At 37.5% G+C, this 72,089-nt stretch overlaps 4 protein-coding genes across 4 annotated transcripts in view; 1 reads left to right on the plus strand and 3 right to left on the minus strand.

Moving 5' to 3' along the window:
- Nucleotides 1-2,633, minus strand: part of LOC306759521 (E3 ubiquitin-protein ligase RNF14-like) — a gene marked incomplete at both ends in the record, with an annotated part of 9,589 nt that extends 6,956 nt beyond the window's left edge. Inside the window, 5 exons of the mRNA XM_079245189.1 lie at nt 519-728; nt 854-932; nt 1,205-1,921; nt 2,010-2,140; nt 2,480-2,633. Coding sequence (XP_079101315.1) covers nt 519-728; nt 854-932; nt 1,205-1,921; nt 2,010-2,140; nt 2,480-2,633 — 1,291 coding nt within the window. The remainder of the gene's footprint in view (nt 1-518; nt 729-853; nt 933-1,204; nt 1,922-2,009; nt 2,141-2,479) is intronic.
- A 2,373-nt stretch (nt 2,634-5,006) lies between these two features.
- ankmy1 (ankyrin repeat and MYND domain containing 1) lies at nt 5,007-12,808 on the minus strand (the record flags this gene model as incomplete). The annotated part of the gene is made up of 17 exons (XM_079245190.1): nt 5,007-5,206; nt 5,910-6,039; nt 6,268-6,369; nt 6,716-6,838; nt 6,937-7,044; nt 7,747-7,854; nt 7,942-8,082; nt 8,310-8,481; nt 8,570-8,718; nt 8,797-9,214; nt 9,708-9,850; nt 10,038-10,199; nt 10,386-10,602; nt 10,704-10,942; nt 12,037-12,231; nt 12,314-12,460; nt 12,584-12,808. The coding sequence occupies 17 exons, from the start codon at nt 12,806-12,808 to the stop codon at nt 5,007-5,009; spliced, it is 2,979 nt and encodes a 992-aa protein (XP_079101316.1).
- Nucleotides 12,809-14,820: 2,012 nt separating this feature from the next.
- stxbp3 (syntaxin binding protein 3) lies at nt 14,821-25,203 on the minus strand. Its single transcript, XM_079244479.1, has 19 exons — nt 25,146-25,203; nt 23,217-23,266; nt 22,975-23,056; nt 22,768-22,844; nt 22,588-22,660; nt 22,417-22,517; nt 21,844-21,989; nt 21,211-21,304; nt 20,831-20,955; nt 20,622-20,720; nt 20,483-20,540; nt 20,314-20,379; nt 19,861-19,941; nt 18,853-18,988; nt 17,915-18,021; nt 17,724-17,822; nt 16,171-16,256; nt 15,761-15,909; nt 14,821-15,507 (listed from the first exon to the last, which is right to left on the minus strand). The coding sequence occupies exons 1-19, from the start codon at nt 25,189-25,191 to the stop codon at nt 15,404-15,406; spliced, it is 1,779 nt and encodes a 592-aa protein (XP_079100605.1). The 5' UTR covers nt 25,192-25,203; the 3' UTR covers nt 14,821-15,403.
- An 852-nt stretch (nt 25,204-26,055) lies between these two features.
- Nucleotides 26,056-35,148, plus strand: LOC306759523 (fibronectin type III domain-containing protein 7-like; the record flags this gene model as incomplete). The annotated part of the gene is made up of 13 exons (XM_079245191.1): nt 26,056-26,109; nt 26,280-26,295; nt 26,459-26,719; nt 27,406-27,666; nt 28,498-28,758; nt 30,471-30,734; nt 30,991-31,245; nt 32,180-32,437; nt 32,831-33,085; nt 33,381-33,635; nt 34,561-34,821; nt 34,978-35,007; nt 35,120-35,148. The coding sequence occupies 13 exons, from the start codon at nt 26,056-26,058 to the stop codon at nt 35,146-35,148; spliced, it is 2,460 nt and encodes an 819-aa protein (XP_079101317.1).
- Nucleotides 35,149-72,089: the final 36,941 nt, after the last annotated feature.

Raw genomic sequence — 72,089 nt, forward strand, 5'->3', positions numbered from 1 at the left:
CATTAAGAGCTGCTAGTCAGGCACTTTTTCTGCAGCAGCATGTTGCTTCATAGTTTTATCAACTCTGAAAGGTTCAGACTGATAAAATACAGGGTTTTTTTTTAGCTTTTCTTAGTTAGACAACATAATTTTTTGTCCTTGTAATTTGATACACATTAAATTAGGGGTTAAAGTTCAGTCCTGGATGGCCTCTGTCCTGCAAGTTTATGATGTATCGCTGTTCCAACACACCTTGCTTCTATTAAATGATCCAACAGCCTATGACGTTCTGCACAATGAGTGATTAGTTTGAGTCAGGTGTGTTAAAACAGGGATACATAGAAAACCTGCAGAAATGTGGCCCTCGAGGACTGGAGCTGGGCACCCCTGTATTGGTGTAATATTACTAATTTAATTTCATTTAAGTTTTTTTAAATTGGGAGGAAAGGGATATGTGTTCAACAATGACTTTTTCAGATGATAGGTGTCAGCACCCTTCTTCAAGTCAACCTCTGAATACACTGGATTTTGTTGTGTACCTTCTGATTGTGGCAGGTCTCGCAGGTCTTGTTGCTTATCCGCACGATTCGGTTTTATAGTTTTCTCTTCCAAACATTTGCTTTCTCCATGATACGTCTTCTTACAGGCGACACAGAAGGCAAAGCTGCACACAGGGCAGAGTGCTGCGGTACCCGACTTTTCCAGAATGACCACAGACGCACATGAATTCCGGGGACAGTAGGTCACATCTGAGACGACAAGAGAATAATCCAACACAAGCAGATTCTTCTTTCAATAGAATGTAGAAGTAAACATGTATTTCATTATTAAATAGAATAAAAGATGCTGAATTCAAAGAAAAAGAAAAACAAACCAGACATGGAGTCAAGTGTAGACTGTAGAAGAAGACGATCATATCTGCTGAACAGCTCTTCCCCTATGAGACTCTTCACCTGCAGAACAGGAGATCAGGTAAACAAAGAGGCAAGACAAAGAAGATCTAAGTTTAAAATGCCTAAGAAATGTTGTTACTTGTAAAACCAATTTATAACCTAATTCAAATATTTTGTGTGTATACTGTGAAAAGAAAATGAAAGAGGTGAAATAGTTTGTTTTTGCTACAGCAACAAAAAAAAGTTTAATGTACGTTTGTGGGAGCAGCTATGTCAGTGTCTTAAAGTACTATTTTACTATTTTACACTTTTATGCACAAATGTTACTTTACCTGTGCAGGTGTTGGTGTTGCAGCGCAGCCTGCCCAAGGACAGGTGACTCCCCGGACGTTCCCCTCTGTTATCTGAACCTTACAGAACTCCCTGAGACAGGCCTGGCAGAAGATGTGACCACACTCATAAAGCTGGACACACTCTGACCCCAGCCAGCCCACATAACAAACACCACAGTCAAACACTGTGGTGGAAAACACTTTCTGTCTCTGTTCTCCATCGTGGATCAAAATCTGGGACAGCAGCTTTTGGGATGGAGTTAAAGAGAGACCAGGGAAACTTTCTTCTTTGTTTGCAGAGAGTTCTGGTGGGTGGAGTGGCAAAGAAGCTGCTTCTTGTTCACTTGGATCTAGTGAGTCGGTGGAGCTCAATGGAGGCAACACTGAGGCTGAAACTTCCTCATCATTTAAGACATTTTTCTCACTGTTTCTTTCTGAGATCTGCACATTTTCCTGAATTTCTCCAGATGAAACATTACTGCATTGGTCAGATTTGGACTCTGACTCTGAAGAGTGTTCGCCATCCTTTGCTTCTGAGTGTTCAGCACCTTGTTTCTCTTGCAGAGTGCTGTGCTCTTCAGAGGGAAGCTCAAGTAGAGTATGGATGTTCAGGAAATTCAGGGCATCTTCTCTCAGAAACTGTATCCAGGAGAAAAGCACCACAGTGCCTCCGGTGGTCTGGTAGAGATCACCGAGCTGAGCACTCAGTGAAGCCAGCTGAGGAAGAGAGGTGGAGCAGACTGCTATAATCTTTCCTGAGATTCTGTAATCTGTGTGGCTTTGACAGATTACTTGTATTTATTACCTGTGTTTGAGTCAACCAGCTGCAAGTTAGGGTGAAGGAGGGAGGGGAAGAGGAAGGGTAGTCCTCAGGAAATTCAAAGGTCAGAAGCAGTGGTGGGAGGAATGAGATGTCATATTGTCTCAGCCTTTCACCTTATATAAGGAAAAACAGGGTAATCCGACCAAAGTTCAACATAAGCAATTATTTACAAGTTAACATAGCAAATTTTAATTTATATTGCTTTATTATTATTATTATTATTATTATTATTATTATTATTGCTCTTTTTGCTGTCTTGTCTTTACAACACCTGTAATGCTTTGATTTTGTTTTTTTAACGTAAAGCACTTTGTATTGTTTTTTCCATAAAATATGCCTTACATGTAAACTTACCCATCAAAGAAATATAACATAATTTTATATGATTACAAATTATACATTAGATAGTAAAGTATATATTTAGTTGAGTTTCAGTGTACTTATTTGTTTACCTTCTCTCATAACCACATTGTAGTCAGCAGGAAGCTCCACGGACACTCGGATTTCTCCGGCATACTTCGACTCTTCCCGGAAGAACTCCTCCGAGCCAAATATACTTTGCAGGGCGAGTAGCTCGTCTTCCTGCTCCTCAAAGTCCGTGTCCATCCCTCCACTCCCAGATACTACAGCATACCTTTCGTTTTCTTTGCACAGACTATCTGGATTAGTTCATCTATAAAATAATTTTCTGTTCAAAGTTCCAGCGTCAAAAACAAATGCTTGTCTGAATCGTCGCTCTTCACAGTGACTTTAGGCAGTTTCCTTGTCCGTGGAAGCCCATCCCTCTGATGACTCATTTACCTATGATGTACGGACTATAAACTGATGCAAGAACAAGAAACTCAATTTACAGTGCTACTCTTAACTGTTAAATTAGGTCAGACTTGTTAGTGTTTGCTAGAATTTAAAGTATTTACATCTATTTCAACATGTTCTGAACAACTAAACTATCTCATGAAAACACGGACATATTTACTTATAACACTGTACATATATTGTAGATGTATTCACAATCAAATCATAATCAGTGTAAAGGAAAGCAAAGCAAAAGCATACTGAGAGATTGGCACCTTAATCAATGAACAAATTAAACTTTATTATTGTGCTCCAGACATAAGAAGTCCCATATATAACAACGCATGTAACAACAGTCAGGTGTTAACTGTGTGTTTTGTAACAAATGGTCTTATGGTGGTGCTAAAGGGTTGTCATTACAGCTGACTCATTACAGGGAAAAGGAGGTTTCACGTTTCTTCCAATTGGTAGTGTAAGAAAATGATGATGCAACTTTATGACTTAGGCTGTAAGTCTCTGTAGCTCCACAGATAGCCTGATTTCTCCAGCAGACTTGAACTCATTCCAGACAAACTCTTCTGAACCATAAATACTCTGCAGAGGAAGCAGCTCGTCTTCTTGCTCCTCCAAGTCCACATTAATTTCTTCACTTCCAGATATGACACTTTAACCTGCAAGTTTTCGCTCATATAACACCCAAATGCCTCTTTAAATTCTCTTTCTATATTACTTCAGCCAGCTTCCTGGTTCATGTGAGCCCATCCTTCTGTTGACACATTATTTCATGATGTCAGGGAGTTATTACAGCAGCAAGCTCCATTAACAGGACTGCTTTCATATAACAGGCCAGAGAGGTTAATGACAACCAGTTCCTATTAAAAACAGGCTGCAAACATTATTTGCTCAAATCCAATATACATTTTCATAAAGAAACATTGGCTGATGTGTTCAAACACAGTTTGTTTATTTTACACTGAAAAAAGATGGGTTTAGTCTAAAAATGATGACTAAGCTGATTTCAGTTTTCTTATGTGTGTGCAGCCAGTGTTTGTCGGCAGCAACTAATACAAAAATATATGTCCGCTCAGGAGTACAACAGTCCAGTTTTTATGTATTTTACAGACTCTAAAGAGCATGAAAGGGATTTTCTGGGATTCTGTGGAAAATGCTTCCTGAATATCTGACGACAGGTTTTGGTTTGTGTTTAGATCTCTGTAGAGATGACAACCATGTTTCCCTGCTTGGCACTAAAAGGTACACTGTGTAAGAATTACTGACATACAGTGTTAAAAATGGGCATAAAAATGACTTTAAAAGCCAAACAATCTTGAATAATTTGAAGAATACTAGTAGAGATTATTAGTTATATGTATACATTGGCTCCAGTTGCAGCTCATTCTGATTTGTAATGATACTTATCTTATTCATTAACATGCTGCATGTGTGTAATTGAAAGTCATTTTAATCTCAGATGTTACACGGCACTTCCAAAATAAGGTAAATTAGGTTAATTTTAAAAGTCTAGTCTAATATTTTCTTATTCAATACAACAAAATGCATTTAAAAGTTATTGCAATTTAGCATTGTTTTTGTCATTTAAAAAAAAAAAAAAAAAAAAGATTTAAAGCTAATGATAATATCTTTGTTGGCGGTTGAGGTGGCTCAGGCATCTGGTCAGGATGCCTCCTGGATGCCTCGCTGGTGAGGTAGTCAGGCACGAAGACTTGGCAAATGTGGCTGGGGAGAGGGAAGTCGGGGCTTCCCTGCTTCAGCTGCTGCCCCCGCGACCTGACCCCAGAGAAGTAGCAGAAGATATCTTTGGTAAACATATATACATTCTATATGTGGATGTCCCATTTGGACATATTTCTTATTTATTAATTATGAGTCCCCATTAGCTCTCACAAAGTAGTCACTAGTCTTCCTGGGATCCTCAGAATAATGAATCGACAACAAAAAGATACAAAGGTTAAAATTAGAATATATAAAATGTGAAGTAATACAAGAATAAACAGAAATTATTGAACTATAATTTATATGTTTATTTGAATTGGAAACATAAAAGTGACAGAAATAATTGTTCATGGCATAACTACATCTAAGTGTAAAGAAAAGTGCTCGTGTTAAACAAGCTCATAGTTATGATAAAGCCAGTTTTTCAAAGCCTGTAGATTTTAGGAGCCATCAGTTACAGCTGTAGTTTTCCCTCAGGCTGACTTGGCTCTCCAAGTGCGTCTCTGACATGCTCGAGGACTTGAATGGCCTTTTGGATTTAAATGGAACACTCAGTAGCGGAGGGAGGTTTTTAGAATTCATGGTAGTCAGCGGCCTGGGGGCTCTTTGAGATTTAAACACCACACTCTTCTGGATGCCATCAGCAGGTGCTGCAATGACAGAAACCAACAAAGCACCCATGTAAGGTACTAACACAAAACATAAAATTATCTAAATATTTTCCAGATTCTGTACATGAATCTCTGTTTTCTAAAGAATAACTGTATCCAAGAAATATTTTTTCATAAGAGTCTAAACAAAATAAAATAGTGAAACTTTTATTTAAATCATGTTTAGTGGTCTAACCTTCAGGGACAGGTTTCAGAGGCTCGTGTTGTCTGGATTTGCTGGTGTTTAGTTGTTGGAGGGAAAGGCCCTGTTTCCCCAATACTTGCACACACTCCTCAGTGTGTCTTTGCCTTGCTTTGTTTTTGCATGTCCAGGAACAGAAAAAGACCTTCTTGCAGCAGCTACAAGCAGTCAGTTTGACAAATGCAGAACGTCCGCAGGTATAGCAGAACTTAAACACTGATTTCCTTTGGAAAAATGAACACAGAGCATCAGAGACAAGCTCCTGAAAGTTGGAATTAGACAAAGCCCAAATACAAGAAATATTAAGAAGCAGAAAACATGAAGACATCACGATTAATGTATTTGTCTACCTGTCTTTTTCTGCCATCTCCTGTATTTTGTCATAACTTGAAAGGGTTCCGTTGGAGGAAATGGCCCCGGTACCTGTGTATGCGAGCATCTAAGAGTCATTGCTTTGTTGTTGTTGTGGTTTTCGTATTACAAAAAAACATTTGCACCGACCATTCAGTGTGCCTTGACTCCGTCTCTCCCTTTGGCCAGCAGTCTGCCTCAGCAGATCCCCCATCATGCTCAGCAGTTGCCACTGTTCTTGTCTGTCTTGCTTGTTCAGAAACTCAGAGGAAGCCCTGCCCTGAATTGTGATATGAAGCATAGATCCATATTTAGATGGACGTAATCAAAAAGCTTTATCTCTGATGAGGAACAGAGTCAACTACACCAGCACTGGCATTCAAACAGAGCAAAATAATAAAGGAACTTTATTTATTATATGTTCATTATTTATTATTCATTATACAGTATGTTGTCAAGAAATAATTCAGATGGAATGAATACAGTGTATTTGCATCTACTGTGTTACCTGACTGAAAGAATAGTGTGCATAGTCAACTGCAGTTCCCACAACATTGCCCACTGCAACTGGCATCAGGATGTCTGCACCAGCCTTAGTTAACATTTCCAACTACATCAAAGACACAAAGAAAGCAATTTCATTAGAATAAATAACATAACACCTGCTTTTTCACTCAGAATCCAGCATGAAAATATTTGTTTTAATCTAAAAACCGTAAAATTGAACCAAACAACCATGTGATCAGCAAACTTTGATTTCAATTAGATACATATATTTAACTATTTTATACTTTGCTTACAGGAAAATGCACTTGAAGTTTAGAAATTTCTAACAAATGTATCAAATATCTGCAACTAAATCATTTCACTTTGAGCTTACAGGTGTAGTAGTTTGAAGATGTTCAGCAGTAATGCGGTAAAATATTCAATACAAGTATTAAATTATGACGGTGTACCATTTTAGTTCTGTTGCCGCCTAAGTGGTAACTGATGTTGGCAAGAGCACACAGGGCACTGCCCACCCTGTGGCCCAGGGGTATGTTGGGATCTGCACCTCCATTTAACAACTCTTCCACTGCCTTATCACAGAAAAGAATCAGGTTAGGGAAAAGGTGGAGTTTAGTACACATGTGTACACTTGACTGTGTGTGTGTGTGTGAATGAGAAGGTACTGTACCAGGTCATTGCCACTTGCTATGGCCAGGGAGAGTGGTGAGTGTCCACTCCAGAGGAGGTCTGTGCTTGCTCTGTGGGAGAGCAAGAGGGCCACCACTTTACTGGCATTCTGGAAAGAATAATAACAAAACACAAAGGTCTGGCTTTTGAATGAGTCCTTGCATGCACAATAAAATGGAAGTAATAGCAGCATAACATTTAAAATAAGTGAAACTTGCCCTTTATGTGTGTTGATTCATAAACTATTTACTTAAAGTTGACTTTACATGCATGAACATCAAGAATCACTCAGATGTGAAGCCTAACTTTCACTTTTATGCAACATGACATTACAATATTCTGTAATTATGGATTACTCAGTAGTAGAAGGCATAATAAATTAATTTTATTAATCTCCACAAACAATATGGTTGTATAGTCAAATCGGCTGAGATTGTCATATGTGGCACACATATAAATCAGAAGTTCCCAAGTTTGGTCCTTGACATCTAACATTGTGAAATTTTAGATGCATCCCCTCTCCAACACACCTGAAACCTGTCAGGTTTCCATTTCACTCTGCAGCTCCACTTTATGGCTCAAACATTTACCACTTTTGGCAACAAAACACCAAAAGGGCAATATGTGAATACTGGACTTGAAGCTCAAAGTTAACAAACCAATAATTCAATTGCGTCAAGTGGGGTCATTTAATAAAGCGAACAAATATATTACCTAATAAACTGAGTGATACAGATTCACTGTCTTTTAGCGTTAATATTTTACATGAGTGATAGTGTGTATATCAGTGACTCTGGGCAAACACTCTGACCTGGTGGTCACTGTCTCTCTGGCAGGCTATGTGCAAGGCTGTGCGCCCCCCTTCTTGGGGATGTGGCGTCTCATCGGGGCTCATATTGTCCTTATTCGTCATGGAAATCTGTTTAAAACAATAATATTATTTCTTTTACATGTTCCAATACATTCAGCACAAGGAGTCTAATGCACTGTGTAAATATAAACACACCTTATCTGGCTCAAAGACTTCATTCTGATCACATGCCTGTGTATCAGGGTCAATAGCAGTGTGCAGCAGCAGTTCTGTGATTCTGAGACCTTCTGGACCTGGCAGTGCTGCAGCCACATGCAAGGGGTACAAACCTTTCTTCTACAAAAATAAAACCCATAACATAACAAAACAAGAGATTTTAAAAGGAATTTTATAGGTTATGTAAGTGATAAAAAAAAATGGACAGTGCAGTCAAAGTATAGAAAAGAATAAAACATAAATCTCATTTTCTTTTTTTCCTGTTTGAGTGAGTTTTCACATCCCACTTCTGGGTGGCTTAAAATACTTTTAAAACAACTTTGTTAAGGTAAAACTTCAACTTCTACCTCTGTTGAAAGAGGAATGTCAGCGCGAGCTCCACACAACAACAGTCTCCTTACGGCCTCAGTGTCAGCTGCCGTAATGGCTAGAAAGACGACGGGCATGGGGATCCAGGCCATGTTGGGGTTGGCTCCCCTTTCCATTAAAAGTGTCAGCGTGTTCAAACGCACATTGCGCCTGGTCAGAAAGGCAACACAGATACACAGTTACCGAACAAAACAAAACATAAATACCAAAAGATGGTAAATTAAAAAGGACAACTGACTCAATTTCCATGGCAGCCACTTTCTGCACAGTTTCTTGTGTGTTAGAAGGAATCACTGTGCAGCACTCTGCTTCTTCTGCCTGCTTCATCACTTCCTTTGTGACATAGACGTTATTCGTGTAGCTTGGGGTCAGTTCTTTGTTTTTGTCCTGAGACAGAAAGTTAGGTAAACCAGATTAATTTCAAACAAGCATCAACTTTTAGGATCTTTGTGGTCTTCCTGTTACCTTAACTTCAGTTTCTTTCCATGGAACACTGCTCAATGTAATATAGCCATTTAGCTCCTGAAGCGAGTGCTCCATTTCCTTTCTGTCCTTTGACTCCTTCACATCTTCCTCAAAGTTCTCCTTCTCCACTATATTTTCTATTCTAGATTCAGTTTCTCTGCTCTCAAACTTAACATCTTCCTCCTTGTTTTCCACGTTTTTTAATTCTCTGCTGTCTGTTTGCCTTTCATCACACTGATTCTCATTGTCATCCTCATTAATGCTCTGTTCTTCTTCCATATTTGCTGTGTCCTTACAATCTTCATTTCCACCTTTTTTGTCTCCCTCTTGAGGTTTTACAGTGTCTGCAGGGGTCTCAGGTTCACTGCTGCAAAGCCAGTGCTCTGTGATGAGTTCACTGTAATTGGACGCTTTATGCCTGTAATGTGAGAAATTGTCAATAAATTTTATTCTCTAGATACCTGATAAACACAAGGAGCAAAAGAAGGCATCATTTTGTTTTGGTGACCTACTTCACAGCCAAAGTGTGGTAGCTCTTGTGCAGGAAGTGCAACATTTATAAATAAATATTGAGTAGTGGATAGTATCAGCTGTTTATGACAAGATAAACAATATATGCAGTTCATACTAATTAAAGTGTGACAGAGAAAAAGTTCACTTCTGTTCAGGAGCAGAGCCACACCTCCACTTCATGCTTAATTGTCTGCTAAGTTTTCTCTTAGATGGCGAACCATTTAAGCACTGTGGTCTCCCCATCTTAACCCTAATCGTTTTCCTCTCCCACATCCATGCATTCTTCCCCTCTCTCTCTCATTCATCTTTGCATGAATATTTTAATTTTCATTAAACAGTGCTCTTACGTTGTTGAGACACAGACCTTACCAGTGAAATTATATTTGCTACATTCTTACTGCTCAGGCAGGTGGCTGAAGTTTGCTTGTTGCCTTGCAACTACATCAGTGATCTGAGGTGAGTTGTTTAGGTCTGTTGTAGTGGTGAAATCTGTTTCCCTGGTTTGAGAAGTGTTCCCACATGGAGATGGACACATCAAAACCTGGCAATCAATAATGTGAGGAAGATGTTCAGAAAACTGGAAATAAGGTGGTTTATGACAGATCAAAGCAAGGCACTGGGATAAATTATCAGGGCAACCACGAATGATAATATAAAATGAGATGATAGACCACCACTATGAGTTACTTTTAACAGACAGCTGTATACTGTATCAAACACTTTCTTACTTGAGTTTTGGTGGGTGGGTCAGCCAAAGCTTTGAAAAGAGACTGAAAAGGGTAGTAGAGGATGTGACACATAGCCAGGGCAGACATGCCTTCACTGTTCAACTTGTCAATATCAGCCCCCCTGTCCAACAGCATGTGGATCACATCATTATGACAGTTTACCTGACAAGGGATAAATGCAGCATAAGACAGAGGATCTAAATACATTTAGAGGCTAAATCAACACTAAAGACTAAAACTTTTATTTAGCCCATAAATAGTATTTTTCAATGTTTAACAACAACAATACAGGCTTCAGAAAGATTTCAGAATCAAAAGAGCAATAAAACTAAGAGTGTGAAAAGCTACCGTAGCAGCAAACAGCGCAGTGTGTCCTTTTGAATCTGCTACATCAGGATGGACCAAACCAGTTTGGATGATCTGTGATACACCCTGGAGGTCCCCTTGTGAGCTGTGCTGGATCAGACGCTCTGAAGCAATCTCCCAAGGCCCTTTAGGACCAAAGCCTTCCCTCTTCAGCGAGAGAACTGCTGCCACATCCCAGCTCACCGTGTTAGCCTGATGTCTGAGACATAAACAAAAGTAGAGTAGGCATTTCTTGTTTCTCTCAGTACTTATAATTGGCACAAATACTCCTCATCCTCTGTGTTCTCACACATATCTGACCTGTGTTTGTATATATGAGCCTCCATTCTGGCCTCTAAGGGAAGACTGGAGAGTGGGTCTCTCTTATACTGTTGTTGTGGCTGAGTTTCTGGCTCCCACAGCTCGCCAAAAAAGTGTTGGTCCAATTCTTTTCTTCGGCCCAGAGGAAGCGGCAAGTGGTCACCATCTGTGGAGTAACGCTCAACGCCAGGAGGAAGGATAAAACTTTCATCTGACAGTGGAGCTCCCTCTATAACCACCTGAGGGGGACGAAGAGCAAACTGATCAGTGGTGAGTTATGTAAAAACTAACAGTACAAATGATTATTATAAATGTAATATACCTTAAAATCTCTCCTAGTTTTTGAATGAAGCCTCACATGGAGGGATTTAAGCTGTTTTGGAAAAAGGATAAGATATTTGATAAAATTGGCCATTTGGGTATATCTGGTGAGCTCTATTTAACCTAAGTAGCTTTTATAAACACTACATACTTTAGAGAAGTTAAATTTTTTCCACAATTTTTGTTCTGCTTTGTGGCCAAACAAATAGTGGGTACAGAAAAAAAACAAGTACCAATATAGAAGATATGATAATGATCACCATTATTTATATGAGTAATCCTAAAATTCTGCAAAAGAAAATTTAATCAAGTTCACGTTGATTTATATAGCACATTTCTACAGCAGCAGCTGCCTAAAGTGCTGAACAATAAAGCAACAAACAACAACACTGCACATTTAAAAAAATCTGGACACAAAACAAAAATCTAAAAATAAAAGTAAATTAATAAGAGTAAATAATTCATGTTAAAATTAAATAAAAATTTATTTAATTAATAAAAATAACATATTTATTAAATAAGTTGTGTTCTTGTAATGTGTTCTTTTTTTTTATTAACTGAGGTGAAGGTTATTTAGTTCAAATGAACAGGTTTATAGCAGCATGCGTATTTTGAAAATTAAAATAATTTGACTGTAAAATGAGTAACAGTCTATACATGAAATAAAAAAAGAAGAAAATAAAACATTTGAGAGCATTAGAAAGCTTTTCAATGTCATATTTTTTGTTGCATCTTTATCCTTCCCACTTTAGGTGAAGTGTAGAAATACTTCTTCTTTTTCAACTTCCACCCAACCTTCCTCATGTCATCTTTTCCTCATTTATAAGGCAGCTTCAGTTTGGTTCTGTAAACTTGTCATAAATATTAAATGTCTGTATCTCAAACCTTGGACGAGCTGGCTTGAACCTTGAATTTCCCCTCTGAGATGAAAAAAGTATCTTTGATTTGATTTGATATCTTTTCAACATTTGTAACTTTGGTTTATGTGCTGGTTGACTTTTTTAACACATACCTTTGAGAAATTATTTGAGCCTTCAAAAGGCTCCACATACGCAGCATAATCAGGAAAGTTGCTCAGACTAAAGCCTTCCTCTACAGAAGTACAGAGCCTGAGCAGCCGCTCCCTGAGCCACAGACCCACATCCTGCCGCCCATCTGGATGAGTAAGCACCCCTGGACCAAACCTCTGGTTGAAGTGATACAAACCCTGAGTGAATGGGAAAGACTCATTGTTATAAACTGTCATTTATATACAAATATAATCCAAATCCCTTCTCCATCCAGCTTACTTGAAAAGTGGTTCCATCTGGGAAGATTTGTTGGCAGTATCCTTCCTTTCGGTTCAGGTAAAACTGACCAATGAACTTGTGCCCTGTGGGCCAGCTGTACACTGCATCTCCATGTTTGTAGTCTTTGTAAAAAGAACCTTCATAGTACTATAAGAAAGAGTTCAGTGATTTACTTTAGTTCATTTCAATCAACCTTGCAATATTGCATTTAAGTAACATTCTTAAAAGGTGTTAGTAGTTAGAAGTTTTATCCTGTTAATTTCATAATACCTCCCCATTTTCCCAGATGTACTTTCCATTGCCGTGTTTTAAGCCGTTCACAAATTCCCCTTCATATCTAGATCCATCGGGCCACTCCTGAACACCGAAGCATTGTCGTCTCTCCTCACCGTCTGAAGCGTGACCTTTGCTGCAGTTTCTTTGCCTTGTCATCGGCTCCGAGCCTCCTCCTCGCTCCCCAACTGCCGCAACATCGCTGCAGCTTGTCGACGACATTGGGGGTATCTTATTCATCTAGGTCTATTTTAGTACAATTAACTGTTAGAGTTACGATAGTTGATAACTAAACAATGAAGTTAGAGGAGAAACATTTTAGTCAGTCAAAGGTCAGATTTGGAGTTTAACTCAGCTTACAACGCTGGTTGTCAAGACAACAGGGAAACAGCTGGACGCTTGACGTCTCACGCATGCGCAAAACGAAAAATAAACCTTTTTAAAATATATATATATATTTTATTTAAATTTTCAATATACAAACAATAAGGCACATTTTAGATTTCAGAATCATTCTACTTTGTTGAGTAGAACAGCTCACAATAAACAATATCAAGTGAAGGAACAATAAATAGAAAATAAGCAAGAAACATAAATACAAAATATAAATTCCAACAGTTTCTTCTCATTGTTTTCATTACTTTATTCCATCATATGCACATTGATTTGAAACTAATGTCAGTAATGTTGAAAGTTATATATTTAGATAAATTAACAATTTGGTTATTTATTTTGTTTCAGTGTCAGCAAACTTGCTAATGCAAAAGGATACATTTTCTCATTTGCATTTTCCATTATTAGCAGAGAAACAGCATCTTTTAGTCTCAATGCCGCACGGAATATGAAACATAAATAGTGTGAAAAAGGAAAGCAGGTCATTGTTATGGGGCATGGTCTTTACTTTAAACTAAAAGTGTTCTTGTAAACAATCACTGAAGGAGGACCACCCTATGAGTGTTTGTGTTCATGTCACCTGACCCCTTTTCCTGTAACTGAAACTCATCTGCTTTGTTTTGGTCTGGGTTACGGAAACTATAAGTGGTACACAACTTAGTTACCAGCATCCTTAAGAGTGTGCTATATCTTTGACATATTTTACTTTTTGCAGTTTGTAACTGATTCAATATTTATGACTACTTTATTACATTCATGCTGGCAGGAACTGCAGGAAAACACAGCAAAGACATTTTTCATCTGCAAACAAAAACAAAAGAAAAAAACATTTGGTGATTTGTGACTTAATCTTACCATATCAGAGTCATATTGTTTTTTCAGCCAAGTTATAGTCAATGATGGAAAAAAAAAAAAGTCTGATTTTTCTCTTTATTAATCCTTTTTAAAGCTGGAAAGGAGAAAAGTCTTTCCTCCCAGGGAGTCTTTATGTAGTCAATAAAGTGATACAAAAGGATAAATTAATTAGAATTTTTTCCTATGGCTTCAGAGCAAATCTAAGATTACTGTCAACAAATTCTTAATTTGTTTAACTATGTTCACATACAATTAAAAACAGTTTCAAACACCCCAGACATTAAAATAACTGGTTTGATCCCAACCTACTGACTATAAAGTGTGTTAAGAATTTAATTATTTATTCTAAGCAAATTAACAATGTGCTTTCCATTACCAAGTGATTCTTCATCTTCAACACCTCTATTAATTTCGTAATTCATACACAAGGCTTCACACCCTTAAACCATAAACTTCCATGACCTATTAAAGATTCAACACTTAAGGCATTTTGTCTTATGAATACACGGGAACTGCATATTCTTTTCAGTATTGTACAGTCTTGAATATGTTTTCCATCTAAATGGCATGTAACTTAAGCATAAGAAAGTAGGCCAAATATGATCTGTAACACAGGTGTGTCATTATTTCCTGCCTTAAAGTTCACCTATTGTCTGTTTAGCAGAGCTACATGGGAAATGTGTTCACCTGATTCAGGCTGCGACTATCTAAGAAGCACATGGTTTTCTGAGTCCTTTAAATTTTTTCTTAAAGTCAAAATAAGTATAGTACTAATTTGTTGGATTGACATTTTTTCCCTCACATCTTTGACAATTGCCTCTAAACAAATATGCTTACCTGTTCAGTTTTCAGTTTACCTTGCTCATCCAAGTATTTCAATGATTTCCTTGTATTTGTACAGATGTATAAATCACTATTTGCATTGATGTTAGCTATATAGTAGTCCACAAATGACAGGACAGATGACATGAATATTTGAACCACTTCATTCATTTATTAGTCAGTTGTTCAGTTCAAAAGTGTAAATACATTGTTAAAAACACTTCCAATTACATAATGTGTGTATAAACAGTATTGAATAGCAAAGTCAAAAAGGTACAAAAGGGACTCAGTGCATGCATACATACAATGTATTTGTAAATAAGCACCTCTGTGCTTTTTTCTATTAACTCTGTCTGAATTTTTCTCAGAGGACATAGAACTTGCAATAACACCGGCATTATACATGTTAGGCATATTCCTTTGCATGTTATGCGCTTATTAAGAAAATTAACTTTGATTATAATCTGTTTGATTAAGCTGGACACTTTCTTAGTGCTTCAAGAGGAAAACCCACAAAAAGAAATGATCGAGTTAAGAGAGAAAGTTTTTTTGCATACCTGATACTATAAATATGCAAAAGGTAATAAAGGGCATAAAGATGATCTTAAGCTACATTCCCTTCAGTATTCCAATGAGGAAGTTTAGTTGAGTGCACTGTGCTGAGTTATATGAGACACAAAGAAATGTGAGAGTTTGGGGAAATGTTTTTGAGGAGGGTGGTGGTGGTGGTGATGGGGGGCACTTTTTTCAAGCATTGTTCCTTTCCTCTATTGTAAAGGTTTCCATTGGGCCTTTGCTCAAAGCTTTGATGTCATTCAGAAGACTGGTGGGGGTCAGAACGTGGGACGACCCTGGATATAAACAATAAAGAGCCACTAGGTTAAAACCTTACAAGGTCAAACATCACTTTTCTATATTCTAACTGGCTCCAGCAGGTGGTGGAAATAAGCCAGAAATAAAACCATGCAATACAATGCCATGTAAACAGCCCAAAAAGTAAATTAAATTTGTTCACCAACAAATGTAAGCAATATGTAGGTTTACTGCATGATAAAAACTCATTGCACTTGGAGAAATAAAGTGTATTTCTGCATTAATGCTCACCTATGATGACTTCGCAGGACTTCACTGCCTGTGTGACTTCATAAGCACATCGCATCTCTGAGTAACTCATCCCTCCAATGACAAAGATGATTAGACGTGAGCCAGAACGGCGCTCATCCGGAGCGCTGGGTTTGTGCTTGTGCCGAGCACTGTGAGGAACGGAAGGCACCAGAAAATTTTAAAAATAAATTAAACAAAAATTTGGCAAAACAAGTGATCACATCAGCTAACAGCTGGAACTGACAACTTATAACCAGCCTTACAAACCATAACTTTTGATCTTGTGTGAATGGGATGAATAAAAAAAAAAAAAGCCAATAAAACCTGTAATAATTATTTCTTACTAAAATATCAGTTTGTTCCCAGAGTCTGCTGACTCATGACTCATGTGATCATTAAGAAAAACCCACCTGACAGCTCCAGAGCCATTCCAGGCAGCAGGACACTCAGACAGGTGTGGCCATTCTCTGGTGTCCAGTTTGTTCTCCACAGCATCCTGAAGGCAAGAGGATTTCATTTAGCAGCACATAAAGCGCCATAAAGAGAATCTAATTAGTAAGCCCTTAATATATATTTATACTGGCATTTATTAATCTACAAGCTTCAAGAAAGCAATATATTAAAATGTTAGTTATCACTTATCTTATGAGCAACAGCACCAACACTTTTCTGAAACTAGTCTTCACAACACAGAACACTTCAGCTTTCTAACAAGTTTTGATACATTTTGAAAAAAAAAACCCCTGAGCTTTCACTTGATAGAAACACAAAAAATATAGCTTTATATGCAAATAAATAATATCCATCCATCTTAACTCAAGCTAAAGTAATTGCTGCAAATAGATCTAAGAAGCAGCAAAATAAAAAGGATTTGATGTCATTCTTTTCAGGTGGGACCAAGAGCTGGACTCCAGGATCAAATGTGATTATTAAGCCATGTTACAACAGTAATTCAGTCCAAATCACTGCACGAGTATTATCTGCTGCTAATTACAATGTGCATTAAAACTTAGGATGGAATAAACAGACACTTTATCGGCTCATAGACAAACAATTTGGACTGGATCATCTTCTCATTGTCACATACAGAGACAGAAAGCGGTTTGGTTTTAACTTATTTCAGCTACCAAACATCAAAAACTCATCTTTAGTTCTGTTGTGACAGGAAACAGATGAACCACATTTTACAGCATGTCAGGTGCAAAGATGAGGAGGTGTAAATGAGGACAACACACATGCAGTTGTGTTGCTGATAAATTATCCTTTTCTATTTAAACAGGAGAGAATTCTGATTATGCGTCTTATAACAACTTCAGTTTGATGTCCAAGATGTCCTCTGTTAGATAATGAACATATGGAATTATAATATAGATTAAAGGGAAGGTGTTAAAAAAATGAAACTGAAATAACACTTCATTGACTCAGTTCCCCATCTTGTTATGAGAATTGAAATTCAATGTCTCAATAGCTGCTTTTTTCATATATGATGCTTTCTTATCACTTACCAGAATTAACAGAAGACAGTCATCAGACATAAATTTCACATGATAGAGTGAAAAAGCAAAAGAGAAAACTGTATCTTAATATGCGTCGTTTTTAACCGTATAAAGACTGCAGATAAAAGTAGAAATGGAAACGAAAGGGTCACTGACAGAGGTCTACACAAAGTGGTGCCTTATTGTGCTCTATAGACCCAAAGATCTATAGCGCACAATGCACAAACAGCGCAGAACAACACAAACATTTATATCAGTGTATATCAGATGACACAAACATGATAACCTCCTTTTATTCTGCTGTCACAGTTCTGTCAAAGAATTTCCTTACAAACACTATACAGCGAGAGGTCGTAGCACACTGACCTACATCTTCAAGTAGGTTAAACTTTTAAAAAAAACTGTATGTAAAGTGAATAAAGCAAAGATTTTAGTGTGATTTTACTGCACAATGCGCTCACACTGACCTCCATTACATCCTTTATGACTGGAGTCCATCTTGAAAGGTTGTACGTCTCATCCTGGGAACGATCCCGCCGGGTTGGTTTGCGAGAGAAGAAACTAGGCTGGAAACAAACGAACAACAATATGTGGTGAAAATTACAGTTAAAATAGGTTTCAATAAAACTTGGTGAATTCGACAATATTCTTCACAAACCGATGTGATGATGGGGACGCCCAGCTCTTTCCAGTTCAGGATAAACTCCTGATCATTCTCAATCTTGACATGTTGGATAAATTTATTCAGGTTCTCATCTGTTGTTCCTGAGTTTACACACACCGGAAATACAAACCAAAGCAACAAGTCGCAGTTTATCGCAGCTGCAACCTTTCAGTCAAACCATAAATACATAAATTATTAAAAGAAAAAAAGATATTTTTTCTTTAAATTAATTTTATGGTCTATTAGGATGAAATGTGCAAATATGCAATAGTGTAATTGTTTCTAAATACAGGCGGTCGTTGGATTACGCGTTTCTCGACTTATGTTGTTTGGACTTTACGACTCTTATCAAATAAATGTAAATTAAAAAATAGATCAGGTTTGGAAGTTACGAAGTTCCATATAAGCTCTTACGATGCGTGATGCGGAGGCTGAGACGACACCTCAGTGCGTGTATATTTATTTTATGTTAATTGAAATGTCTATTTTAATTGCCTGTACTGTTTTTCCATTCGTATGAAATAAAATGAAAAATACCTTATTAATCCCCAAAAGGAAATTCAGCTGCAGATAATTAACTAGAGAGGTCTTGTTACAGAGGCTGATGGCAGGAATGATCTTCTGTATCTTTCAGTCTTACAGCAGACCTGAAGAAGCCTCTCATTGAACACATGTATAATACGTGTGTTTAGTTAGTTATTTAGTGATTAAAAGGTATTTAGTGGGTATTTAAGGGTAGAAATCCAAGTTACACGGAATTTCAGGTTACGCCGCAGCGTAGGAACGGAACTTGTTTGTAAACCAAGGACCGCCTGTACCAGATTTAACAACCAAACAACAACTTAGAAAGGTCAGTATATAAAATATATGACTCTTTTTAAAAGATTGTGAAGAGAAGTCATCTTTTTTTTCTTTTTTTTTTTTTTTTTTACCGTTGAGGCTGAAGATGTAGAGCAGCACAGCTCTGATTTTATCATGGGTGTCGTGTGGGTGGAGCAGCACAGGAAGCAGAGTCCTCATTGGATCTTTCACCTTCACCCCTTCTACATCTAAGCCTACTGCAAGGTCCTATGCAGAGAATATACAGCATATCTTGGATCAAGGAAATTACAATTATAGCTAACAGTGACTCTTTGAGAGGAAAAGGTTAGATTCTGCTGCAGAAAGTATTTGTCATGATAAGAAACTTCTACGAGATCTGTCTTTTCAACATGTTGACTTAGAAAGTAGTAATACCGTTAATACCAGTGGTGCAATGTTGCATTTTGACAGACAGGTCAAAATAGTTCCTCATAGTAAGTATTAAATTGAGGAATAGGTTACTTTGTTCAAATAAATCACATGTAGCACAATAAACCACATGTGAAAACCTAAAAAATACAAAACTAACTAGTATGACTCTAAGACCGACTCCAGGTTCGACTTTGGACACCTTTGATCTAAGAAGATCCAAAGCATAGATTACTTCATGCTTCAAATATTTGGAATCCCCTGTCATAGAAATATTTTTCTACTATAAAAAAAAAAAGTTTACAAGGTGGCTGTGATGTACGTCCAGTCAGACGATTGTCTAGTCTACAACCGAGTGTTAAACCAGCCTCCCTGTGGATATGTAAATTAAGTGCCGTGATCGAGTATGGGGTGCTACAAACTAAATAAACTACTATGCTGCTTAACAAGCTGAGCCAGGCCTGTTGAATCAAATAAACCAGTTGGTATCTTCCACTTAATTGTTGAGGATAAATCCTTCATTTGCAGTGCTTTTCTATGTGAAGTGTTGTACATGTGGACAGGTGTTGAATGAGAAACACAGGTTAATGTACTTTGGAAAACACAGACAAGTTCAATAGGCACTGCATTGGTGTGGGCCATTCAGCCAACACCCACCCGTGGATTTGTTTAAGTGGGAGTTACAAAAAAAACATAAGAAAGAGACAGACCTGTTCAGCTTTGCAGAGTCTTTCCACATACTTTGAGAAATGATCCATGCACTCTTCAGCCAACTGCAGATGAGTAGTTTTCTAAAAATACAGCAGAGAGAGAAAATCAACTAAAACTAATGAATTTATTATGTTTCAATATGATTTCCTTTAACAATATAAATTCTCTCTCTTTTTTTTTTTAAATCAAATATACCTGTTAGATGATATCCCTTATCATCCTGTTTTCCTGCTAAAATCATGACACTGATCTCCACACTGGCAAGTTGTGGAGGCACCACACCCAACCACAAAATAACGATCACTTACATCTAAAATCATCTCTTAGTCTCTGCTTGAGAAAAACACTTTCATTTCTCCTAAAACCAATGCCAACACCTATTACTGGAAGAATCTCACCTAAAACAGCTCGCTAAGAACAAATCAGGTGTTCATTTTATTGGCGCTTCATACCTGAGACAGCTGCTTACGGAACGCAGGCATCTTCTTCATCATCTGTGCCAAATTGCTTATTGAGATCTGAAGGAAAGCACAATGTTTAATGTAAAATATGTGTTTTAAGTACACAGTAGACATCTAAAGTGATCATGAAACCTGATCAGCAAAAACAAGAGCACCACACCTTCCCATCTGGCTGTTTCTTTTGAGCCGATATTTCTTTTAACATCTTGGGGATTTGTCTATTTTAAGAAGACACAAACATCAGGCTCTGAGTGACAAGACAACAGAAAACTGCTATAATCCAAATGTTGCACACGTACGCTGAAACCTCAGCAATGTGTTTATGTCTTAGCTTCACCCAGAGCATGTCATCCTCGTTCAGTAGGGCCTGCTTCTCTGAACCGTCTTTGGACTTGTACCTGGCCACAAGATTACCCAGATAAGCGGTTTTAACCATCAGTATTAAAATGTAAGACGGCACAGAACGTGTGTGTTACTCTAAGTACAGGAAATGTAATGTAAGGTTTACTTGTAGGTGTCATCCTGGATGTCAATCAGGTCATAGGCCATGGCCTGATAGGTGAGCTCATGCAGGATTGGGCTGACAGGGTCAAAACCTCTTTCCACAATCAGCAGCTGGGCCTGAGTCTTTCCCTGCAGAAAAGGTGAAATTCAAAATAAAGGTGTGTATTTTATATAAACAAACTTCTCTAATTTGCCTCATTTCCTCTGATTAGTCAGTTTAACCTTTAAAAGAAAAATTCAATGTGCTTCAGGTAAAAGTTGTACTTTTTAAGGTCCTTCTGTAAGTGAGACATGGAAAATAACTCAACACTTTGAGGTTTGTATTTACTCCCAGGGCTAAGACTTTGTTTATTCTTTCAACAGTCTGTCCAGCTGGTGTCTTACCTTCTTTTTTCCACTCTCATCCAGCTCATAGTGTCTGGCCAGCTTGCTGTCAACCAACTCGGCAAAAGTTTTGGCGTTCTCCATGTTGCCGTCTCTATTTGCAATATAATTGTTAGCAAGAGTTTTTAATGAGAAAAAATACTTGAGACAAATTCAGTCAATGCTATTTAACACATTTAATGTGTAAAATTAAATCTTTCATGCATTGACAATTTTAGTTTTAAGCTACATGGCTTTATATTCGCTTGTAACAAGAGCAAAGTGAGGCGCTTTGAGGAAGTATTGTGCTGTACCAAAATGTGTTGTTTGGACAGCCAGTTAATAGTACTTATTAACCCCCAAAACTACCATCCTACCATCCTTTTTGACATCAGACTGTGAAGACCGAGCCTGACAATGTCTCATTTTTTTAAAACAAATACTTTGATATCCACTTCCACTGATGAATGCTTGGCCAGCAGTGCAGACAAATAAAATTAGACAACATTTTGTCTCCTAACTGAAGTCTTCAACTCACCCTGAGCCTACTTCCTGGTACGATTAGGTAACATATTCTATGTTCTTTTCATAAAGGGTACTCTCATGGTTTGAGGGCTGGTATTTACTGTTAGGAAAGAAACTAAATCTTCTTACTTCTTGTATCTCACGCCCGGGTATTCATCCAATGTGGCACACAGTGTGACAAGCTGGTCTGCAAGCGTCTCCAGTGTCTTCTTTTTGTCCTGACTGTGAGGGCTGTAGATGCTACGGAAAGCCCCCAGATTATCACATGTGAAGACCTTAAAAGCATAAAATAAATACATTTAAGTAAATATTACGTAAATATATTTACTTAACTATATGATAAAGAACCAAATCAATATTTGTCTAATCCTTATTGATAACCCAAACTTCAAGAGTTTATGCCTGAATGTTGACAGGACTATAAAAAAAACATTAGAAACAAGTTTGATGTATGGATTTTCAAAGTAGAGAAAGAAACAAGCTACTGATCTCAAGCTAAGAAACAGTTGCATCATTACTTAAAAAAAGCCAACACCCATCAACTATTAGCCCAGAGCATTAAAAAGTTCTTTCTTTCAACATTAACATAACCTAGAAAACACCAAACCAAGTGGACTTTCCCTCACTTAACATGAGCCTGGAAACAAAGAGGAAATGGAACATTACAGAAAAAATAGCACTATGCAAGCTGCAACCACTCACTTGTGCCTCTTGTGGCATGAAGGAGATGTTAATTTCTTTGCATACGCGTATGTACTTTGCACAGTAAAGCTTCATGTTGTTGAACAGGTCATCGGGGCAGTCTGTCGAACCAGAAAGGCTTTTAGTGTCTGTTAGTCATGTTGAGTTAAGGAATGATTGTAAGTTACTTACAGTCAGTGAAATAAACATATGCTGATTTGTATTTGGGTTTGTGCTTGAAGTCAGCGATAAAGGCATCCACACACTGTGGGGAAAAAAAAGGATGAAACATAAAGGGAGTGTTTGGCAAAAAAACAAAAATACAACCTTCTATGCAATGTGATCACTGCAGGCAGGCATATGGTGGCAAACCTTGGTCGTTGGTGTCATGAAATAGATTGCCTTCATTTCAGGAACAGGCTCTCTGATTTTGTACAAGTCCTCCACAACTAAAAAAGCAAAATATTTATTTTAACAGTAGCTGCTGCACAAGAATCCACATAAGGACAATAATTATCCCCAACTGATGCCATATGTTATAAATACTGGTTTTACAGTGAAGGAAAACCCTGAGCTTACTTGTTATTTTCTCTCCCATCAGATCGGACATTTTGCAGCATGATGAGAGGAGCTTGGTGGTGAAGGGATCCAGAATCAATATCTGTAATTATAAATGTAAAGTGTTTTGCAGTTGTGTTGCCCAGTCTTACAATTAGTATATTTTTAGTAACAGTCTACAAGTAAAAACAATTACATAATATTTAATCTTTGATATGGGAGTAATCTTTCCATGCAGTTATAAGCTTGTAGTTTTTTCCTACCTTCCATACTTCAGATTTTCTGCAGTCTGCAATTATTGTGTCTTTTATTCCTGTAGGAAACACAGAATATATCAACATTAAGAAAATGACTAAGGGGACCCTGCAGAACCCAAACTGACTCCAAGGGAAGGTTAGTTTAGGTCAGGGATCAATAACTCAGTTTCCCTACTGCAACCCTGACACAAATACAACAGAAGTCCAACTAGCTTAAAGTTCTGCAAAAGTCTCTTAATGACCCATTCATCTGGATCACGTATATTGCTGCAGGGACACATCCAATAGAATAAAAATGCTCTTGAACGAAAAAAAAAAAAAAAAGGGTGGAAGAATTTTGCAGCACAGTAAATGACAATTCAGCCTTTATGGATTCATTTTTCACTGATGGTTTTACTATTTAACAATTTTATAGAGACAGATGTCATCCCTCAAATCACAATTTCATGCGTCACACTTCTGGATATTTAAAAAAATGGGGGGGGGGGGGGGGGGGGGGGGGGGGGGGAAGGAACTAATACTTCAAAAGTAATGAAAACGTAATATTCAGTCATTCCTGTAAAAATCTTTGCAAACTAGGTTTTATTCAATGTTTAAATTTCTGTTGTCAAAGAAAATCAGCACAAACTCCTAATTTGCATATTTATGTATTCGAGAAACCTTACACTTTTAAATACTTTTAAATAAGAACATTTCCACAAGCTTAGTGTGTGTGCTTGTGGTGTACAGATACAGACAATATATAGATAGATAGATTGATCGATAGATACAGTTGTGCTAATATTTATTCATACCCTTTCATTAAAGGAGGAAAAAAAACACCTGCATGCAAAATAAGATGAAATTGAATAAAGAAATAATAAATAAAGATTTTATGAAAATCATTACATTATTTTCTAATTCTGGTTCAATAGAAATATTTTTTAAAAAAAAGCAACAAATAAGATAATTTATTACATTTTAAATCACTCAAACTAATATTTTGTTGAAAAATCCTTTAATGTTTCCACTACAGTCAGGTGTTTTCTGTTCCTCTCAGTCAGACTTCTGCACCTGTTGACAGGTATTTTGTCCCACTGTTCAACAGAAAAGTGCTGTAATTTGTCCAGGACCAATTTGTTTGTTTGTTTTCTTTCTTCAATTCAATTAAATAAAAAACAGTGTCTTATATTACTGGATTATATTTTTGCAAAGTTTAGTTATTGTTCCTTTTTTTTTTTTTTAAGTCTCCAGTTATTTGAGTGACTGTTGTAAATTCAACCTTTTCTTTAATAAAAGGGTATGAATACATATGAGCACAATCAACTTTTTGTCATTCTTACACCAGAAAAATGAGTTAGTAAATTCTCAATTATCAGCATAAATACTGTAACACATTTAGGAGCCCTTCTATTTGGCCTTTAAAAAACAAATTGGACATTAATTTTTGGTCAGTACAAGGACACGTCGCGTTTATTTCAACATCTTCCAAAGCCACTAAAGTAAAAAAAATAAAAAAAAAATAAAAAAGAGCCAACTCCAAACAATAGTATTCAGTTGTAGTTTGGAGGAATCTTGTGAAGCTGAGGACAGGTTTGTGTTCATTTTTCCGACAGTATTTGTTTTGTAGAAATGAGGTGGGGCTCCGGGCGACAGTGACCTCATGCCAACAACTAACACAAAATGCAAGCTACGTAAGTCAGAACAAGCCTGGCATACAAGTTGTACGTTTATTTTGAGGTTGTTTAAGCTATTGATTATACTCTTGTTTTAAGTTTTGGAACTTCCCCTGCAATAAGCAGTAAAATGAAACCTTCACAGTAATTCCCTAGATGCAAAGTCACTCAATACGCATTCATTAATAGAAACACGAACTTCCCAGCCCTGTCAGACAAGAACAAAGTCCGACACGGCCTTATAGAGCCATGAAATGTTACACAGGGGTAATGAACTTACTTTTCCATACTATTCCTTTCAGCCCGTGCTCAGAGCCCGCTGCCATCTTGTTTCTATTTTTTTCTACTGCGCCTCTTCTTCCTGTTGGTCACGTGTCCACGGAGTCTGACGTCTTATGCGTCACCAAACGTGCGACGAGGCGCGACTGTAGTTTTTACAGAAATACACTGTAGTTTTTACAGAAACACGCATTTAACAAGAATTGGAAGGAGAAAGATGAAAGTACAAACAAAAAAAAAAAAAAAAAAAGAAAAAGAAAAAGTTTAAATAATGGATTAAAGCTAGTTAGAGATTCACTTTAAACGGGTTTACCTTTAAATCTACAAACAAAAAAAAAAAAACATATTAAGCATGCTACTGAAAGAAAGTGTAAAAAAAACTGTCTTGTCTTTGTTTAATAAAAATGGATACATCTTTTCAGTATTAATGAGAAATATGGCTCATGCAGTTCATACTGGTTTCAATCTGTTAGTCCAAACTTTTTTCCTTTGTTAAACCAGTTTTTTTGTTTGTTTTTTATGTTTTGTTTAGGGTTTTTTTTCAGCTATTTTCACATCTTTGAGTTTCAGCAGCATGAATTTGAATATCTCTGCAAAATGGATGTAAACCCCCAGTAAGGAAAAGTCAAGCTCTTTTCCCAGACCTATGTGTATGCCACATCTGGTTGCTACAGAATATCATACCTATAGCTACAAAGGTGTTTGCATCTATTCAATTCACTTTTTCCAAGTTTCATCCTCCTGCATCAGTTTCATTGGATGTTTGCCACTCTATGGGAGGAGCTAGATGCTGGTATTTCACCTTGCACAGACACATGCATATTTAGAAATAGTTGAAACCATCAAAGAGAAGTATTATAGAGTGAAGAGTGAAACAACGTTAGGAGAGCTCTCAGAAACATTTGTGAATCATGGGTGGCATAAAGTGGTTGGTCATTTTTGTCTTTCTCAGCATATGCTCACAGGTACAGTAATGATTTTAAACTACACATCTTCTTTTTTTAAATTATATTTTATATACTACCTTACAGTAGTTTATATAGTGTCATCACCTTTGAGTAAATATATAAGAAACTTTGACTTTAAATAATTACACGGAAATACAGTAATAACACTCTGTTCTCCAAATTTGCAGGCTGCAACCCAGTCAGGTACTGTATGTCCTCAATATATCACCTTTTGGTTTTTTTTTAATTATATAAAAATTGAGAAAAACTTAAATTACAATGCACATCTATTTGTAAAAAGAATGTGTGTCTTAGTATTATAAACAACTGACATAATAATCTGCATATCTTGCATCACTCTTATCAGCCATCGAAGTATCCCTCTTTTCTGCAACATCCAAGACTGTGATTCTCAGATGGACCAGGTACCCAGGAGCTGCTTCTTACAAGATCACCACAGCTCTCAAGAGCTCACCAGAGAACCCCATTGCTTTTACCACGTTTGGCCCAAACACAGTGATGGGCTCCATCAGCTTCCTCTCCCAGGGTGTTTCTTATAACTTTACAGTTGAAGCTCTGGATATGTCCCAGAATACATTGAGCTCTGCATCTATTGAAACTTCAACAGGTAAGGTACATTTCTGTCCAAATTAGATCTATGTAGGTACTTTATAACTTTTTTTAAATTTTTTTATTTCTGTGTTTTAATTCTTGTTTAATATCCTAATTTTTGTAGGACTGACCTCAACCTATTATACTTTACAAAGTTTGTACAACATAGTTTAGTTTGTTTCACAAAGGGATAGCAAAATCAGACATAAATATGAAATTTTAAAATGTAAAAAAACTGTAATAAAAAATTAAATGATTGTAAGTAAGGTTGAAGTAGCTAATTACACTTGGAGGACTGAGTAGAGGAGGATAAAAGAGTCCGAGCTACTATTTAGCATTTTACACCACAGTTTTAATGAAAAATAGTTTCATTTCATACTTTTAATGCGCTGTGAGTTATTTTCTAAGCTGTTCCATGAAGATTCAGAGGAAATATGCTCATCAAAAAACTTAAAAACTTTCGGATATGTAGATTTCAAGGGACATTAAAACACTCCACACAAAAACTCCTAAATTTTTAATTTTCTTTTAAATTAAACTTAATTTAAAAAAAATATTTTTTTACCTCAAGGGAAATTTTAATATTGTGGTAATTTTATTTATTTATTAATTTATTTATTTATTTACTTAATTAATTAAATTTATTGTGCATGTCCCTTTGTTTTGGACGTCACCTCTGATTCAAACTGTTGTTCACTTTAGCCCCTGATATGATGGATCCCATTACAACTGTTAAGCCAAAGGACAGCAGGACCTTGATTGTAGAGTTTAACATGAAACCTGGAACAACTCATTACATCATAAGAATTATGAACACCAATGGCTTCTTCAGAGAAGACACAGTGTCCTCCTCTCCAGCTGAGATTGAGTTTCTCAGCCCGTACACCGAGTACTCACTCAGCATCATGGCTGGTAACAACGCGGGCCGCAGCCAGCCATCATCTCCTGTGGTTGCAAAGACAGGTACTGTTGTTTTTCATCTTACAGCATTTATTTAGTTTCACGTGTTACCTCTTCCATTGCTGGGAAACAATGAAAAAATAAGAAGAAAACTCCCAAGGGCTGTTCTGTATGAAGAAAAAAAAAGTAATTTCTATTAACAAACACTTAATACTCTTCTCATCAGCCTCCAATGCCCTGCAGAAGTTATTTGATCTGCCATATTGTGCCATAGCAGAGCACCTATATACAGTATTGTATACACAAAGCATCAGTTAATATCTCAGTTTGTCTTACCCAAGAAATGCATCAGCACCCCTGAGGGGCCCTTCCTGAATCGGTGGTAACTATACCTGACCCCCTGTACAGCAAACACAAAGAGCTGATCTCATCTTTAGCACGCAGCTCATTTCCACTCTCACCCCAGGGGACCATCTGGTCCTAAAGAGTATAAAAAGAAAACCACACATAGATCTATTTCACATTTTTATTCTTCCTGCTTATTTTATGGATTTAGATTCTGAATAGAAGTATCAAATTTCCAGTGCTTATGTGTGTTATTTGTGTCCCCAGTGCTTTGACTAAAGTCCAAGGGTCACTTAAGAATAATATCCTCTGAAAACCTAGCTTCAAATCTTAAAAATGTATTGTTATCATAATAATGAGTAGATAGCCAGCTGTCTAAGTCACATAGGTTCAAATGATAATCAAACTGTGGATGAAAACCCTGTGAAGAGTCACAACTATTCAGATGATGAAGAACTATGTTCCTGACCTTAGATTACTGAACTATTGCTGTCATCATCCTCAACATGTTCTCACACATTAAAACTTATCAAAATTTCTCCTTTACAGTTCTGCCTCCTCCTGAGCTCTCCACCTCCTCTCCCAGTAACGACAGCATCATTGTGTCCTGGGCCTCTGTTGCACATGCTGTCCAGTACACTGTGTCCATATTCAAGTTTGGTTTCAACTCTCAAATGAAGCACAACATAACCAACATCAATCTGACCATCCCCGGCCTGGTTGCTGGGTCGATCTACGTCTTTAAGGCTTTTGCTTGGGACCCAGAGGGCAGAGAAGGAGAGAACAGTGTGTATGTCAACCAGACAACCAGTAAGTAAACAGTGAAACACTTCTGTTTCTGTGGTTTTAATCAGTGTGTTTGAATAACATGTCACGTTAAGCATAAGAACCCTTAAAACCACGTTTTTAGAAAAGATTATTAAAGTTATGTGTCCACAAAGTTTTAAAATGATAGCTTAAAACTGATAAAGTTATATATTCACTGATGTCAGAATTTCAGCTTCACTTTTCTATTCATACATTTTTTTCATAATCAAGTCAGATCAGATAAAAAGAAATCAAATGTTATTTATAAAACATGTTTCATATATTAAAAAACATGGCACAGAGTGCTCTACACATTTAAAAACAACCCCACATCATCCTTCACCACATACACACATACAGGTGCATGTACACACCCACAGGCTTTGTGTACACAACCTATAAACCTTGTTTTATACCTATTTAATCCAATTCAGGGTCACAGAGAACTGAAACCTATCCATCTGCTAGCAGGCGAGTGGCAGGGTTCACCCTGAACAGACTGACAGTCATTATCACAGCATCAATAACAAATAATAATGATAATGCCATCAGTTAGCTAACTTTTTAGCTTTCTGAATCGTGCATTTTCATTGTTGGGGAAAATTCATTTGACAGTATCAGTCCAGTCAGGATGAGACGAACTCTAACAAACATAAACACAGTGAACTAAGTGAAGAGACGTCCAGAGCAATCTGTCAACAAAAGATGCATCACGTGTTTTCCAGATATATGATATGAGCTGATAAATAAACCCATACTGTGTAATCACATATTAATTCTATTGTGCAATATGAACTAGTGCATATGTTTTTATTGAGCACTGTTTAGGTTGTAATGCAGTAATACAGTAATGGAAAAATACTGAATAGTTTGAGTTTAACTTAAATATACTGTATGAGGGTTTTGGTATTTCTACATCAGCAAAAACATTTCCAATCGCATCCAATTTTTCATCTAGACAGCTATAAAAAAAATTTTTTAAAAAAGCCTCTAATAACCAATGCATCTCAGAAGTAACTCAACGCAACTCAACCCAACCCAACCCAACTCAACTCAACTCAACTCAACTCAACTCAACTCAACTCAACTCAACTCAACTCAACTCAACTCAACCCAACCCAACCCAACCCAACCCAACCCAACTCAACTCAACTCAACTCAACTCAACCCAACCCAACCCAACCCAACCCAACCCAACTCAACTCAACTCAACTCAACTCAACTCAACTCAACTCAACTTCATTTATAAAGCCCTTTAAAATAAACAGAATTGAAACAAAGTGCTGTACACAATCGGACAAAATAAAAACAGAATAAAACAGTTTAAATGCAAAGAAATTTAAAAAAAAAAAACAACAGGTCATACAATGAGTACGGAATTAAAACAATAAAACAAACTGAATAAATAGTAAGTAAAAACCAATAATAAAAATAAACTAAAGCACACTGACCGGAAACTATCTTACGTTGGGTTAAAGGCCAAGGAATAAAAATTGGTTTTAAGATGAGTTTAAAAAATGGACAGTTCCCGCACCCTGGATTTCCTCTAAGTCAGTAATTGGAAAGAAAAGTAATATGCTCCAATATGTTCCAATATGCGCACCATGAAAAATTAAATAAAAACATCAGTAGTATGTCCAAACTGAAAATGGTACCAAAGTGTATTTCTGTGCTCTGTTGGGTTTGTCTTCACAGTATGTTTTGTCTTTGACCAGGACCGCCAACGCCATCTTCTGTCAACGTGTCTGTGGAGGTGAATGACAATGTGCCCGGGCTCTCTGTTTCCTGGCAACTGGACCAGGATGTTTATGGACCTGTTGAGTATTATGTGAGGAGTGACCGGGGCATTACCTGTAACACCACTTCTGACTCCTGCGTCCTGTCTGCTGTTGGCTGTGGAGAAGTACACACCATCCAGGTCACCGCCTCAAATGATGCGGGGCCCAGCCTCCCCTCCACCGCGGTGGTCTTCATCACCTGTGAGTAGCAGAGATATGAATGTGTTGAGCTATAGGTTTTGATAGATTCTTTTTATATGAACACAGCGTCCTGGCTGTAGCAAGCCAAACGATGAGCACAGCTTTGAATGAACTCAGTGACACATTTATAAAAGTTTTCCTTCTGTTTTTAATTTAATCAAACTACTGCCATCTTTGCAAGTTACATTTGAGATATATGTTAAGATAAATACAGAAGAAAGCACAAATTTGTGTTGTGTTGTGATTGTGCCTTCAGTCCCCTGCCCACCAGAGTCTCTGGCCCTTGTGGAGTCATCTGAAGGAAACTGCACGCTGACGTGGAACACAGTGGCCTACGCCGACAGCTACGTGGCCTTCATTAAGAATGGTGATGGCAACGAGGAGGCCTGCAACACCACCAATAACAACTGCACCTTCCACTGCAGTTGTGGATACACATATCTAATGTCTGTGTTGGCATTCAACTTGGCTGGTGGGAGTCCTCCAGGAGAAGTTCTCAACTACACCACTGGTAAGTAACAGGTGATGTGGTGTCTAAATCAGACCTTTATAGCCATAAAAATGTATGTCTTTTATTTTATTTTATTTTATTTTATTTTATTTTATTTTATTTTATTTTTTTTTTTGTGTTGTCCAGCATTTAAGCAAGAACACTGATGTTCTAGATGCTGTGTCCAGCTGAGCAAATTTATTTTGCCAAGGGGAGCGTTTATAGATATAATGATCCCCTTGTATTTCTGGATTTTTATTTAATTTTTCTATTTGTTTTGGATAATAGTTCATATTATAGAGTTTATGCTGCTGGACTGGACCAGAAAGGATAGAAAAGGGACAGAAAGAGAACAGAGAAAACAAGAGAAAGAGATTAATGCATACATGTATGTGCATAAACATACCCACCTACATACATATGTTTACACACACACACATATATATATATATATATATATATATATATATATATATATATATATATATATATATATATATATATATATATATATATATATATATATTTATGTCTGTAAAGCGTCTTGAGATGGCATTGCCGTGATTTGACGCTATATAAATAAAGTTGAATTGAATATATATATATATATATATATATATATATATATACATACATACATACATATACACATATATACACATACATACATACATACATATACACATATATACACATACATACATACATACATACATACACACACATACATATATATATACACCCACACAAGCCAACTCTAGATTCATGGTCCCTGCGGAGAACAAAACTATTGACTGTCAGGAGGACCAGACACTAGCAAGTTAAATCAAAAAGACAGAAAGAAAGCTACCTGCTGCGAATGAATAAACTTGCTGGATAACTCAGTGACTGTGACACATGCAGAACTTTCAGAATGGAGCGTGTTCAGATGTGTGTCTTTTAACCTGTGTTTCAGTGCCCTGCTGTCCAGAGGAGGTGTTGGTGTCGGCCGTAAGCACTGACACTCTGGAGATCATGTGGACGGCTTCACGGGGGGCAGAGCTTTATGAGACTCGGGCTGCAGAGAGGTCAGAGGTCATTCTCTGTAATGACACAGCACCAGTGTGCGCTCTCTCTGATCTCAACTGCGACAGCTCTTACACTGTGGTGGTGACACCCTGCAATGAAATTCGCGGATGCAACCGTGCTTGCAAAGCTCACACCAAAGACACAGGTAGAAATCTTTCACTTCTATTCAGCAATGCTTCCAGTGCATATCCTGATGTGTTGTTTACTTAACTCTTTATGGAGTTGATATTCAGCTAACAGACCATTTCCCAGACAGATTATTAAGCACAATATAAATCATCTCTCTGTATAATATTTTCAAACAAGCAGTTTTGCACAAAAACATTTGTTCTTTTTTTCAATAGCTAAAACATTTATGCTTTATAACATGGCCTTTGTTAATTAATTGCAAGTTTCTCTACTTTAGATTAGATAGAAGATAATCAAAATATAAAATTGTAAAACAAAGCTATGATATCCAAAAAATAACAAGGTAGGGCTACAACTGTAAAACATAGTAACCCCTAAGTGTCTTTTCTCTTTGCTTTATTCACATCAGCTCCCTGCATGCCAACAAATCTGCAGCTGAATCCAAAAAACTCCTCTTCCATCAGTGTGAGCTGGACCGTGAACAACAGGGCTGCTAATTACACTGTGAGTGCAGATGGAGACGGCAGCAAACACACCTGTTCCAGCAGTGGAAACAGCTGTGATATCACTGAACTACCTTGTGGCTCAACCTATGAATTCAGTGTCATAGCAACAAGCGCTGCTGGTCAGAGTTTACCTAGCTACTCTGCCTCGCTGGAAACAGGTAAGAAGTTTGATTAAATCAAATAATTTGCAAAGTGTGTCACATGGGTGACAAATAGAACGATAAAGGCTTTAGTGGTCTTTTCATTTCTTTTTTTCCCCCCAGATTTTGTGTTTAAGACAATTCTCTCAGAAACAATTTTTTTTTTTTTTGTTCCCATATTTCTCAACAAAAGTATCCAAATTTATATAATAGAGGCTAAATGCTGAGAATTTCCAAATTTGATTTCACTCTTTATAAAGAAATGTTTTTACCACTATAAACAAGGATACACATGTTTTATCATTTCTTACAGAGCCTTGTTGCCCAGGGAATCTAGCAGTTGATCAGGTCACTCAGGCGATGACCAACGTCTCGTGGTCTCACTCGAAAGGGGCACACTCCTTCATCACCTCTCTAACATCATCGCGTGGTCATGCTAGCTGCCACACTCAGGATTCCCACTGCCTAATGGGATGCATCACCTGTGGCACAAACTATACCGTCACTATGCAGGCCTTCAGCCACAGCGGACGCATGTCTAACTGCACATACCAGGGTTTCTCATCCAGTGAGTCATGTTTTTTCTGAAGATCAGGCCTTAACAAGATCTGAAAAACAGAAGCCTAAGTAATATATGCATTGAATTAAAAGACAAATTCCTTGTTTTATTAAATAATACCCCATTTGGCACACAAACTGAGAAAACATTAATAAAATCACTAATAAAATAAACAATTATTGAGTTCAATTCAAACTTTATTTTACCAATTATATGCTTATTAAATCTAATAGGTAAACTACAGTTTAGTTTCTGTAAGATCAATAATAATACTGAACATGTTAATAATAAAACAAAAAAGAATCATTTTTATCAGTGTATTTTAAAATATTTTAAAATCTCTCAAAGCTTAGCAATTTAAAAGAAAATTTCTGAGGGTTGACAGTGTCAAGTCTCCAAATGGATTAACGGAGTGGGGCTTGTGAACAGATATCTGTCATTATCAATCAAATCAAATCAAATCAAATCAAATCAAATCAAATCAAATCAAATCAAATCAAATCAAATCAAAGATACTTTATTCATCCCTGAAGGGAAATTCAAGTATACAAAATTGTATCCATGCAGTATTTTTTTAAAAATCCTCCTACTTCACAAACCCACATTCTCCTGCTCAAGGCCAGAAGTTTCCCATCTCTCATAATTTAGCAGGTAGAATAAACTGTACATTTACCAATCCATAGCTGGTGTCTAACTTTCCTTTTTTAATTGGATTTTTTTCTTTCTTAAACCATTTCCCTTCCCTCGATACTTTATAAATAGTTTAAATTAATTTCCATTTTGGGATAAACAAAGTCATATTTATTTAATTTGATAAAACTTGTGTGTGAATTAATTTGTCATTATCCAATATTAAATGATACTAGTAGTAATGCATAAACACTGAAAAGCCACAACACACATGTTGCTTCATCAGATTGTGTCTGTCTTATAGGTGCCTGCTGCCCATCAGGTATCAGACTGTACCGGCTGGCCAGTAACTCTCTGCAGGTTTACTGGCGCAGCACCAGCAGCAGCCACAGCTCCATTGCAAAAATATTGGGAAGCACCAGCAACTACACTTGCACTGCTTCTCCCGGAGAGAACAGCTGTGAAATTGGCAACATCGAGTGTGGAGACGTCTATCATGTGACGGTGGCCCCGCTCACACCAGATGGCAGCAAAGTGCTGTTCTGCCCTCAAAGACTCTTCTCAGGTATCACTGTGCAACCCTGAAGTTATAATGTCTAAACCTTCGTATTAATCTACTCACCATAAAATTTATTCTTACTAAAAAAAGAACAAACAAACAAAGTAGTGGGTCTTGTAAACATCTGACACACGGATTTTTTTTGTATTTTTGCTCTTTCAGTCACTTGTTCAGGAAGCAACGTTGGAACAGGTGAGTGTGTGATCTCACTTTGAACAAGTTTTCTGAGAAAATTTAATGCTCCTAAACCTTTAATTAACAATCATTTGTGGGATATGTGATTAATCCATCTCTTGTCTTCCAGTTATTTACAGAGGGAAAAGAAGTGTCTAACAAACAGTAAGTTTAACCTTTTCTTTTGTTTAGAAAAGGGGACCAAGGGGGAGTTAATCGGAAATTAATTGAAACCGACATTCAGAACCAATAATCAATGTCATCTAGCTCATGTCCATCCATCCATTTTCTAAACCACTTGTTCCAATTAAGGGTTGCAGGGAAGTTGGATCCGAAGCCAGCAATCATCAGGTGAGAGGCAGGTACACCCTGGACTGGTTGCCAGTCCATCACAGGGCGCAGAGAGACAAAAAACCATTCACACTCACTCCTAGAGACAATTTAGAGTAACCAGTTAACCTAACATGGATGTCTTTGGACGGTGGGAGGACACTGGAGTCCCCGGAGAAAACCCACACATACATGGGGAGAACATTCAAACTTCACACAGAAAGACCTCTATTCAAAAACTCCCCCCAGCTGAGGCATGAACCAGTAGCCTTCTTGCTCCGAGGCCACAGTGCTAACCACTACACCACCATGCATATCTTGCCCGTGTCAATTATTGATTTCTTTTTTAATTTAAATTTCTCTTAAAAAAAATTGGAAAAAGATTAATTAACCAGTAAAACTGTAGGTATTATTTTCAATTGTTTCTTACAATATTTTCTCTTCTGTTATAATAATTTGCAACAGAAATGTCAGTCGGCCATGAGGGCTAAAAAATAAAATTATGCTGAAATTATGACCAAGTATTTGTAATTGAGGTAACCAGTTCAATTAATCATGATAGTGATATGAGGTCATATTGCCCAGTCCCAGTCCCAGTGTATGGTGGTATGGATAATTACACCATCGCCTCACACTGATTCATATGTTGGATTGGACCTTACACATGGGTTCTCTCCAACATCCTCCCACATCCAAAGGGAAGGGATGGCACTTCCTATGACTGTAAATAGGAAAAGGAAGTTACAGACAATGGATCGATGAATTTTGGGTGCATGAAGACGTCACTTTATTTGTAGAAGCTAAACGTTGTTGTTGCAGCTTATTCTGATTCTTGATACATGGTGTTCCTTTGCTCTTTGTCATCCCCCATTTATTATTCTGGCTGTCCAGGTTCTCTTGATTTTTAATAAAGGCCATAATAGCCAATACAAATGTTTAAAAATTACATACAATTTGCTCACTTGGCTTCTCACTTATTTAAACACCAAACAGATGGCACACACTACGTTGCTCTATCGATCAATTTCTGACATCCATAACAAAGATCATATAATTACCTTAATGTAACTTGCTCTGAGGATCATTTGTTTAAGTTTATCTGCATTGCAAAGTAACCTATAGTTACATGCATCTTTTAAATAAGTCTCAAAAGGCTGAAAGACAATGAACAACATCCAATTCATGCAATCCAAGTCAGAAAACAAAGTTTTTGTCAAATTCCTATATTTTCTTTTAATCATGAAAAAGATATATATAGTAACAGCTGGTTAAATAAATTCATAAGAAAGCATTAATCAAGACCTGCCATCTTGTAAAGGAAGAATTTAGACACACAAAATGTTTCTTTTTCATTTTTTTATTTTTCATTTTAGTTGTGTGGCAACTGTGTCAGCTGGACATTGAACTGAATGTAAAAATCTTTTGCAGATTAAAGCAGTTTTTCTTTTTTGTTTAGATTCTCAATCCCACAGATTCAACTTTCAACACATCTTCATGATCTTCATCCTGCATCATCCTCCTCCACTGGAATGAATATTTCCTTGTAGTTTCATTGCTGAATGAAGCATACCATTCAGCAAAGATAAAGAGAATAATAAAGAGTAATACATTTTAAGCTAATTATTTGTTGTTAAATCAATGTTTACATTTTGTGGCTATTCAAAAACATTGCTGTACTTTCAAAATGATTGATTATTGAGAAATGATCAATGTATTGTAAAACAATGTCATCACTGATCTACAAAAGAGCTAAATGTTTTGTTTTATTAGGACAACTAAATTTGTGGTGCATAACAAAGATATTGAATTATTAACAAATTATTAAATGGATAATAAAAGGCAAAATAGTTACTATGTCCCACAAACATTTTTTATATTTATATATGAGACTGTATGTATTCATTACTAAGTTTTAATAAGAAGATTAAAATTAAAAATTAATTTTGTAGCATCAGCCCCAAGTAGGCGACCTCCTGGTGATGAGACAGCAAACAGGGATCTTAAAATATAGCATCATCGCTGTTTCTTAATGTCAGGATGTATGAAAGTGTCTGAAATATGTGTTATTGGATCAAACTGGTTAATATTTCAGTCATTAAAGAATTTCCCAGCATCAGTTTTGTGTAGTGTGTTTTTGTTTTGAATCTAAACAGGAAACAGCTGATCTTTACTTGTTCAGAGCTCAGTTTCTGTCAGCTAGACATTCATGTTTAATTTGGGGTCTGCAAGTGGCTGCAACAACTCGACGAGCCTGCAGCATCAACTTCATATACGATGAAAACCTCAGAGCTTCATTCATGACCAGATTTTACTCAGGGTGGGGCCACTTCTCCCCGTCTAGTTGACTTAGTGTCCCTGACTGAGGATGATTTCATCTTACAGCTTAACCACATCTGTGAATGCATGATCCAGCTGCTGGCAAACACTCCACAATATGTCAGATATGAGATTTTCCTGATTTTCTTTCCTCGTATGAGTAATATTTTCTTTTCTTCCGAAAAAGAAACTATTACTCTTAAAAATGTGCTTGTATTTGTTTGAAATGAGAATTTATCCAAATAAGAAATTTTATGGGTACAAAAAGTAATGTTTTTGATATGAGATCATTTTTCATCAGTTTTGAAATCAAGTGAAAACTCAAAACACATAAGTAGGAAATATATTGCAGATCTTATAGTTTAATTTTGGACACAAAAAAGGTCATTTTAGATATCTGAAATTTTCATTTTTCTATGAAAGCTCATTTTAGTGATAATTTTATGAATAAATACAACAATTGAAATAAATATTTTAATTAATAACAAACAAATATACAACATGACCTTGAAATTGTAAAATGAGGAAACACTATTGGGAAATATAATTCATTATTCCTAAATGTCTATTCATTATTATTTATTATTAAATATTTCATTAAGATTATTTTCATGATTTCTTCTTCATCTGCCGCTTATCCGGGGTCGGGTCGTGGGGGCAGCAGCCTAAGCAGGGAAGCCCAGACTTCCCTCCCCCCAGCCACATTTGCCAACTCTGTGGGGGGGATCCCGAGGCGTTCTCTGGCCAGCTGAGAGATACTATCCCTCCAGTGTGTCCTGGGTCTTCCCCAGGGTCTCCTCCCAGAGGGACGTGCCTGGAACACTTCGCCATGGAGGGGTCCAGGAGGCATCCTGACCAGATGCCCGAGCCACCTCAACTGGTTCCTCTCGATGTGGAGGAGCAGTGGCTCTACTCTGATCCCCTCCCGGATGACCGAGCTCCTCACCCTATCTCTAAGGGAGAGCCCGGCCACCCTGCGGAGGAAACTCATTTCAGCCGCCTGTATACGCGATCTCGTTCTTTCGGTCATGACCCACAGCTCATGACCATAGGTGAGGGTAGGAGCGTAGATCGACTGGTAAATTGAGAGCTTCGCCTTCTGGCTCAGCTCCTTCTTCACCACGACAGACCGGCTCAGAGTCCGCATTACTGCAGATGCCGCACCGATCCGTCTGTCAATCTCACGCTCCATCCTTCCCTCACTTGTGAACAAGACCCCAAGATATTTAAACTCCTCCACTTGAGGGAGGACCTCACTCCCAACCCGGAGAGGGCAAACCACCCTATCCCGGCCGCTTCACACTCGGCTGCGAATCACTCAAGCGAGAGCTGGAGATCACAACCAGATGAAGCCAACAGGACCACATCATCTGCAAAAAGCAGGGACCCAATCCTGAGGCCACCGAGCTGGATCCCCTCAAAACCTCGGCTGCGCCTAGAAATTCTGTCCATATAAGTTATGAACAGAATCGGTGATAAAGGGCAGCCTTGGTGGAGTCCAACCCTCACTGGAAACGAATCCGACTTACTACCGGCAATGCGGACCAAGCTCTGACACCTGTCGTACAGGGACCAGACAGCTCGCACAAGGGGGTCCGGTACCCCATACTCCCAGAGTACCCCCCACAGGAGCCCCCGGGGGACACGGTCGACCGCCTTCTCCAGGTCCACAAAGCACATGTAGACTGGTTGGGCAAACTCCCATGCCCCCTCCAGGACCCCAAAGAGGGTATAGAGCTGATCCACTGTTCCGCGGCCAGGATGAAAACCACACTGCTCCTCCTCAATCCGGGATTCGACTATCCGGCGGACCCTCCTCTCCAGGACCCCTGAATCGACCTTACCAGGGAGGCTGAGGAGTGTGATTCCCCTGTAATTGGAACACACCCTCCGGTCCCCCTTCTTAAAAAGGGGGACCACCACCCCAGTCTGCCAATCCAGCGGCACTGCCCCCGATGTCCACGCGATGCTGCAGAGGCGTGTCAGCCAGGACAGCCCCACAGCATCCAGAGCCTTAAGGAACTCCGGGCGGATCTCGTCCACCCCCAGCCAGACGTTCCCAGCAGACCCTCACAACACGTTTGGGCCTGCCAGCTCTGACCGGCTTCCTCCCCCACCATCTTAGCCAACTCACCACCAGGTGGTGATCAGTTGACAGCTCCGCCCCGCTCTTCACCCAAGTGTCCAAGGCATGTGGCCGCAGGTCCGACGATACGACTACAAAGTCGATCATCGAACTGCGGCCCAGGGAATCCTGATGCCAGGTGTACATATGGACACTCTTATGTTGGAACATGGTGTTCGTTATGGACAATCCATGATGAGCACAGAAGTCCAATAACAAAACACCATTTTGGGTTCAGAGGGGGGGGGACCATGCCTCCCAATCACTCCCCTCCAGGTCTCACTGTCATTGCCCATGTGAGCATTGAAGTCCCCCAGAAGAAGCACCCTCCAGCACTCCCTCCAAGGACTCCAGAAAGGGTGGGTACTCTGAACTGCTGTTCGGTACATAAGCACAGACAACAGTTATTTTCACTATATTGCACTTTTTTATTAGTGTATTAATCTTTTTTTTAATTCATTTTGTCATGATTTCATTTGAAATATAAGATAATAATGAATTATATTTCACAATAATAATTTCTCATTTTACAAATTTATGGTCATATTATACATACTATTAATTAAATTATATTAATTTAGAACGGTTGTATTTATTTATGTAATTACGAATAAAACAGATCTCCATCATTTTCATGAGGATGAATTGATTTGCAAATATTTGAAATAGACATCCAGTGGGTCAAAGAAATGTTGCCACCTAAAGATTTACAATATTTTTGTTGAATTTTTGATATTTCAGTAAAATTTGTACTGATAAGAATGTGACTAGTAAAAGGTTAAAGGTTGGTTAAAGAAAGAGAAAAAAAAAACAAAGAGAAATAATTCAAAATATTAGTAAGGCTTAAATAAATTAGGCAACGCTTACACGACAGGCAGCCAGCTTGAGCCACTTTGCTGTTTCTGCTGATACTGATCCAATATGGGTTTTGAGGTGCCTTATACAGCAAATGTCTGTGCCTTTTTTGTTTATGTCTTGGGTTTCAGTAGTAGATAGTCTGCTGTTTATATAAAATATAAGCGCAGGATAGACGTTAATCACCAAAATGAAGCAAAGAAGAGATTTTTTTCTCCCATGCAGCAAGTGTGTACGTTGTTGTTCTATCCATTTTCTTTTTAAACACCACCCACACTACCTTCAACTGGTTCTTTTCTTTGCACAAGTTTCAGTTGGCTTAAGTCCATTAAAACATAAAAGGAGCTTCTCTGGTAAACAGTGTGGTTAAGCGATAAGGATACTGTGCCACTCTGTAGGGAATATCTGCCATTCAGAGCTAATACATGGGACATGACTGAGCCAAAGAGATGACATTTCTTTGACTTGCACAAATCTCAGAGATCTTTTTGGCAGGTTATGTAACATGTTGGGAAAAAGAACAGTTTATACAGCATGCTTCCTTGTAAATCCACAACTAAACCTGTCATAAATATCTAATTACATTTCCAAAACAAGTCAAAACAGCCCAAATTCAAGTTTGATTCATTACAAATAACTTGATACCATATTAAGTAATAATTAGACAGCATGGCATAGATTTTTCTTGCTGCACAGATGATACTCATCAATAAAGCCTGAATAAGCTAACTGGTTGCTTAGATGGCAACGATGATGTTGCCTCTGGATCTGAGCAGTTCAGGAAGACAGTGTCTTGTTATGAACTCATTCTGAATGGCGTTACTTTGGCTTCTAGTACAGTGAGTTGTTTTTTGTTTTTTTTTTTCTTTTTTTTAAACCAGAATCTTCCTTTTATTCATTTATAAAGCAGGTATCTGAAAGTTACTCACCTTGCTCCAGAAACATAACATTGTCAAATGAGGAAGATCCTATAACCAATGCAAAAAAAAATAGTCCATGCATTTTTTTAGTTCAAGATTGGACAACTGCAATTCTTTATTATTGGGCTGTATTCTCTGAAAAGTTGCCAGTTAATTCAAAAAGCTTCAGTGAGAGGTCTGATGAGAACTGGAAAGACAGATTATATGTACAGTATATATTTCATATAAAAAATTTTAACTTCTTTTCAATAATTCCCTCTTATACCTAGGGAATAGTTTAAATTTCTTTCCCTCAAATATAAATAAATAGTGACCCACTACATATCAAAGGTCTCATAAAATTGCACATTTATTTGTTGTTCCTACAAAGTATGAAAGTTGAATAAGAGGTATATTCTCAGTTATCAGGCTCCTGTCATGGAATCAACTCCTTCTTTGGGCTTGGAAAGCAGACATTAGGGCCACTTGATTTAAAAAAATAAACATAGTTATGAGGATTTTGAGTCAATATGTAAACAGTGTTTAAAACACTATAACTTATTGCACTGAGGTTGATCCTAAACTATAACATAAAATAGCTGTCTCTACATCATTTTTTTATTTTATTTTATTTTATTTTATTTTATTTTTTATTAAAGACTGTTCAAAGCCAGTCAGTTCGTTCCGACAACAGCTGAGGATTTTTCCATCAAGACATCACTTGCTGTCTCTTTTTATCAGTCAAATGTGCAGGGTCCAGTTGTAGTCTAAACAATTTGACCATAAATGGAAATCTCCAAACTGATCTAAGTTGCTGAAGGAAAAAAAGACTCATATCTCATAGACCCTTTGAAAGATGGTGTGTTTGTGTTTTTTTTTTTGTTTTTTTTTTTTTTAGGGGTGACTGTTTTCTTTCAAATTCAAATGCACCAATAAGTCTTCAACTGTTACCATGAAATGAGTTGTTTTTTGTTTTTTTTTTCACAAAAGCCAGTATTTTACGTATCATCTTAACTGCCAAAGAAATTTCCATTCTTTTCTTCAGGAGCACGTGTACATGTGACTTACTTGACAATAGCTGACTTTGCTATCACAAATGAAGACTGAATTTTAAAAAGCTGGCATAACAAAACAACTCTTATTTATTCTTACCAGTTCTATTAGCAATAATACTTGAGAATAAAGCATGAATAGCAACTTAAAGAACTGAATTTGTAGGAAGTTGCATCAGAAGATGCCCAATATTTGTGACCGATAATCGTGTCTACTCCAGAACAAAATAACTGCATGAAAATACAAAGGAATATCAAGGTGTTCACATCGCTTGCCCTTATTCAGTGTGTTTTAAAATTGTTCTTTTGTTTACCTGGGGCAGCTTATGTTTCATGCATGGTTTACAGCACATATCCCCTTTCATATTGACTTCCTTTTTTCTAATTCTCAATAAAGAACTAGGAGGTGATAGGTGTTTGTTCTCCGGTGATAAAAAGATCCTTTTCAGCCTTGCGTGTAGCCTACATAGAGCTTACTCAAGGATTCAACAATCTAGGAGAAAATGAACTTCAGTGTTTGTCCAAGTATGTTACAAAACATCTCCAGAAGCTTATTAAGAAGATAAAAGTTGATCAGAATTTCAGCATGGCATGTTTTGTTAATTACAGTTCTAGCATGGTGTGTTTTGTTAGTACACCCATTTAGATGAAGCCCCAATTCCCAAGATTGCATTCCTGGCTACAGTTTCAGCGCCACTTGTCTCCTTTCTCATGGCAACCCCTCCCAAGCCTTTATCTTTGTGGTTCAGGTCATTCAGTGTGTTCTCATGTAATGTTGTAAGTATGACAAAAAACTTTGAACTTATAAACATGTGTGAAGTGGCAACATGGCTCCAGAGCTCTTATAGCTACAGTAACTTAGTAAAAGAAGGGTAAAAACATAAACAATCAAACAAAAAAAAAAAACAGGAGTCCTCTGACTAAAGAGAAATTAATAATATAAAGCAAAAAGCTCTCAGCAAGTGCATGTGATATGCATGTTCTCTTTGTCAAGTGAATGGTATACAGTAAGTAATAAAACATGGAGGGGAAGAGTTGTGTTAGTAGGTCAGTAAAGTCATGAATGAAAGTGATGTTCTCCATGGACTTAAGGTATGGATGGCATTGTCATGATAAGATCTAAGTTGGTCAGGTTCCTTTAATCAACATAAACTTAATCACTGAGCTTTATGTGGATTATTTAGTGTTTTCAGCTGATAAAACCTGTCTCTGTAAAAAGTTTATCAAAGTGTGGTCAGTTTAGTGACATGTTGGATTACTGAGCATTATTCAAAAGTCCTCATGAGTAAACTAAACTATTATATGCCCACAAACTGTTTTACATGTTGTAATCTGAATCCAAATACCACTACAATATTAACAGATCCAAATGAAAGTTTATTGTAGCAGAAATGATCAGTGATGGAAGCTACAAACACTGAGACCACGAGGAAGCCATAATTTATTCATCTAAAATGGCTTGGTTTGAATTCAATCGATCATTTAAAAGCACAGAAATTTAAGTCAGATGCCTTACATTTTTTTGTTATTGAAAAGGTCCATCTTAAAGTATACTCTACTTATTTCTGCCATCACACGGCTAACACAAAGACAAACAGCCGCTCACAGCCGAGGATCAAACCAGCAACCTTCTTGCTGTGAGGCCGTGGTGCTAATCATTACACCACTGTGCAAATGTCACTTTATTTCACCACGTTTGTTGCTTAGGAATTCACATGATTTCACATAAATCAGATCAAATTCTATATTATTTTACTATGCTTATTTGCCTAGTAATGTCCGAGGTTAAGCACCCTGGGCCAGTGTCCAGCAGGTGTTCAACTTTCCCCTGCTCCAACAACCTTGACTTAATTAAATGGATCCAGTATCCCATGAAGTTCCTAACAATGACTCGTGGCTTTAAGTCAGGTGTTTTGGAGTAGGGAAACATTGAAAACCTGCAGGATTGGGGCTGTCAAGGACTGGAGCTGGCACTCCTAGTCTAATATCTGAACTTAAATTGTTTGTAATATTTTCCTGAAAAACTAAAGAAAACATCTGAGATTGAATATTGACATCAGGTTTATGAGCAGCTGAGAAGGGTTTTAAGATGTGAAAGAGGCCAAAATATGGCAAAGGATCTCAAACACTAAATCTGTTCAAAATTCAGATGAAGGATGTTATGTGCTCTAATACTGCTGTGGGGAAAAAACAACAAGCAAACCTTTCAAATTTAAGCAGATTAAGTTATTTAAAAAAGAAAAAAAATCATTACTCTGGATGGAAACTGTTTGATAACCAGAATAGCTCCTCAGTTACGAAAAGCTAGATTGCCTAATATAGGTTATACAAACTTATATTAGGCAAACATCTTAGATAAATTCATCAACCTCTCATCCATCCAACCATCCATCCGTCCTGCCCTCTTCACCTCCCACCTGTTATGTTTTCAGGGCAGTTCTGACTGCCTGGGACTGAAAGTGGGACTGCCTGCCCCCAATTTGGAGAGCACTGATTGGTTCTCACACCTACTGAGCTTCAGCTCAAAAGAATCCAACACACCTGTTGTATCTGACTCCCTTGAATACTAAAGTAATTTTTATCCTGCTGTCAATTTCAAAGATGGGATTGTTGGGAGCCCTAAGCTTTTCTTTCGCTTTGGTATTTCTCACACAGGTAAATCTTATTCCATGTTAATGCTTATCACACTGATAGAGTATTTAATTGTCATTAATACGTAAAATATTTAAAGCATATTTTTGACTGTATTGTTCCATTTACAGATACCTCAGTCCAGTGCACAAGGTAAGAAAATGAAGGGAATTAACCCCATGTGTGCCATCTAAAATGATTAAATATCAGCACAGTAGAATAATTGTGCAGTACAGATATTTTTGTATATTTTTGTCTCTGTAAACAAGAATAAGTTCACCATCTGAAATTGTGTTATGCGTTTCAATTTTGTTCAGAGTGCAAAATCTTATCAGCAAGTCCTTCAAGTGCTTCTTCCATTTTGGTAAAATGGCAAAGATATCCCACAGCAACAAGTTATCTTTTAGACATCCGACAGAAAAATTCTTCAGATACTGCCCCAATTGTTGTGATTGTACCTGGATCAGTGACTGAAAATACCATCCAGGGTTTGTCACCAGGAACGGAGTATAATGTTACACTCAAAGTCATTCGCTTCTACTATATGGAGTGTGTGAATACAACATTGACATGCACAGGTAATTCAACCTTTACATTACTGTTGCAGTAGTGAGTGAGAACCTGAGTTAAAGAATATAAATACAACAGATCTGATGAGAGAGGTTATTGAACTGTCAGAGTTGCACCTTTATTTTTTATAAATGCAAAATTCTACATACTCTTTGTACTGTAAGCCATGTTTTTCCCTCTGGTCTTTGCTCCCAGTCCCAGACACAGCCCGGATTTCAGCGGGCTGGTCATCATCAAGTTCTTCAGTCACTGTGAAATGGAGTACAGTACCATCTGCACAGTTCTACCTCTTGCAGGTGTACTCTCAGGCAACTGGAAAAATGCTCAACTTTACCCTCACCACCACCATGGCTGTGGTGCAAAACCTGAAGTCCTCTTCCAACTATGACTGCTACGTTTACACAGTCAACAAGGCCGGCTTGGGAGGCAGAAGTAAAGTCAGAACCATTACAACCTGTGAGTTACCACTTTCACCTAACCTGACCGGAAAACAACTAGCAGATCGTACATGTTTCTATAACAGTGAACTTCCTACTCGAGCTTGTTTTATGCATCCTCCATGCCACCTCATTGAAAAACTAACTTTATTCAAGAAAACAAGAAAAAAAAAATGTTTTTCTAAGTTTTATCTGAAGTGACTCCACATTAATGCACTAAACTGACAGAAATCATGCATTGTTTTATGCCAAAAAGTGCTTGAATAGTTTGCATTATTCAGTAGACACAGATTGATTTTTGACATTAACCAAACCAAGAGCTTGAAGAGTGCACAATATTTCTTTAATCCAGCTATAAAACTGTTTAGAGTTTTCAGTTGTAATTTGTCATTCAGTGATTGACTTTGTTCTATAAAATATGTATGAAAGATTCGAAGACAAGATTGTTAAAATGTAAGTAATCATAAATAAATAAGTTAACTTTATAAATATTGATTACTGGGATAGGTTCCAGCTTCCTCACAACCTTTAGTTGGACTAAGTGGTTAAGAAAATTACTGACTCTCTGAATAACTTTATAAATAAACTTTAATCATGACTACAATTTTTGACTAATAAGATGCATCTAGTGTATTTTTCTTTCTTTGATTCTTTCACACAACATAGTGTACCATTGCTGAAACAGTAACTCAAGTTTTTACTTTTGAAACCAATACAGTGTATCAGAAATGATTTTGTACTGTTTTTTTCAGTAATACAGCCTCCAGAGGGTGTAATGGTACAACTAACTGACCAGGTAACGGCGAGAGTAACATGGCAGCCAGTGGAGAGTGTACTGTTGTACCAGGTCATCATCCAGGATCTGGATAAACCCATCAACCAGTCTGCTTTGTACAATGTCTCAGACACCAAGCTGGATGTTGGAGGCATCCGCCCATGTTCCAACTATCTGATATCAGTTTCCTCATTCAGCCGATTCCTGGTGCCAAGCGAGCCTACGAACTCCACATTCACCACTAACAGTGAGTCAGCAGAGTCAAATCAATATCAATAACTTGCAGATAAGGATCTAGGTCAGCCATTTTCTCTGAGGGCTCCCTTTCAGACATGCAGAATATGATCCTCATTTAAAAAGGATTCAGATGGTCGGACAACCTACTTGTTAAGACTGATACATAAACACAAAACCTGAGAAATATTTATCTAAAGAAGACTATTTTGATAATATTATGGTTTAAAAAGAAAGAATATCTGGCAAATTGCGCATCAGAAACAAATAAGAACAAAAAGAATTCATAGATGTTGCTTACCAAACTTTATGAGATGATAAACAATCTTTTTTTTTTCACATATTGAGAAAAATGTACTGTGTTGTGCTACCTGCAGAGCTGTTACCAGTTTCATCAGTATCAGTGGACTACATCTGCACCGTTAACTCTGTGAGAGTGTCTTGGTCACCTGTTTTTGGGGCTGACTCCTACATGGCAACAGCCGTGGGGGGAAATGGTACAGAGATGCAGTGCAGAAGCCAAAGCACCAGCTGCCTGATCACCGGACTGAACTGTGGTCAGAACTACGAGGTCCATGTAACACCCATGTCCGAGAACTGCAAGAACCTGATCAACGCCACATCAGCCTATTTTCAGACTGGTAAGACACAAAAGACACACGTACCAAAGCAGAAAAGAAGTCAATTATATTCTCATCAGAGTTGACATTTTTCAGAAGAGAGTGTGAGCACGCATAGGCAAACAGCTGAGCCACTCTTCCAAAAACAAAATAAAAAACACTTTTTCCAAAAGCAATTCATTAGTATGTGGTAAAAACCAATAGTATTTATCTCTTTTAAGTCAAATAAAAGTATTTAAGTTCATAGGTTGGGCAATAGATAAATGTGAGCTATCTGTTTGCACCCACAAAACAACTTGCCTGATGTTGGCATACAAACTGAAACTGCTGGTAATGTCAATACACAAGAGATGCATAACTCTCACAAATCAGGGTTTAATTGAAAATGTTCAAAATGTTTTCATTTTTCAGGGAGTGATGTTGCTTTTTGTACTAATAAATATATTGCAGAGTCACAAGTCCTATCTTCAACACAAAATACTTAATACCTCCAACAGACAATGTGTATCAATAGCGCTAAAAGTATTACCGACTTTTCTTCCTTTGTTTAATTACATTAACGCCCAACAACATAATCCCTGTCAAATGGATACTTTGGCATCTAGAATCAGCTGCTGTCTGCCATTTTTTGGCCAATGAGCTGACAGATCAGAGAAAACTGGGCCTTCCAGGTAGAGGCCTTAAAGCAGTAAGTAAACCTTTGTCAAATGCTTTCGGGCCTGTTGGTTGTAGAAATTTTCCTGCTCCCACACACCTGATTCAAATGAAACGGACCCAGCAGCTTGTTAGGTTCTGTACATTACATATTATTGTGAGTCAGGTGTGCTGAAGCAGGAAAATATCTAAAAACTGCAGGACAGTGGTCCTCAAAGACAGGAATATGAGATCAATGCCTTAGACAGAGACAAAAGCTAAAACAAGCAGTTTCAAGCAGAAGATGCAAATGTATAGTGTGAGATAAAATAATGTGATGTTATAGGTTTGTTTTATTGTAAACATGAGAATGCAAGCATATTTTGGAAGACCCTAAAAATGAGATAACGAACCTGTCGTTGATCACAATGTGAAATCTGTATAATAAAACAGCTGAAAAAAGTATGATAAAACAGAAGAAGCAGCATATAAATCGTCTTTCAATAACTTACTGTGGCATTACAGTTCTACAAACATGAGCAACTTGTGACAAACATCAGAACAGTATCAATTATTACAACTGAGATCAAGAAAAAAAAGCCCAAAATCATCTTATACTAAATCTCACTACTTTATCTAAAAGGCAGTCTTTCAGTATCTTTCAAAATGCTACTAGATTGTTACAGGTTCTGTTAAAAATGTGAAATCTCCAAGCAGGACAAACCATATACAGCAATTTTCTGTCTTCATGTCTGGCAAACTAAAAGAGGCATGCATTTTTGTGGGAATATATAATGCCTACATATATCAGTGGATCCATAACAGCTTAAAGATAAGCAGAAAAACAGGGGTAAAAACATGCTCAAACAAAGATCGTGCTTGACAAAAAAGACAAGCTGAGCTAATTATTTAACAGAAGATGTAATCTGACTCCCTGATGCCAGGTTACAGACTCGATGTTCTTTTAAAGTCTGGGATGATAAACATTTTTACCGCTCCACCCTGGTATCTTTTTGTGATGGCAGTTAATCTTCTTATCTCGCATATCAGTTCATTCTGTTGGAGGACCCAGTGGAGACTTGTTGTCCAGCCCAACCCACACAGGTCACACAGAACGCTGCTGAGCTGATGTGACATGAACGGTGCAAAATATGATTATGTTTAAATGTTACAATAAAAACCTATTTAAAACCTTAAACTGAAACCTTAGGTGATCTTTTTAGGCGAAAGAACCTAAAAAGACTGAATTGTTTATGTTGATTTTAAAAAAACTAAGTAAAGGAAAAATCTTATATTTATGGTCAAATACAAATTTTTTAAAATTGAAAACATGATTTGATCTTAACTATATCAACTTAAAGGGTTACTGAAGTCATGTTAGCCTGAGGCCATCAAATAATATGTGTTTACAAGTTTTCTTTTCTGCCCAAGTTCACATGTTTCTTTGAATGATCTTTGAAAACTGGGACTTCCATTGAGCTCTTCTGTCTATGTCATATTGTGTTGTGTTCAGCCTGTCAAGAATAGGCCTGTGTTTCTATGAAACCTGAATGCAGTGAAAAGCAACACTATCTGGTGCATTATCTGAAGTATCAGAGCATTTAACCTGAAAAGGGATGTGTAACATTCTCCTTTGATGATGATATTTAACCTGTTCTTTTTTCTACTTGTCCTGCTATTCATTGATCCATCTGTTTGTACCCTACATTAAGTATGTGGTGCATCTTACATGATTTAAATTATTGTGTGAATTTCTTTTTCCTGCAAGTCCCCTGCCCTCCAGATAATCTGATGTTGTTACGAGAGTGCAGAAGCGACGTTATCGTCTTCTCATGGAATCACACAAGCAACGTAGAGTACTACATGGCAAAGGCAGTCGACTCAAAGGTACTTCAAACTTTTTTTTATTTTTAACCTGTCTTATCTAAGAACAGCAATCTGCGTGCCATATTTTTGCCAGACAGACTTGCTCTGTCAAGGGAGACATCTCATGTATATAGCTGCCCTTGATAATCTGAATATTTTTATTATTATAATAATTATTTTATTTTATTTATTTATTTATTTATTTTTTCCTTTTTTCATTTTGCAATCATCGTCATTCTTGATATGGCCGAGCTGGACCTGGCAGGGAAAGAGGAAAAAAAAAAGAGGAAATGAAAGGAAGAAAAAGAGAGACAGAAAGGAAAGGCGTGTCTAAGCTGCTAAAGTTACAGTATTTGCAAAACAATATACAGTACTGAAAAAATACAAGACAAAAGTAGGATAGTGACAATATTCAAAAACAGACAAAAAAAAGAAAAAGAAAAGTAAAAGAAAATAAATGAATTATTAAAATAACAATTACAGTACCAACCGTTATCAAACATACCTACAGTCATCAGCAACATTTAGTAGGAAGCAGATGGGAAGATGAGCGCTTTGTGGGCGTGCACGTGTGAGTGTTCAACCTGTGATCATGCAAAAGGTACTTCAACAGTTTTTATCAAATTAAAGTTTGAAGGTACTTCAAACTTTAATTTGATGAAAAATTCTTTTCAGTATCAAACACATCCATCTCTATATACATATATATATATATATATATATATATATATATATATATATATATATATATATATATATATATATATATATATATATATATATATATATATATATATATATGTATATAGAGATGGATGTGTTTGATACTGAAAAGAATTTTTCATCAAATTAAAGTTTGAAGTACCTTCAAACTTTAATTTGGCATAATTTAAATAGAAATAAAGTGTTGTATGTGAGCATGTTTATGTTATTAAAATATTCTTATGGCTTAATAACTGAAGTAGTCTTATATATACATATATATATATATATATATATATATATATATATATATATATATATATATATATATATATATATATATATATATATATATATATATATATATATATATATATATATATATGTATATATAAGACTACTTCAGTTATTAAGCCATAAGAATATTTTAATAACATAAACATGCTCACATACAACACTTTATTTCTATTTACTTTAACCTAAACAAAAATATTTTCCTCCATTTCTTTTTGTGTACCCAGGGCCAGGTCAAAAACTGTCTGACTCGAGACAACTCGTGTTATTTCACACATACGGAGTGTGGTCGACGTTACTATTTCTCAGTCTATTCAGTGTCGGGGGCCTGCAAAAGTGAGATTAGCTCAACTGTTGACATCCGAACAGGTGAGAGGACATTCATACATCTGCATCAGAATCAGGCACAAATAGAATTGTATTATTATTATTGTTATTACTATTGTTATTACTTTGCTTTTTTTTAATTACTGGTTAAATATATCTTCTTGTGCACTTAGGTAACAAATATTTACTGAACTGAAAACATGCAATAAGTAAATAGTTAGCTGGAGCTTTTGAAGAGCACAGTATGAACTATTGATCATAGTGTGGGAATGTTCATGTCAGTGTCCTCTGGTTGAAATATGAACTTCTTCAATCACCATTCTTCAACATGGATGTCTGCTGTGGGAAAAAAATGCCTAGTTGTTATTTAAACTCTTTAAAATTTCTCATAATCTATTTTTTAAATTTGCCAAAATAACAAGTTTATTGATTTATTTCTTCCAGCACCGTGTGTACCCGATAATCTGCAAACAACAGCCAACTGCAGCACTGCTGTTCTGCTCAGTAAGTGGGACCATGCTGAGGGAGCTCTGCGCTACACTGTGAAGGCAGAAGGCAACACTAATCACAGCAGCTACAACTGCAGCTCACAGTCCAACAGCTGTGCTATGGAGGGCGTTTACTGTGGAGAAAGTCTGTCAATCACTATTACAGCTTATGATGATGAATGTTCCAGTCCTCAGATGTTGGGGCTTCCTGCTGAGACAGGTGAGGAAGCCTGTTAGTGGTTGGTAATTTGATAGTTGTGGGAGGAAAAAAAAAACATTATTGACTCAGTTAAACCATCCAAAACTAGTTTAAATGATGTAAAAAAAAAAAAAATTTAAAAAAAAAAGGGGGCTGGGGTGCAGTTTTATCAGATAAATATCAGTGTTTTAAATTATTATTCATGTAAATCTTAATTTATCAATCATTCCCCCTCTTCCAGTCCCATGCACCCCCCAGAATGTCCAAGCTGAAAAGAAATGTGGAGACGACTCCATCCAGGTGAATTGGACCATGAACAGTGGGGCACTTTTCTATGTTGCTATTGCAAAGGACTCAAACGGCACCATTTACAGCTGTAACTCCATAGACATGTCCTGCGAGATCAGTGGTTTGAAATGCAGCACTGTCTACACAGTTTATGTCATCGCCTCCAATTTCATGTGTAACAGTTCAGAAAGCAACATGGTCACCACTGAGACAGGTATTGTGAGAGGTTTTTAAATCTTTGCCTGGCTTGTGTTTCTGTTTTGGGAGTAAATAACAGAGAAAATGATAAATAAGTAGAAATCAAGTTTTAAAATCTTCACTCAGAAATAGCAGGCAAAAGTTTGGAAAGCAAATATAGATGGAGTGTCTTGAACCATGTCGTTTCAGCCGCCTGCCCACCAGACAACCTCACTGCCACTCTGGACTGTGTTGCCAATGAAGCTCTGATTTCTTGGCATGGACAACCTTCAATGAACTCCTTCACTGCTACCATGACAGATGAAGGTCCCGGACTTCTCAGCTGCAGCTCCACTACAAGCAGCTGCAAAGTGCCCAACCTAAAATGTGGCCAGCTCTACACCGTCACTGTCTCCCATCATGAGCATAATGACTCTTGTCCCAGCATGCCCTCTAAACCCATCCTCATGGAGTCTGGTAGGAATGCTCCACCTCAAAATGTGTTTTAAAACAAATCACTTGATGAGCATTTCTGATATACTCAATTAAATTAATGTACTTATTTCCAAATTAATTTGGGGACATATAAACAGTAGTATGTATTTAAAGCTGTTTACACTTCTTTTATTTAAAATTTCAACATTGCTGACGATGAAGGCTGAGTGGTGAACATGTTGATCATTTGTTTCTGAGGTGCTAGCCTTCATTCAGCCTTCTTCTCTCTGTGCAGTTCCTTGTGGGCCAACAAACTTGTACACTCAAGTGAACTGTGAATCTGGCAGTGTGAACATCAGCTGGGACATGCATAGCAATGCAAAAGGCTACATCACTGTGATATCAGACAGCAACATGCAGATGACTCGCTACAACACCACAAAGCCTCAGCTCAGTGTTAAATCAAGCCAATGCGGGCAGGAGTATACAGCCAAAGTCATGTCATACACTGAGAGCTGCATGAGTTTTCCCTCAGAAATAAACTTCAGACAAGGTAGGAGAGACTGAAAAGGTTTAATTTCTTATCTCACACCTGTTGGTGCACTGGAAAAGCCTTACTAATGATACATGATATATTTATAAATGAAAAAGAAAATTTTGTGGAGCATAAATTCTCCTTAAAAGTGTCTTTATTACAATATGACTAAATAACAAATTTGCTGAGCTGATCAGACTTTTTTAATTCCTTCTCCAGCCCCATGTGTGCCCACTAATGTGGTGGCAAAAAGAAACTGTGGGCAGAATTTTGTGGATGTGACATGGCAAGCAAGCCAAGGGGCCAGAATGTACACTGCATCTGCTGTGGATGAGCATGGCAATATTTTGGAGTGTGTATCCAACAGGACATCATGCAGGCTGGATGGCATAATGTGCAGCCATGTTTACAATATCAGCATCGTTGCTGTGGATGACTTGTGCACCAGCCCAAGGAGTCCATCAGCAAAACTGACAATAGGTACAAACTTGCAGGAGTTTGTTTATTTTGTGTCTCTGAAGTGTAAAAAAATGGTGTCACTGTTTAATTCAAACCCTCTTTTGCAGAACCATGTCCTCCATCTAGGCTATTTGTCTCAGTGAACTGCTCCAAAAACTCTGCTAAGTTAACCTGGACCAGTAGCCCAAATGCAGCATCTTACACTGGCAAGGCAGTGAGCGCAGATGGGCATAATGTGACATGTGAAGCCGGTCTGCAACTGGGTTGTGAGCTGGAAGGGCTACATTGTGGCAAGAAGTACACATTCACCGTGTCAGCATCAGACGGTGACTGTCGAACTTTAGACAGTAAACCAGTCATCCAAACAACAGGTGAGAAGCAGTCTGCTTTCTCGTTTAACTCTTTACTCTTGAACCTTTTTTAGAATACAAATCCAAATGTCTTGTGTGATGTACTTCCAATACCTTCCCTATTTCCTATCCTAAGTGTTTACCTGTTTGTAAATTAAAAACAAACTGACAAGATGAATCTTATTAAAAACTGTTGAGATATGAAGATATCTCAATGGCTTTTTAGTTTTGTTTTTTATTTTCTCATCTTGCTTCTCCTGGAAAATCCCAAATCCAAATTGTTATCTGATTCATCAGTATAAAAGAAAGCATATCTTAAGCCGATCCTTCGAAGGTTTCAATCATCTCACAACAAATGTGGTAGGAAAGTGCGGTGGAAAGATCATGATTGGAGAGCACTTGAATATTTTGTGAAATTACATGAAAGAAAATCAACAACAGAGTTCCTGGAAATGTTTAGGAGTGAAAGTGGGAGCATTTCCACATACATACTGTAGAGGGAGCTAAAGGTTCTGGCCTGAAAAAGGTGTGAAGAATCAAGATAACCGCTTATCAGGGAGGCTAATCTTTAAAAAGTATGAAAAAAAAACATGTTAGGCACAAAAAAGAACCCTAGAAAAGAAAAAAAAAAAAGGTAATTTGGTTTACAGAGTCCAGATTTACAGTGTTCCAAAGGGATTGCCTAAGCTGGGTAGTAAGATCAAGGAATGAAGTGTTGCATAGTGCCTACCACACAATACAGTTAATATGAGGTTGCTTCAGTTTGTCAGGTCTGGGTTCAGCATATTATGTACTATAGAAGAGATCAGGTGACTACCTGAGTACATGGAATGACCAGTTTTTCCTATAAGAACATTTTTTCTTCCGTGATATCGAGGAAATGCCCCAAAATGTCTGTGCCAGGTTCATTTTTATCCATGAACTAGCCCCCACAGAGTCTAGACCTCAACATGGTTTAGATTCACTGATGTGCCTGAAAAGATTTAATGCAGCTGTCAAGTTTTCCCATCATCACTACTAGATCATGGTGAAAAATTAAATGCACCTCTGGGCAGAAATAAATGTTGCATTGCCTAGCCTTATTGAAACAATGCCACAAGAAATGTGTGCCTAAATTAAAGCTAGAGGTGATCCAACTAAATGTGTGTGTAATCATTGTGACAGAAAGTGTTGCACCTCAGTAAGTTCAGTTCTTGATATAGTAAACTTACGAGGTAGATTTAATTTATTTTAAACAGTAAATGCAAAGAATAGAAATATAAACATTCATAATTCAGTTACAGCTGGCCAGATTATTTCTGCTGATAAAGATGTTGACATGTGAAAGCTTTAGTATGACTACATATATATTAAGTATTATCCTTATATATTAGTTCAATATAAATAAGATATTTCAAGATCATATAAATGACAATTCTCCAACTATGTAATCATTTAGCATTTGCATTTCTGATTAACCTACGACAAAGTCTGACTGTTTGTCTCCTTTCCCAGCCCCATGTGTTGTTCAGAGTGTGATGACCACCCTCAACTGTAGCACCAACACAATGAGCATCAGCTGGGCGTCTGGATCCATTCCAGTAAACTACAGCGCCATCGCTGTGCCTGCAAATGGCACCGCGCTCCACTGCATCACAGAGAAATCTTACTGCAAAATGGGCACTTTACAATGTGGACAGCAGTACATAGTTTCAGTGAGGCCCATCAGCAGCACATGTGAAGGCCAAAGCAGTGTCCCAGAGAGAGTAAACTCGGGTATGTTTATCAGTTCACCCAACTTTTTGGTATTTTTAGACTAAAAATTACTTTTTTCTTCTTTCCTTCTCAAAAAGCTCCCAATCATTAAAATATACATTTGGTTTTTCTAGTACCTTGTGTTCCTAAGAATGTCCAAGGTGTTGTGAAGTGCTCCACGAACACACTAAAGGCATCCTGGGATGCAGCTGCTGGTGCCGTGTCCTACATCTCCACACTGACAGGAGACGGAGATTTCTCTGCCTCATGTCCCACAGCCAACACAAGCTGCCTGTTCCCGGCTCTGAAGTGTGCTCAGACGTATACGTTTAACGTGATGGCCCTCAACGATAGGTGTAACAGCTCCGAGAGCTCTTTGGCTGCAACAACAACTGGTAAGTTTTACATGTTCAAGTAAATCAAATAAATATTTTTTATATTACTTTTGACCTTTGCTCTTGAAAGTATTTTCAGCTGCAGCACACGACATGGACTGGTTTCCAGACAGGATGGAACCCACTGTGATATTTGCTTTCTATTAACTCTGTTTTTTACTTTTTGTTTTGAGAGCATGTTTTAGGATGGTAAACTTTACTAGTATCCAGTGCAAACTGCAGTATATCAGACAAAATATAATTCCCTCAGAGTTCATACTGCAGCTTTAAAACCTACACAGCAAATAACTAATCCTCAGTTTCTTCATCAACCTCCAGCTCCCTGTGACCCCAGAAATGTGTCTGCTTTTCTGAACTGCTCCTCTGATGTGGTGACGGTGACTTGGAGCGCCAGCGCAGGAGCAGCTTATTACACAGTCCTTGCAGAGGCCAATGGTCAAGTCAACTCCTGTAGCTCCACCAGTACATCCTGTAAGCTGACCCAGCTGCAGTGTGGGGAGAACTACACGGTCACCGTACTGGCTGGAGACACAAAGTGCAACAGCTCCATACTCGCTAAAACTTCAATAATGACAGGTGAAGATGGTTCTTACTTTTACCTGAAAGTACAGGTTCAGATTATTTTCAGAATACACCAAGTAACTCATCTGATTAAATTAGAATTAATTAAGACCAATACTTTAAGAAAGCAATAGGTATTAATGCTTAAGTCTTTTGGACATAAGGGTTTGTGTGTATGTAATGCTGCGATACCGAAATATATTTTAATATATTTAAAAACATAAAGAAATATATTTAAAAATATTTTGTAGATATGGCTGTAAGTATATGAATGTATGTAGTATATCTGTGTGGATGTGTTTATATGAATGGAGGTAAGTGTGTAAGTGTAAATATGTGAATGTAAATATAGATAGTAAGTTGAATAAGTATGTTGTGACGTGCAGCGACAGAATGGAAAACTAGATGAGTAGAAAGGGGTGGGAATACCAAATAAGTGTACACTTCTTCCCACTCCTTTTTTGAACTCCTTTTATCTCACAAATTTATTTAATTATCCAATTGATGAGGAATTATTATCATTATTATTATTATTAGTATTTGTGATTGTTATTTTCTTAATTAGTATGTATATGTATGTATATACGTGTGTGTATGTACATATGTACGTATGTATGTATAGGTATGTACGTAAGTTTTTCTTTTCTTATTTTCTTTCATTTGTTTGAAATAAATAAACTAAACTAAAAGAGAACAAAAAAAAACAAAACTAAATCTATCCATTAAATAACACTTTTGTGATGTCTGTCTTACATCCAGCTCCCTGTGCTCCGGTAATCCAGGACCATTCTCAGTACTGTGTCAACAACCACACCTTGGTCACCTGGGCTAAGGATGAGGATGCTGTAAGCGTGACTGTCAATGCAACGTCCAGCCGGGGACATTGGCTGTCATGCAGCTCTTCCACCAACAACAGCTGTGTGCTGGATAATCTGCTGTGTGGACACACTTACACTGTTCAGGCTGTCGCACAAGGAGTCCAATGTTTGAGCAAACCCAGTCCTGCTTTTCAGATTGTTACAGGTATGATTAAAGCTAAAACGTTTTCGTGTGTGTGTTTGCATGATTTTGTATACTAAGCTGATGTATTTTGAAAATTGTTCGATTGCATCCTCTGTTCATACTTTCAGTTTTTCATATTGATGATGTTGTACTGTATGATGCTGTATGATGGTGAAAGTATCATGAAATAACATTCTTTCAAAAGTTTTATTTATTTGAAATTTTTTGATACGTGGAATGGTGGTATAATATATAAACATTATTTTTCTTTTTAATAAATTACAAATATAGGCTTATCTCCTCCAGCAGGAAAGTTAATTTTGTCTCATGAAATGGCAAAAACCTATAAATTTAACCTTTAATTTAACTAACTTTAAAATGAGACCCTTGTAACGTGCATTAATCGTTACTGCAAAACTTACATGAAATTCTGAGACATCTAGTCTCAGTATTTCAAGTATAATTACAACAATGACAGACTACTGTACTTGGACTTGGGTTGAAATAAGGTTTAGGTTAATAAACTGATGGTTCTCTCTCTCTTAAAGCACCCTGTACCCCTGCAAACGTGGGGCACCAATACTCCTGTGGGACTGGCATTGCCTTTATAAACTGGGACGATGCTTTGGGCAGGGAAAGCTTTTATGTTCGCGCCCAATCTGAGGACCACATGGCCTCCTGTAGCACCAGCCGAAGCACCGACTGCTCTCTACCTTCACTGCTGTGCAGCCGCAAATACACTGTAGAGGTCATCGCTGTGGCTGACAACTGTACCAGCAGTGTGCCTGGTGTGACACAGATACAGACTGGTAAGCCTGGGAGGGTTGAAATAATTGCTTAAAGCACCCCGAGTAAGATATTTTAAATAAATTAAACTCTTGCAGACTGAAAACTTTTGATATACTACACATATAGTAGTACTATACAGATTTTGAAAACTTGATGTCTGTAAATAGACATTTAGACATAAACACATAAAATAGAATAATAAAAAAAATGCTCTTATCTGGCTTAAATTTCAGAAACCACAAGGAAAGCCTTTAAATATATTATCTATGCATTCCTATAAAGACTAAGTTGTGTTTTTCCCTTCTATTTTTCCATCAGCGCCCTGTGCTCCCGTGAATGTTAGTGCTTCCCTGTTGTGTGACAACAACACAGCAAAAGTGAGCTGGCAACACAGTCCCGGCGCATTGTCATACAGTGTAAAGGCAATGGCCAGAGATGGAGACCTGAAACAGTGCAACTCAACCAGCTCCAGCTGTCTGATCCCCAACATGCACTGCGCTCAGACCTACATTATCACTGTCACTCCCTTCTCTAACCAATGTCGGGGCTATGACAGCCAGCGATACACATATATTGCAGGTAAGAAACAAACATGGTGTCATATCCTTTCCAATATCTTGATGCAGTTCCATCAGCGACCACTAGATGTCCTAATTTCCTTGCTGATGTTTACAGTATTTACAGTGAGTCATCTTAAAGTCAATTTCAAGGATTTGTGATCAATGACCTTATCTGAAGAAAACTGATGTGCCGTTAGATTAACTTATTTAAAAAAAATTTAATGCATTTTAATAAAAGAAAATATTTAAAGTGTTTTTAAATACATTTAAATAGCCTTCATTGTTTGTTCTTGTTTGAAAATGATATGATCACACATGCCCATTTCTTATTCTATGATTTTTCTTCAAGGCCCCTGCCCTCCAGCCAACGTCCACGCTACTCTGCAGTGTGTTGGTAACGTGGGCCATGTGACCTGGGATGCTGCCCTGCAGGCTGATCTCTATGTAGCCGCAACTGTACCCTCTGTTTTGGATGAACATGTTCACAACTGCTCCTCTAATGGAACAAGCTGCTCTCTGACAGATCTGCACTGTGGTGAGACAGTTGCCATCACCGTGGTGACCATAGAGAGAGGCTGCCGGAGCAAACCCAGCCAACCATTTATTCTCAAAACAGGTCAGAGAGCTCAAACTGTGATAATTAGAAGAATACTTATTATTCAAAAACTGTTATCAATAAATCTCTCACTCTTTTGTTTTTTATATGAAATATGATTTATCTAATACAAGCAAATGCATTTATTATGAACACATGTAACTGTAGTTGTCCTGAAACAAATGATGGATAAAACAAAACATTTACTTACATGTCTCAGTTCAATTAACTCACACCAAGTTAGTAAACACTTAATTCAAAACATTACATACAAAACGGTTAATGTCTCTTTGTTTCCATTTTGTTCTCAGTGATTTGCCCACCCACTGATGTGACTGGAGTGACAACTTGCGGCAACAATGACATCACGGTGAGCTGGGATTTGAGTCCAGAAAGTGGAGTTGAGTACTTCATCCATTCCCAAGATGAAGGTGGAGCTGTTGCGAACTACACCACAACTCAGACGTTTCAGCAGATCACTGGGCTGCAGTGCAGCAAACTGCATACGTTTGAGGTTGCTGCTAAGAACTCCAACTGCACAAGTGTCTTCAGCAATACTATACAGACTAAAACAGGTTCCTGTCTACATATACTGTGGTTGTTTACTAAATGAAAAAACATTTTTTCTCATATTAGCTGAGTGGAGTTTTGACGATTTAATTTTGTATCTTGCATTGTATCTTCAGCTCCTTGCCCTCCGACCAACCTGACAGTCAAAACTGAATGTGGCGCCAACCTGGCAACACTGACCTGGGCTCCAAGTACATATGCCATCTCCTATACAACCACACTAACTGGGACTCATGGCCACATAGTTTCCTGCTCTGCCAATAAAACCAACTGCTCCATGAAGGTGGATTGTGGACACCAGTACTCTGCAGTGGTGGTCGCTTCCACTGAAACATGCAACAGCAGCTCATCGGCTCCTTTAACCTTTAATTCAGGTAAATCCCACCTGATTTGACCCTCAAAAGCAGTTGATTACTCTATTGATGACCAAATGATCTTTCCCCTCATCAGCTCCCTGTCTACCCGACCAAGTGCAAGCAGAGTTGGACTGCAGTGTCAACTCCTTTGCTGTGCAGTGGAGGGGAAGCATTGGTGATGTTGGCTCGTACACTGCGATTGCCATCGGCAACGACAACCAACGTAAAACTTGTGACTCCGCTGCCACGAGCTGCACCATCCAGAACCTAAAATGTGGTGTCCTGTACAGCATTGTTGTCACAACATCATCTGTTGACTGTGGAACCATTAAGGGCTCCGACTACAAGATTTATTCAGGTAGAAAAAGTTCTGTGGGAAGTTTTCCCTAAATTGAAACATCTTATTCAATATTTACTAATTATTATTAGACCTCTAGGATATTTTTCTTTATAAAAGATTGTTTCAACCGTTTCTAACATCTTGTTTTATTGTATTTTAATGAATGTAAGGCAAAAAACACAAACACTAGCCTAAATCAAGTCATAAAATCTATATTTTTCTTAATATTCATTAATAATAGTGCTTTTTTTTACAGACTTGTCATTCTACGTTTGTCTAATTAGTTTTAATTATTTTTACACCTAACCTGTCTTGCTGATCCCTCTCTCCATCACCAGCTCCCTGTAAGCCAAACAACGTGTCAGTGAATTTACAGTGCAGCACCAACGTAGCATTAGTCACCTGGGGAAACTCAGGGCCAGACCAAACTCAGGTAGTGACGGCGGTGGATAATCGAGGACTGACCTCCACCTGTAACTCCACCAACTCCAGCTGCACCTTCAACAAGCTGAGCTGCGGGAAGAAATATACATTCAGTGTGGTTGGCCACACCAACACATGCAGCAGTGTGCCAACTGTTTCTCAAGAACTCAGCACAGGTATAATTACATATAGGATCTCTAATACACAGCTTCTTTTAAGAGATATGTTCACTCAGACGCATAAAAATTCAACACTCCTACTCTTGCTGCTCTCTGTTGTGGCTTGAGAAGGGCGGGGCCTTCCTGACTTAGCGTGCCAGGGTCTGTGTTTGTGATTGGCTGGGAGGAGGCAATGACTGTAGTAATAAACTGCATGAAATGTGATAATGAAAAATGAATGGGGACTGTTTTTCTTTTGAACTTTTTATCAACCTTTTTTTTTTTTTTTTTTAATGGTACCACACTTCTATCGATGGATATATATTGATATCAAATTATCGTCCAGTCCTACTACAAAGCATAGAGGAAACGATTAAATTACGTATGGTATATATTTTTATTCAAATGGATGTCAAACTAACATCTTCCCTCCCCCCACCAGCACCGTGTGTCCCTACTTACCTGACTGCCCGAGTGGACTGTAACACTGGCATCACCGTGGTAACGTGGGATGTTGCACTTGGCGCCACGTCATACACGGTTTACGCACGGGGCAGCCTTGGCCACAATGCTGAATGTAACAACACTGACACCAACTGCAACTTCCCCAACCTGGCATGTGGGCAGAAATACAACATTACTGTGGTGGCTCGCCACAACACCTGTGCCAGTTTGGTCAGCGAGGCTATCTCCATCACAACAGGTAAGAAGATGCAACCTGGTTAGTTGATTAACAGACGTTATGAGCTGCATTTTGGTGAATAAGCAACAAGTTTGAAGTCTGAACGTGGTTGCACATGAAAATTAAACATGATCAAATTTAGCCATTGACTATATTGTGGCATGTTTCTCTTCTCAACTTCCCCTCTATTTTTTCTTTTTGTTTCTTTTTTTGTTTGGTTGTTTTATTTTGGTAAGTGGTTTTATCAGCTCCAAGACAAATTCTCACCGAACAAATGCACTAAAAGAAAAAGAGACAAATGCTCACCAATTGTTTCATAATCTGCATTTACAGTGAAAAATAATACTGTACAGATATACAAGTAAAAAATATGAATTAAAATATTACTAAAATGTTAGAAATCCAATGTAGTAGTGAAATATCTAGGCCTATGTGAAACTGGTTTTCCATTGTAATTTTTTCACATGTAAGGTCACACGGTATTTCAAACACTGGGGAGGCAAATGTGTAGGAGAGACTGTGAAAAGTCATCCACAACTTGCTAGGGGCATACATGTATTAAAGATCTCCATTATCCATAGTAGGTAGAAATGCAGCAACAAGTCTCTTTCTCATATTAAAAGATAAACAAGTTTTGTTTCTAGCATAGAAGGTAAGTTTCAGCATTTAGTTTAGCTTTTTTCCTGTTTTGTTTTTTTTTTAAGCAAGTTAACAAGACATTTGAGTCAGAATCATCTCTGTAAACACCCAAGTATTTCTCATTGTTTACATATATATATATATATATATATATATATATATATATATATATATATATATATATATATATATATATATATATATATATATATATATATGTGTGTGTATGTGTGTGTGTGTGTGTGTGTATGTAAACAATGAGAAATACTTGAGTGTGTGTATATATATATATATATATATATATATATATATATATATATATATATATATATATATATATATATATATATGTATATGTATATATGTATAGTGTGTGTGTGTATATATAAACAGAAAAGTTAAACAGTTTGTCTGATTGCTCAATCCAGGTCCTTGTCCACATAGTGGCCTGAAAACATCTCTGGACTGTAACACCAACACAGCTGTTGTATCCTGGACTCCCAGTAGAGGAATTCTCTACTATAACGCCTCTGCTGATGCGTTTGGCGTCACCCACCAGCAGACATGCTCAACGAACGGCTCTTCCTGTAATATCTCTTCTCTGCGCTGTGGAGAAAGTTACAGAGTCAGTGTTAGTGGACAGGGACAAAACTGCCCCAGTCCTGCCCAGAACTGGAACAGGGTCAACACTGGTACGTTCACAAACAGTTGTTTTTTTTCTTAATTTGAAGTTTTATTAATATGAGTAAATTAAGTAGAAATTCTACTGTTCAGTGGTTTTGAAGTGAATAATAAACTACCCATTACTTTTTCTTTTGTTTTGTCCCATTCAGATGAATTGTATAAAGTTTAATTTCTAAAATTTTACTCTTACAAAGTGACATAAGTAAAAATCTTGGATATTTAAAATTTATTCCAAATACAGTCTCTTTAGCTTCTGGATTAGTATTCATTTCAGCTGTTTGCAAACTATATAACTATAGATAAATTTATAAAAAGAAGTCTTATTTTATTTTATTTGTTACCATCCCTCTCCAAACAGAAACAAAAATGTATTTTCCTCCTTTATTGCATTTGATTATGGATGATAATAATGTGACTCGCTGCTCTTCTGTCACTCCTTCAGCTCCTTGTCCTCCCACCCAGCTGAACGTGGACTTCTCCTGTAAATCAAACAATATATCGATATCATGGCAGGCCTCACAGGGTTCAGTCTCTTATACCGTTGTGGCTGAAAATACACAGGGCCGCCAGTGGTCCTGCAACAGCAGCACCACCACCTGCCAGATACAAGATCTCTGGTGTGGACAGGAGTACAAGGTCTACGTTGCTGGTGTTGCTGAGAACTGCATTGGAGCCAGGAGTCAGGTTAAAACTATCCGTACAGGTGAGTATATAAACACATGCCGTATCTTACTCTGCTATGGTTAATTGAAGCTGCATGTCTCAAGCTGTTTAAAACTCGTAAAAGTTACTAATATATTTCAAAATAGGGTAAGGATATAGAATATTTCAAAGCTCTAGTCTGCTAAGTAGGCATCAACAGTTGAATACATTGGGTTGTGGAGTGGATCAGTTTGTTGAAAAAATAACACTATGCCCAGGTTGGTGTCCTGGCCCACGGCTTCTGTGTCGTCATTCCCACTCCCCTCCCACTATCCTGCCTCTGCTCCACTGGAAATAAAGTCACTAGAGCCCACAAAATCCAGACATGGGCTTGTGGTCTTTGTTGTTTAACTCCTGGAAGATATAAAGAGCAGCAACACTAACAGGATAAAACAACTTTTTTATTTACTCAGTAATAACTGATTCAACATAACTTGCATTAATATTTATATTTTAGTAGATTTGATCGAACAATCAAAATGCTTTTTTGGGACTTGTAGAACTCAATTCTTAGTCATTCTTATTAGTTGACCAAAATTTTCATTTTCTGCTGTTGCAATCACATTTACACACACACAGCTCACAAACATTACAATGAGATTAGCAGTCTTCTTAATTTAACCATGTAGTGACAACATGTCCTTTCCAACCACTCTTTTTAAAATAAATTAAATGTAAAATACTTTATTAATCCCTAAAGGGAAATTCAATAACAAATTATTATTTATTTATTAATTATTATTATTGTTATTATTGTCATTATTATTCTTATTTTTCTTCTTCTTCTTCTTCTTCTTCTTCTTCTTATTATTATTATTATTATTATTATTATTATTATTAATAATAATAATAATAATAATAATAATAATAATAATAATAATAAATACAAAATAATAATAATTTTGCTTACCTTTTCAGCTCCATGTGTGCCAGAGAACATACAAAACCACCTCGACTGCTTGTCTGGCATCCTCAACGTCACATGGCAATCAACAGGTCACTATTTACAGTTCCGCACCTCCGTGGTGAGCAGTAAAGGTCATGTTAACGTCTGCATGACAGATAAGCACTACTGTGTGGTCCATAACATGCAGTGTGAGATGACCTATAATGTGACAGTAGTGGCCCAAGATGAGTACTGCAACAGCTCCCTCAGCCCTGTAAAGCAAGTTATCACAGGTAGGTTTAGTTGAACTTCTGTGAATGTTTTTCCAATTTTTATCTGCAAAACCTTACATTTTATTTTAGATGAAACACAACTTTATATCTGCACTCTTTGTTAATCATCTTTTATGTTCCCTGAACTATTTTCTGTCTTGTCTCAGCTCCCTGTCCACTTGCATCCTTCCTTCCTGTTGTGAACTGTACCACCGGCGTTGTATCTCTCACCTGGGCCAACAGTGTGCCAGGGGTTGTTTACATGGTCTCTGCAGTTGACAATGTTGGTCACAGACATAACTGCAGCAGCAGAAACAGTGGCTGTAATCTTAACACACTGGAGTGTGGAACAGAGTACAATGTCACCATCACACCCTCTAGGAATGGATGTGTTGGTAGAGACAGCCACGCAAAAATGATCACCACAGGTAAAGACACTATTTATTTTAAAAAGAAAATGAGGCAAATGAATAAAGCATGTTTAGAACTTACTTGCACATTATAAACATTCAAAACTAGTAAATGTCACAAACAGTGTATTGACAAACACTATTTGCTAATTTGTTTATGAACTATTCGATCTTTAATCTAAGTGCTAACTTTGGTTTTTCTCAACAATGTCTTCTGCTGATGGTCAGTATATTTGATTTATTTCTCAAACGACCAGTCTATTTATTCATCCAGACAAATTATATTCAATTATCTCTGAAATATAGTTTGAAGAACAATATACTTTGATAACTTTGAGATGTCAAAAATGAAAAAAACCTTAATTTCACTAAATTATCATCTACAAATAATATTCTGACCTGTCTCTTGTTGTCATTCCCAGTTCCTTGTATACCTCACCTGTCGGATGTAGAGATCGACTGCCTGATAAATGCAGCATGGGTGATTTTTAATGAGTCTCCTGGAGCTGAAAACTACATAGTTGAGGCAATAAGCCGCAATGGTAATCTCCAGACATTCGAGTGTAACTCCACATCAGATGGTACATGTACTCTTCCACCGTTGCTGTGCAGCCAGAACCTCACCTTTACCCTGAGAGCCCAGGACCAGCAGTGCACCAGTGCATCTAGTAATGCTGTGACCACTGAAACAGGTAAAAAAAAAAAAAGTACAAATTAGCTTTACATGTGAAATAAAATATTATGACAAACTTAACCATGACAGTGTACAACTTAGGTGCCCTCTAACTATGAAAAGACTAAAGTTTATTACATTTGAGTAACATGTGAGCTTGTGTATGTTGCTTTTTATTTACTTCCAATACAGCATTTGATACACATATTTTTATATCCAGAGACAAATTTGGCTAGCCCAAGAGCATTTCAGTAAGATGCTAGTCTTAAGCCTGACCCAAGAAATAGTGGACATAAAATTACATTTCTTTTAATCTCAAGGGTTTTTTTTTTTGTTTTTTTTGGCCATTTCAGAAAATGTAAAAAAAAAAAGAAACAGAAATATTTTGCACATATTCCCTTTTATTCCAGTGTGATGTCAAAATTATTGTAGTTCCATATACATCCACCAGGGGGCAGAAGACAATTATTAGACTGTTTACACCAGTGTGTATGTATTTAAAATCATAGACGCAAGATACAAAGTTTAAGGTGTAGTGAAGGTAATGACTTTTATTATCTTTTGAGAAAGTCTGTGAATAATAAGTAATGTAAACGCTTCAGAAGACATAATAATTAAAATTGGATCTATTGCCATGCCCGATTAATACATTTTAGAACATATAGCTAATAATACTAGACATTTCTTGTGCTTCTTTTATGTTATTGCATTTGTAGAGGGAGCATGAGTGTCAAAATGTTGGTTTTAAACTCAGCCTATCTCTCCACAGCTCCATGTCCTCCTGAGGATGTCAGCGAGTCTGTAAACTGCGACAATGGAACCATCTCAGTTACCTGGTCAGCTGTTCCCGGGGCAGTGTTGTACACAGCCACTCTTGAAGAGTTAAGCAAAGGTCAATCCAGCTGCTGCACCACATCTGGAACTGGCTGTAGCATAACTGACCTGCCATGTGGAGAAATGTACATTCTGCACGTCACAGCTGAGGGACGAACCTGCAACAGCTCAGAAAGTGAAGGGCTCATCACCAGGACAGGTACAATACATCTCAAACATATTCACACATATTTCTGTATTGAGATAACAGGGGAAAAAAAGAAATGGAGAATGAAATCAGTACAAGGAGTCGGAGGATTCAGGCTTTCATAGACATACATTACTGAAATAAAAAATATATACTCTGATAAATATGTCTTCCTCTCAGCTGCATGTGTTCCTGAGAACCTCAAAGCCAGTCTAAGTTGCAGCAACAATGTGGCCTCCATGTCCTGGGATTACAGCAAGGGAGGACAACTGTACAGCGTGAGAGCATTGGGAAGTGATGGACATGTGGATGAGTGCAGGTCACCTGACAACCAGTGTGATCTGGAGAGTCTTCACTGTGGACAACACTATACAGCCACTGTGATTGCAGAGGATGTGCGGTGCAAGAGCAAAACAAGTGACAGTGTTACAATCAAGACAGGTATTTTCTTGATTTCAAAATTACATCAATGAATCAGAAACAGTTTTTACAAAGAATTTCTGTGATTTCCCCAACTGACTCACATTTCTGGACAAAGGATTGAAAACTATATCAATACTCAATAAAAGAATCTAAATAAAACAGGATAATTATTCTTTAACTCTGACTTTTCAACAGTGCCATGTACTCCTGAAAACACCACCTCTGTGTTGGACTGTGAGGCCAATTCCTTGATTGTTTCCTGGTCTGAGAGTGATGGAGCTGATTCCTACATCGCCACGCTGCAGGACAGCAATGGTCAGAGCACGACCTGTCAGGGCACAGTGGAGGGCTTCTGCAATGTGACCGGGCTTGGCTGCAGTCAGATCTACCATGTGTCTGTGGTCTCCTCTGATGGATACTGCAACAGCCCGCCCACTCCTGTAACAGACACACCCTCAGGTAGGAGAGAGACGGTCTTAAAGATGAAGGGTAGAAGCAGAAATCTGGAGGAGATATACACACTAACTGAGAGAAACCAAACAAGAAAGGGTTTTAATATACACTGCAAAGTATCTAGTCTTGTGTCTTTATTTATTTTCATATATATACTGTATATATTTTATAGTTAAATAAAAGTATTGTTTATTTTAAGTTTTGGTTATTCTTACATTGAGGAAATGATTTATTAAACCCTTTAAAATCCTAAAAGGTTACATAAAAATAAATGCATTTTCATGTTTTGCTGAACACCTAATTTTTCACAGTTGTATATATTCAATTGCTTTTGCATTTATTGTATTTTTATATAAAGTTTTTTTGTCTTTCCTCTATCTACCTCTCAGCCCCCTGCAAACCCAGACATATCAAAGCGGTTATGGACTGCTACACCAGTACAGCAGTGGTGTCATGGTATCCCAGTGATGGAGCCCTTCAATATGAGGTTCTTTCCACGGCAGCGTCAGGTCACAATGCCAGTTGTGAGACTACAGAGACCTCCTGTGAGCTGGAAGGACTGATCTGTGGTCAGAGCTACTCTGTGTCTGTCAGATCTGTAGGAGAGACCTGCAGCAGCGCTGCTGACATGGAAGGACAGTTGGTCACAGGTGGGCAACACAAAGCTGTATGTGCTATTAACATAAGCATTGCCAAGTAAAACCTGGTAAACCATTAAGATTATCTAAATAAAACACCATTCTTAGTTCTTCAGTAAAGTTAACACTTGGATTGATTAAAGCAGCTAGAAACAGTGCAGACCACCGTCAAGCCTTTGTAATTTTCTTTTTTTTTTCACCAATGATTGTGAGCATTAATTTGTTTTAGTTAGAGGCTCTAATGGCCCCCTAAAATGTAGTCACTTGTTCCTTATACCGTTTAGGAGAATTACTGAATATTTAATCAAAATTCATAAATAACTTTTTGAGTTTTGTTGCTGGCAGACAGTCAGACAAATCAATGCTGCCATTAATATAACCTCTGACTTGGTTGAGATTATAAAACATTGCTTAGTAAGTAGTCAAACTTTAGAGTACTCACCAATACTTGACTATCCTAAATTTATTTAAGAAAGTAAGAATATTTTCATATATCGTTATAGAAAGGGAATAAATGTCACAAAAAACTGCTAATTCATAGTATTTTGTTTTCATTGTCAAGAACACCGCTTCCACTCCTTCCCATCAGTCAGATACTAAAACTTTGGTTTTTCCTGCTTGTGGCTCATCATCAGTTAAAACCTTATTGTTTTTATAAGAAAATTGCAATATTTAATATTGAAAAAAATCTTTGTATTTGCTTTAAAACTGCAGCTTATCAAACATGTATCAGTTTAATGTTTTTAATCCTTTCTTTTAGAGCCTTGCATCCCTGAACACATCACCTCTCAGTACAGCGTAATAATCGGCCAGGTGCAGTGGGACACAGCTGATGGTGCTGATTACTACACAGTCATGGGGGAAACAAACCAGGGTCTCACAGTCTCCTGTGCCACCAACGACACCTACTGTGCATTATATAACATGGATTGTGGACAGATGTATAACATCACAGTTACAGCACACAACCATGTCTGCAAAGATGTGTCCATCTCTACTGAAGCAGTTACCATCCTTACAGGTAGAGAAAATTTACTATGTTTTTATTCCTTTTCCATCTTTCTAATTACTTGGTTTTGTTTGTTTTTTTTGTTTTTTTTTTACAGCTGATAGAGTTTTGTTGGTGGTGTTAACAGTGAAAATGTGAGAATATTAAGCCTTGGGGATTTGAACAGATCATTAACTGAGCACCTTATCTAGAAAACAAGATGGTTTTGATAGGTTTTTTTTTTGTTTTCCCTTTAAATGTTTTCCTCTAGCTGAACATTTTTCATTGCAAAGATTTGCTGTTTTTTTATTGTTATGAAAGTAAGTGTTCAAATAACAAAATTAGACACTTCATCCTAAACCTATGGTCCAAAACATTCTTTTTAAGGAATTTATTAAAAAATAAAGGTGTTGTTCACATCCATTAGACAGATTAAGTCAACTGTATGTAGTTTGGGCTTAAAGTGTCACTTCTGCTGTGTTTTTGGGGTGTTTTGAATGAAATATTTTTACCTGTTTCTCCTTCAGAGCCTTGTCCGCCTAACAACGTGCAGACAAAAGTGAACTGCCAGACAGGCCAAGGAACTGTGTCGTGGGAGGCCAGTTGGGGTGCTGTGGGCTACCAGGCTCAGCTCGCCGGGCGTGATGGCCACTCATTGACCTGCTACACTAACAACACTTTCTGCAACATAAAGGTTCTCCATTGTGGGGTCATCTACCACACCACTGTTATTGCCATCGGGGAGACGCTTAACAGCAGCAGGTCCATCACTGTCTTGCTTATTTCAGGTATTGTGAACTCACACTGACAGAATTTTACTGAAATATTCTCACTTGAACTCTCTTTCCCACACCTAAGACCAGGGGTATTCCACTCAGTCCTATGAGGTCCCTGATCTAGCGGGTTTTCCATGTATACTTGCTCCAACAGCTGACTCAAATTATTGAATCTTTGTGCAGAACCTGATAGGCTGATAGATCTATTTAATTTGATTCAGGTGTGTTGAAACAGAAATACATGGGAAACCTTCTAGATTGTGGACCTACCTTAGAACTTCAGTTTTAAGTCATTTTATTGGTTTTAAATTGATCATTTCTATCAGACAGGCTCAAAGTTTTGTATTTTGAAAACTAAAACTGTATTGTATGCTCTATAGAAAACGACTGTGTACTGAAGCCAAAACCTGACTGAAAATTGTGATTTGAAGCTGTAGCTATAAAGATTTGTACATCTGTGCCTTTAGCTCCGTGTGCAGCCGGAAACGTGGCAGCTAACGTTGACTGCAACAACAACACAGCCGAAGTATCCTGGAGCACAGCCAGTGGAGCCAGCTCGTACTCTTTGACTGCAGTAGCAACAGATGGTTACCGGGCTTCCTGCGAGACTGATGAGCTCCACTGTAACCTGACGGAGCTTCAGTGTGGTCAGATGTACAGTGTCACGCTCATGACCATCAGCGAGCACTGCCAGACCGAGACAGACACTAATGTTACCTTCAACACACGTGAGTCAAACAATATTTAGGGAAAAGTTATCCTAAATTTATTTA

The sequence above is a fragment of the Telmatherina bonti genome, assembly GCF_933228915.1.
Source record: "Telmatherina bonti genome assembly, chromosome: 8".
In the NCBI taxonomy this organism is placed as follows: domain Eukaryota; kingdom Metazoa; phylum Chordata; class Actinopteri; order Atheriniformes; family Telmatherinidae; genus Telmatherina; species Telmatherina bonti.

Excerpts from the sequence above, each read along its gene's own strand:
- stxbp3 (XM_079244479.1), bottom strand. The coding sequence starts at position 25,191 with ATGGCAGCGGGCTCTGAGCACGGGCTGAAAGGAATAGTATGGAAAA. Across the intron at positions 22,845-22,974 it reads GATGGGAGAGAAAATAACAA|TTGTGGAGGACTTGTACAAA; the intron begins GTAAGCTCAGGG and ends TTGCTTTTTTAG. Across the intron at positions 19,942-20,313 it reads TCCGTAAGCAGCTGTCTCAG|AAAACTACTCATCTGCAGTT; the intron begins GTATGAAGCGCC and ends CTGTATTTTTAG.